Here is a 72,089-nt window from a genome sequence, read left to right as displayed (position 1 = left end):
TAAAGCACTTAAAGACTGCGGTGTATCATCCTCAATCCGACGGTCTACTGGAGAGGTTTAATCAGACTCTCAAACAGATACTTCGCAAGGTGGTCAGCGGGGATGGAAGGAATTGGGATCACCCCCTTGTACTCTCTGCCTACAGCGAAGTCCCACAAGCCTCGACGGGGTTCTTACTCTTTGAATTATTATATGGACGACAACCCCTGGGCATACTGGACATTTTAAAAGAAGGTTGGGAAGGACAGGCTCTTCCCTCGACTAATATTTTGGAGTATATTGCACAGTTACACGATAGATTTGTGAAAATTTGACCCATATTAAAAAGTCACATGGAGGAGGCGCAAGCAGCACAGGCCCGCTATTATGACTGTGGCATGATTCTTCGCGACTTCCAACCAGGGGATCGGGTCATGATGTTGGTTCCCACCTCCCACTCTAAACTACTTGCCCATTGGCAAGGACCATACGAAGTTAAGGAGAGGAAAGGGCTTGTCGACTATTTGGTGAAACAGCTGAATCGTCGACCGAGCGAGTGGATATATCACATAAACCTGCTGAAACCGTGGAAGGAAAGGGACCCTGATCCCTCCTCTGGCCAGCCCCGCTCATTCTTTGCTCAGACCAAAACACTTAACTTCGGCTCTAATTTGAATACCAGACAGAGGCAAGAGCTCGAAGCAGTTATCTTGTCCATCCCAGAGGTGGTAGATGAAAACCCCGGAAGGATCTTTCTGATTGCCCACGATATTGTGACTGAACCCGGGGTTATAGTCCGAGAGTGCCCCTATCATCTTCCCGAGGCAAAGAAGGCTGAAGTGGAACTGGAAATCAAGCGCATGCTGGACCTAGGAGTCATAGAGGAAAGTTATAGTCCCTGGTCCAGTCCAATAGTCTTGGTTTCTAAGCCCAACAGGAGTTGGAGGTTTTGCAATGACTTCCGTTGGCTTAATCAGGTCTCATAGTTTGATGCTTATCCGATGCCTCAAGTGAACAACCTCCTTGAGAGGCTTGGACAGGCTGAGTATCTGATCACACTTGACATGACCAAGGGGCACTGGCAGGTTCCTTTAACGGACTCCGCAAAGGTTAAAACCGTGTTTAGCGCCCCTAGTAGGCACTGGCAGTATCGTGTCCTTCCATTTGGGTTACATGGGGCTCCTGCGACTTTCCAGCATCTGGTGGACAAAGTGCTCCAGCCCCATAACACGTATAGTGCTGCCTACCTGGATGACGTCGTCATCTATTCCAGCACCTGGAAGAAACACCTACAGCACGGCCGAGTGGTATTACAGACGCTGGGAGAAGCCGGTCTTCAAATCAATCCAAAAAAATGTTTTTTTGGATTGAAAGAAGTGAAGTATTTGGGTTACCTGGAGGGTCGTGGTACTGTGAAGCTGCAGTGATCTAAAATAGATGCTATTTTGAAATGGCCCTGTCCACGAACCAAGCGGCAGGTCCAAGCATTTCTCGGTTTAGCCGGGTACTACCGCCGGTAGTTGGAGAGAGCTGTGCCCTTGAGTGATTTAACAAAGAAGAGGGCTCCCAACATTGTGGCATGGAACGATATGACGGAAGTTGCATTCAGTGACTTGAAAAGGGCCCTGACGTCGGCACCTTTTTTGAAAGCACCTGACTTTTTGCTTCCTTTTATTCTCCAGACGGACGCTTCGGACACAGGCCTAGGAGCAGCGCTGAGCCAAAGTGTCGATGGTGCTTAACATCCCGTCATGTTCCTGAGCCGGAAACTGCTGGATCAGGAGACCAGGTATGCGGTGGTGAAAAGAGAGGCTCTTGCGATTAAGTGGGCGATTACACAATTGAGGTACTACTTTTTGGGTCAGGAGTTTACACTTGTCACAGCCCATGCACCTTTACAGTGGATGGCCCTGCATAAGGAGTCCAACCCATGAGTCACTAGGTGGTTCCTTGAACTGCAACCTTAAGTTCTCACTCGTTCATTGGAAGGGTTCTCTCCACACCAATGCCAATGCTCTCTCCTGCATTCACGACCTCTTGGTGCAGGACGCCCGACCCGATGGGTATGGGCTGAGGGGGGTGGGGGGGGCCCTGTCACACACACGTGTTTAGGAGACAACTAAAGGGCTTGAGTACATGCAATACCACACCAGACCAGGGGGTGGTGAAGTGCACTAATTCTCCCTCTCGATCTTTTGCAGACCATTCTAGGGAAATCCTACTGATGAATCCTAGTGATGACATCACTTCCTCTACGGGCCTTTAAAGCTGCCATCTTGTGTATAATGAATCAGTTCTGTTTTGGACTCGATTGTGACAACATGTCTATGATTTTGCAACAGTCTTGCAGCCGGGAAAAATTATACAGGTAGCTGCCCCAAACCTTATATATGATTTTATATATAATATTTTTATATAAAAAAATCTTGGGTCGAAATGTGATCATCACAGTGAGACACTTTGATGTCATGCAAGACTAGACATTACAACCTTAGGAAGCAAGACCCGTGAAACGGTGACTTTTGCACGTCATGCCCTACTTACAAATAATTTAAAACAAGTTCGCAGACATCTAACCTAGCAGTTGTTAGAATTCTTTTGGCAGACACACTTCATGTGCTTCCAGCTCTTAAAAATGTTATACGTTCTAGATGGCAATTGACCGACTAAGCGAAGAAGAAAGAGCAGCACGTCAAAAAGAGACAGGAAAGCATTGGAGAGAAAAGAAGGCAAAAAAGGATGCACAAGAGAACAATAATAATCTATGTGCAAATTCAGAAAATAACGAAAGTAATTATTGACGTCCTGCAAGGGACACTTTGACATCCCTCAAGACAAAGCAGCGACACAAAAGGACAGCTGCTGTACAGGCTTTTAAATGATCAACGCACAGCGCGACAATCAGAACACGCAGCATGGCACAAGAAGCAGAAAGACCGAAGCTGCGTTCAGCCCCCCTCCCCCTTCACAACACAAGTGGCAGCGACGTGAAGTGGCAGAAGCTTAGCGCACCCTTTGGGTGGTGGGCTTCTGGTAAGCAAGCGAAGCAAGGACAGCTGCGGTACAGGCTTTGAACACGCAGCACGGCAGGAGGAGCAGTAAGCAAGCAGGTGATCCGTCTGCATCTCCAAAGCGTACGTTCAGCCACCCCCTTCACAACGCGAGCGACAGAGAAACGAAGTGGCTGGTGCGTGGCGCACCCCATGGTGGGGGGGGAGGAGGTGGGCTCACGAAGCAAGCAGGGGGCAAAGCCCCCTAGTATATATTTATATATATATATATAAATGATTTGCAGGCTACTTGTGGTCACTCAGAGCCTACGGATCTGTGCCCGCAATCAGTAGGTTGTTGGTTTGAATCCAGTAAATGCCAGAAGTGATTCCAATCCGTAGGGCCCTTAAGTAAGGCCCTTAACCTGCAATTGCTCCGTCCTGGGTATGATGTTAACCTGAATTCAGCCCTGTAAGCAGGTCCTCCTACTTGCAGGAATAAACTCAGGGGTTGGTGGCAGGGTTGCCACTACAGCCACTGTGTGTTCCATTCCATTCAAACTAGTGTGGTGCTTAGGCGTCACCTGCTGCACGGCTGCACTCTGGTCCTAATTTTAGGTGGTTTGTTGTGTGGTGGGTGCGGCAACGTGCTGTAACGTGCTGTATCAATGCATACTCACAACCTAAAGCCTAATACAGAAATGTTCAATAAAGATTAAACCTTCTACCAGTTATTGTTTTCAGTTCAATAAAAGCTTCCAAAAACTGAAATGTAGCCTACATTGTTCCATAAAATGTGACCTGACAACATTTGGTAATTACATGCTACAGCATAACCGATATTACATGTATATCTAAAGAAACCTACAAAATAAAAAAAAAAGCGGTTAGGAGTGTTGAGACATAGCCAGCAATGTTTTACAAAGGGAAAACTTGTATTTTATAATAAAGTTTCTAAAGCATCAACAGAGAAGTATTTATAATGAAGACTGTGCCCTTCAAAATCTTTGGATGCAGTACAGACTCATGACTAATAAACTACAGAATGAGCAACAGAGCTTTAGGCTATGATTGGCAAATGAGTACAGAACTTGTCTAGTCTGAGTAAGCAACAGGTTAGGGTTCAAGGATAGTGCTTAGTATAAGTTCAGCACGAAAGTAAGCGTCCTTGAAGAGCCATAGTGGGGTCAATTCTTTTAATTTGTTTTTTTAATGATTTAGATGAAAATTTAAGTAAGGAATAGGCTGAGTAAAAAAAATCCTTCGATTTAGAGATATTTAGAGATGGATCTGCACAAAATTCAGTTTTAGCTTCATATATAGGAAGTTTTAATGTGAAAATGTTAAATGTTTTATATGCTGACATCTGAGAAGCAACTTAGTTATAAATCCAAAATATGGTGTTTGGAGTTAGCACTACCCTTGACAAAGTAGCATACAAGGGAAAAAGTTTATTAGAAGATTTAGATATATAGAATGATGGATGAAGTATTAGTCCAGAGAGGTGGTCCTTATGATGATCCTTATGTTACAGGTTTGGCTTCTGCTGTATATTTCAAGAAGGATATAACAGTCTTTAAGACAGAGCAGAGAAAAACTAATAGAATTACTAAAGGAAAATGGACCATGAGTTATGAGAAGGAGATTAATCTTTTCATCCATGGAAAGTATAAGCGGAGATGACATGACACAAACATTTTAAATAATGAAGGAATTACAGTAAGTAAAGCAGCTTTTACTGCAAACTTATTGCTTCTTTATAGATATGAGAACAAAGACAGAAACTGGTTAAAATTCACACAAATATTAGAGGGCATTTCTCCACACAAAGGGCTGTGGACTTATTCAATTGTTTATATTGTGACATAGTTTAAACTATTACCTTGAGATCATAAAATCAAGTTATAACATTTTTGTAGATGTTTTCGATGAGCAGGAATTGATGAACTAATTTAGACTGACTATTCTCATTAAAATATTTTATGTGCTGCCAGGTTATACGATCCGCATATTACAGCTGAAAAAGTTCTCAGCAGCAGTTTAGGTTGTCATTGAATGTTTGTTATGTTTGAATCAATGAAAAGAAATATAACCTTCCATCAATTAATGTATTTTCTGTACCTGCTTTTACAGGTTTGAGGGAGCAGGGGGCCTATTCCAATAGCATTGGTGCAAGTTAGGAATCAGCCATGGAAAGGTAAGTCTACCACAGGACACACTCATTCAAATACAGGGCCCTTTGAGAGTTGCCAGTTAACCAAACAGATATGTCTTTTGTATTTGGTATACTGTACTTTGTATATGGAAATATATCAGAGTACTCAGATCACAGATAAAAATCACATAAACAATGGAAAAGCAAGCAATCTTCACAAAGACAGAGCCCAGCCAGAATTCAAACCCTACCTCCCAGAGAGCACTGTGGCAGTGGTGCTAATAAATAAAAAAAGTCTATAGAGTAATTTTGCATGGAACAGTATGATATTAGGAAAATGACAAAGAACTACAAGAAAGGGAATGGTAGATTTTCAAAAAATGTATATGAATGAAAGAAAATGTGCCTTTCTTGTGATGGTTAATTTGTGTTTTTAGAATAAATTTTATTTGTGTATTTTTCCACAAATGACTCTCACCATAAGTGAGACATAGTGGCTAACAAAATTGCCTCAAAACTGTTGCAGTTTATATGAAAATTCAATTTTCCTCACAGCGTGAACCATAACCATTTTGCACATATATGTTATTAACCATAAAAGTATTATTTCGTAAAAAGCAGACACACTGATCAAGCTATTTATGGAAGCCATTTGAAGAGCAACATGAGACAAGTTTAGTGGCACAAGATGGGCAAATGTACAGTTAGAGACATGTGGGTGGCCGGGTCTAATGATTACTGAAGTAAATTGGTGGAAGGTCACCAGTAATTTTCATCATTATGTTTAAAACTAGAGAAAAACTGGTGCAAAGCACTGGCCTTCTATTATGGGGCATTGTGGGCTATAATAGAGAAGTTTGTGGCAGCCATGATGAGATGATCAGAGGAAGCAGAAGACGGTCACAGGAAAACTCTGAGCCTGAAATGAAATGGCAAACACGGCACTACAGATCGATGAAATGTGCACTACAGTGTTACTAATAGCAAGGTGAAAAAAATAAAATGTGCTTATGTATAAATATATTCAGAAGAAATAAGTAGTTTCTCTTATTACAATAATACCAAATAAATGTTTCAAAGTTTGTGCTGTGGTAGTACATATCAAGTAACGGCACATTTAATCAGGCATTGGGTTGTTAAACGTTTGAATTAAAGATTGACCTTCATTATAATTTAACAACAACTTTTCACTACAGGTTTATGTAGAGACATTCCTAAATCAATGACTATGCTTTTTCCAAGTACTGGCATACTTTTCTCTCTCCATCTTGAGGTTACTAATCTAGAAAGACAGGATGAATATGGAATGAGCCAAAGAAGTCCATCTCACCCAAGTCTCTCTTCTTTTTAAATATTTCATAATTTTTGTTTTCAGTGCCTTTTATGGGGAATACCTCCTACAAACCTGTTGTGTTACCATTATTATACATTGTACCTGTATACACTTATACAGATAGACATAGAAAGGTAACGGGAACACTCTTGGTTACACAGTGACCAAAGACTGAAAAGAATGTGCAGTCTTAATGAAGACTGTTCTGGGACAGAAGTCATTATTGGAAAAGTGTTAGGGTAAGGTCAAATTAGAAACTTTGAGCAAATCATACCAGCTTAAGCACAATACGCTAAAAATCAAGCATAATTATTTACCAAGCTGAAGAGGCATCTGATTGTTTTTGTTAGCAGTGTAGGGTGAAGCTCCCTTTTCTAGCAGGAGCTTCACATTCTGAACATGGCCAGCTTCAGTTGCTAGAGTTAGAGCAGTCTCGCCGTTGAAAGTCATCTGCTCCAAAATATCTTCACCTGTAGCTGAAAAAAGTAAAACATATTTTCATTGTGGGTCATTCTCTCTAAAGATGAATGCCTAATTTATAATATTACTGTCTGCAATGTCTCCTGATCTATTTTACTTATAAATGTGTTTGATTATTGCAGCACAGCAAAACTGGAATTGTACATAAAAATGTCAATAAATATAAAGAAGTGAAACGGTGCAGATATATACAAAAAATGGTAACAGTGTTTCTTTCCTGTCCAATACATGGAGAATGTATTCTTATACCTTATCTCTCTATTATAAAAGGATATCCTGAGACAAGACTTTTTCAAAGAGATAATTTCAAGTCCTAAAAGACAAGACTTTGGCCATGAGATTTTTTCAAGTCACGCCCTCCTCTCAACCTTATTCATCCACACACACACGGCCCTCTCACCTCTCATTCATGTGAATGCTTTTGACAGACACAGATCCTGCTCTCTTAGCTCTTAAAAATGTTTACGTTTTTCTCACTTTTAAGTTCCCAATAAAAGAAGACTTATTATGTCCAAATCTTATTGAAGAATTTCATCCCGAAGGGTTATCAACAGAAGAAATGAGTTCATCGTTTCTTGGTGCTAGGATTGCCCGTGAAGTCAAATGAATTAACGTGAAAATTGTTGCTTAGTTACACGGCAAATTGGTTAAATGCATATCAATAGACTATGTTGAAACAGTTGGTGGTGATCATGCGGAAGATGAAAACATCAACTTACACTATCCCAAAGAATATCTACAACCGTTAACACTGAATGGTCTTCCACCAGCGAATTACTGTTGAAAGAAGGATGTATCCAAGAAAGGTAATGTAGTACATCTCCCATGGATAACATTAGACACCTAAGGAGATCTTGATATGCCATTCCTATTAAAACGTTAACGGTTTCCCGTTAGAATAGCTTTTGCAAAGACCATTAACAAATCAGAGACAAACATTCGAAAAAGTCAGTTTATTTATTAGAGAGAAATAAACGAAATTCACTCACAGGCAGTTATACGTTGTGTTGTCACGATGTAAGTCCAAACACAGAATCAAAATTCAATGTAATATTGACGAAAATTGAATTAAAAAAATTGTTTTTATTGAAGTTTTACAATAAAAGTGTAAGTTTAAAAAGTATCTGCGTGTTAATTTCAAAGCCAAACACAACAAAATCGTATAACACAATAAATAACTCTAACACAACATGAAACATAATTTATTTTCAAATTATTACATTTTACTATTTTTTAATATGGTTAATTACTCGCTGTAATGTAAAATAGTTAGTTCTATTATGCATATGTAACAATTCCCATGACAACAACAATCTGTTTAAATTGTACATCCGCATCCCCCTATGCGAGCAGCTGAACTGTAAAGTGGCTAGCGCGTAGCGCCGGCCTGGGGGTTGGCGAGTGAAGCAAGCAGTGGGCAAAGCCCCTTAGTAATTTATAAATTAAGCTCCCCTGAAATCTGATTTTCTTTCTTAAGTTTTATTTCTTGGGAATCCTCATCACATAACTCCCAACTGCAGCTTTTAAATGCCCTAACTAGAGGTCCTGTTAAATACTTATCCTGGCAACACCATGGTTTTAATAATATGATGACATATGGTGAAAAAATAAAGCTTTCAAACATTCATTAAAACAATACACTGATAAAACAAAAAGTTCCATCAGTCACTTTCAAAAACCTGCCATGGCTGGCAAGTAGTCTGGTAGCTAAAGACTTTTGAACAATTGCTCTGCCGGGGCTCAATTCCAGAGTGTCCTGGTTCAAGTAATTGTTTCTGTTATTATTATAATTCTTTTTTTTTATTGTTTTGCTGGAGACACTGTGTGTTGATAGAACATATTTATGCATATGTGCATGTATATGTAGGTGTGTATATAGTTCTCATTAAATCCGCTTTAAGAGACCAAAATAAAACTGCACTTTGTTTCTCAAAACAAAAGACTCAACAAATATCTTCTTGAGCCATTTCTCTTGCTTTTCAGGCCTGGTTTATTTCTAAAAATTCCCTGTTAGGACTCTACAAATCTTTTTTCCTTTTGGTTGTGGTTGCTTTGTTGAATTTGGCATCACTGATAAAACCTGTTTAAGTTCTTCCATTTACTTAACTCACAAATAATAAATTGACCTCCACTGTTGAATTGTTTCTTGGAAGATCATATAAGCACAATGTGAAGCAGGATCAGGGCAGATCTACAAAAACGTTGGTGTTACCATCCATGGTGTCATCTAATATGGTGCCAGGTCTACTGCAGCACCAAGCTTTGCTTTTTATTTAAAGACCTAAATGACAAATCCCGGTCTAAACCATGGCTGACTTTCTCTTGGTACTCCCGCCAACTTTAAATAAACCTGGCCTGGTGCAGTTTCTTGGTGTTTCCAGGGACAGCACCTGTTTAATAACACAAGGCCTCTGTTGGAATTTTTCTATGTCATTTGTAAATCGTTGGGTTTTCTGTCCCTTGAAGCACAGTACAACACCATATTCTGTGATTCCACACAGCCAACAACACAAGGAAAATTTTTCCATTACATTTAATTTTCTGGCTTAGTGAAAGAGTAGTGCTGATTACTTAATGTTTTCATGAAGATATATAAACCTACTGCCAGGAATGAGTAGGTACAGATTTGATTCAAAGAATATTTAGATCTATAATGTATAAGCCTTTTAAAAACACTATAAAAAGCTGTTATAAGTGGGAAAACATCTTACCAGTGATGCTTACAAATATATGTATATTTTTCAGTACTCTAAGCCTTTTAAAAACACTATAAAAAGCTGTTATAAGTGGGAAAACATCTTACCAGTGATGCTTACAAATATATGTATATTTTTCAGTACTCTAAGTTTTTGAGGGGGAAATGATGGTATGGCACTTAGCAATGTTACTTTGAAGCTGGACAGGAGAAGACCTGGAAAGATGGGGGAAACCGTGTTTTATTTTGCCTTTGTTTACTTTCTGTTACCCCTCTGGTTAGTCCCAGTGTGTGAAATACCTTGTGGTAACTCGGAGGTCATGTTGGCTGAACACTAGAATCTTACTTTAGTACTATAGTATGTACTATGTAATAAAATGCTAATGTCTGTGTGTGTCCAGTACCTTAGATCAATCTGATTGGTCAGTCTGGCTTTGGTAACGCGATCAAAACAGGAAGTGCAAGTCTGAGACAAACGAGGAGGAGTAAAGGCATAGGAGGCACCCTGAGAGTCGCCCTAAAAGATGCACAAATATCTTGGTCTATGGAGTGAGCTACTACTATTACCTCATCTAATACATCACGTTATCTGACTCTTAAAATGCATAGCTTTATTATTTCATCCAGTCATCTTGTGCCACTAGTATTTTCCAACTCATTTCAACTCTTCCATTTATCAGAAATAGGGGCAATCTGCAGATTATTTTATTAATCTTGGCAAAGCTTCACAGGTGGGGTGTTTGGGCTTTTCCGTTAGTGTATCCTCTCTTTCTAAAGGGGTGTTCATTATTCATTTACCTCATTCTAACCTTGGAAAATCAAGCTAGTGGCTTCTCTGAGATGAGGCAGACCTCAAGTGCTCAAGCTTAAAACCATGTTTGGTTAACCACTTAGTTACCTTCAATCCTTTTCCTTTTGTTTTAATAATTCATTGTTACAACTTAATTTAAGTACACACTCTAATAATCTATAAATGATTATATATATATTTACAAACTAAAAATCCCATAACAGATAGGAACGGTAGTCCTCTTGGTAGCACTGCCACAGGTTCATATTAACGAATGGCTTATTAATTGAACTATAATATACAACAGCTGTGAATTCTAAGAGTCTAAGAAGACTGATGGTTTCACTTTCCCATTTTTATAGGACATAGAAATGCTATACTGTAATCTGTTTCCTGAGATGATCTCTCTTTCTTGAACCCTCATAATTTAACACAGTTCTCCTTTCTTGCCACAGGGCTGCAGCCACCCAAACATCTAGTCCCACCATGCCTGCTGCCACACTTTTAATCACATTCCATTCAGTCTGTGATGTGTCCACAGACAGTTCAATCCTGGCAGTAAGAAGTTCTCTGCTACAATATTTTCTTGCAAACTTCACAATGGGCACTGGGTAGTTTGTAACAATAATTTGCATCTCATCAACAATATGCATCTATTCTGTATTCACTTTTTTTCACTGCAAAAACATCACTAATGTTAGCCAAATGAAGCATTTCTGCACCCTTTTAAATGTAGTTTATGTGCTACAAAGACGTAATATTTATCAAATGGTACTTGCTATATCTATGCTCACTGTACATGTACTATACATATTGATGATAGTGTCAAGAACTGATTACCGTCCAGTACTATCTCCATTATTTGTTGTATTGGCTGCACAGCAGCCTCATGCAGTGGTAGCCATCCTCTTTCATCAGCTTCTTCAAATGGATATCTATACTTAGTCAGCTGCTGAAGCTCAAATACATGGCCTAGAATATTAAAAACAACAAATTTTACATGTTGTAGTTTGATCAATTTGAAAGAACTAATTTTTGGAGTAATAACCTGAATGCTATACTATACCTTGCTTTACTGCTGAAAAAATCCTTTCATTTTGTTCACTTATTGCTCCCACACTAAAAAAGGTGAGAAAAATGGAGTTAACAATAAAAGAAGGCTTCACTGGAATATTGTCAAAAGAAGATTCTCTAATGCAACTCTAATTATGTATTCATACATTAAAAAATAAATACAAAAAGTACATTACTTTATGTGACGCCCTTCTAAGCACACTTTAAGTCCAGAACTATAGTACAGCTTATGGAATCTGACCATATGGAAAATGGAGAATATCTAAGAACAGTGGTCACAAGAGAATTATGCAAGCATTTAAACTTTGAGTAGAAAAATTGAAAAATGGTGCAAGGGGGTCAAAATGTAAAAAAATGCATTTAATTCAGTACTTTGTAGAAACCCCTTTGGCAGCAATTACAACTTTGCATTTAAAGTCTCTACCAACTTTGCACTCCCGCATTTGGCCACTATATTCCATTCTTCCTGGCAGATACTTTCAAGCTCTGTTAGATTGGATGAAAAGCTTTTGTAAGTTGTTATCTTCACGTCTCACCACAGATGTTCAGTGGGGTTTAAGTCTGGGCTTTGGCTGGGCCCCTTAAGGGCATGTCACACGGTGCAGGTCAGCCCCACACTACCGGGTCCTTCCGGGGAGCCTCTTGAGCCCACTACCACTGATAACATACCCGAGGGATGAACCAACACACAAAGCAAGGGGTAGGTGCATAAAGGTGCCAATTGCTTTTAGTAAAACAAAGTGTCCAAAAATGTAGTGTAAATCTTCCATAAATTAATGAATAATCCATAAAAAGAACAGGGTCCATGTGGAGGTTAAAATTAATCAAATAATTAAACCATTATAATGAGGTTAAAACATACAGTCCCCGGTCCTTTACCTAAAAATCGCCTACTTCAGCCATCCTTCTGCACCCTTGCTCCTAGGCTCGGGTCCCTGTAGCTGTTTCTAACTCCCGACAGGGCACCACACCAAGCCTCTGAATCCCACTGCCAGGCTTGCATCTCTGTAGTCCATGGCACCACATGCAGGATGCCTCGCTGAGCTTCTCATTCCCCTGCAGCCACGATCCTTCTCTCCAGCCTTAGGTGGTGAGTCAGTCCATCTGAGAAGTGCGTCTGTCACTCCAGCTTCCAGGTGGTCATCAGCACCTGAGTGTCGGCCGCATGCACCCTCAAGGGACTGTCTGCCTTCTCTCTCTCATCCACCTGCACCAGCTCTCTCCGTCTCCTCTGTCCCTCTCTCTTTCTCTCTCTTCTTTAACCTGTTTTCTTTTTTCCTTCATTACTCCCCTCATTCTCAATTACTATTCTCTCAATTCTTGTGCTGGCTCTTTTTTATATGCCTCCATGGATGCAGCATCTCAATCGCGGACTGCAGGAAGCTAATGAAGCAATCGAGACAGACCACAACCTCACTTGCTGATGCATCTCACCCCAATTACTCCGCCAACTACCAGTAGCTGAGTGAGCAAGCACACCCATGGAGACTGAGCCAGCCGTTTATTTATTTATTAAAATCAGCCACCTTTTTCTAAGCTGTGGACCCACTATACAACAGGACAGTCAGAGACTTTTCCAGAAACCACTCCGGTGCTGTCTTGGCGCTACTCTTCTGGTCATTGTGGTGCTAAAAGGTGAACTGCTGCACCAGTCTGAAGTCGTATGCACTCTGGAGCAGATTTTCTTTAAGCACCTCTCTGTATTAGGCTACATTCATCTTACCCTCAATTCTGACCAGTCTCCCTGTTCCTGCCACTGAGAAGCACTCCCTTAGCATGATGCTCTACCACCATGCTTCACTCTAGGAATGGTATTAGACAGGTGATGAGCAGTGCCTGGAGTGTTTGGAGTTCTGTCCAAAGAGTTCAGTTTTTCTCTCATCAGACAACATAATCTTTTTCCTCATGATCTCAGAGTAATTTGAATGTCATTTGGCAAACTCCACATTGGGTGTCATATCCCTTTTACTCAAGAGTGGCTTTCATCTAGTTACTCTTCCATAAATGCTTGATTGATTGAGTGCTGGTGAGATGGTTATCCTTCCCACACATTCTCTCACATCAGCAGAGGACTTCTGAAATTCTTTATTGGGTTCTTGGTCACCTACCAGACTAAGACCTTTCTTACCTAGTTACTCAGTTTGGCCAGATGGGCCAACTCAAGGAAGGGTCAATGTGGTTCTAAACTTCTGTTTCACAATTATTGAGGTTAATGTGCTCCTGGAAATACCAGAAGCTTTAGAAATTATTTTATCCCCTTGCCCTGATCTATACCTCACCACAATGTGATTGCAGGGGTCTGTACAGAGTTGATTGGATTTCATATCCTGGTTTTTGTCTGAACGCACAGTGTGAATTTTGGGACCTTATAAAGACGTGTGTGTCTTTCTAAGCAATTCAGTTTGTCACAGATGGACTACCATCAAGTTCTAGATGCATCTCAATGACAATTAAAACAATCAGGATGCACCTGACCGCAATTTGGAGTATCAGATTAAAGGGTCGTAGAGAAAAGCCAAGCAAAATGACACCTTTTATTGGCTAACTAGAAAGATTACAATATGCAAGCTTTCGAGGCAACTCAGGCCCCTTCTTCAGGCAAGATGTAATACAGAAACTGAAGTTTCCTATGTTTATATACACACTCTAGGACAAGAAACAGCATTGGTAAATCTTTAAATGAGAGATTTTGTATGTAAAAAATTAATAGATTCATTCAGGCTAGGGTTAATTTAGCAAGAGAGAAAAGAACAATACATTGTTCTTTTCTCTCTTGCTAAATTAACCCTAGCCTGAATGAATCTATTAATTTTTTACATACAAAATCTCTCATTTAAAGATTTACCAATGCTGTTTCTTGTCCTAGAGTGTGTATATAAACATAGGAAACTTCAGTTTCTGTATTACATCTTGCCTGAAGAAGGGGCCTGAGTTGCCTCGAAAGCTTGCATATTGTAATCTTTCTAGTTAGCCAATAAAAGGTGTCATTTTGCTTGGCTTTTCTCTACATTCATAATGGCTAACACGGTACAACACCCTAGTACTACAGATTAAAGGGTCTAAATTCATATATTAAAATAGAGATTTTAGTTTTTGAATTTTAATAAATTTACAAACTTTTCTGAAATCATGTTTTAATGTTGTTGTTATGGGTTATTGAGTGTAGACTGATGAACAAAAATGGTAAGTTAACCCATGTAAAATTAAATCTACAACACAATAAAGCGTTCAGAAAATGAAGGGTCTGATTACTTTCTGAATCCACAGCACAAAGCAATACTGTATTAATCATAATGATCATGCTTAAGTATAATGGTGACATACATGTGATACTTTCTAGCATTAATAAAGATTGTGATGTGTAATCTGCCTTGATTGTTCCCGGGTTCCCTTCTGGCTGATGCAATTAGACTGGAAAATTGCTATCTTGCAGCAGTTAATTTATGACGTCATACGTGAAATGCTCCTCAGCTTATCCCAGGCTCCCTGGATAAGTCTATTCGGGGGTCCTGGAGAGGAGGGTTCGTCAGATAGTCGAACCTCGGATTCAGGAGGAACAGTGTGGTTTTCGTCCTGGTCGTGGAACAGTGGACCAGCTCTACACCCTTAGCAGGGTCTTGGAGGGTGCATGGGAGTTTGCCCAACCAGTCGACATGTGTTTTGTGGACTTGGAAAAGGCGTTCGACTGTGTCCCTCTGGGAATCCTGTGGGGGGTACTCCAAGAGTATGGGGTACTGGACCCCCTGATAAGGGCTGTTCAGTCCCTGTACGATCGGTGTCAGAGCTTGGTCCGCATTGCCGGCTGTAAGTCAAACCCATTTGTAGTGAGAGTTGGATCCCGCTAGGGCTGCCCTTTGTCACCGATTCTGTTCATAACTTTAATGGACAGAATTTCTAGGCACAGCCAGAGCGTTGAGGGGGTCCGGTTTGGTGAACTCAGGATTGGGTCACTACTTTTTGCAGATGATGTTGTCCTGTTTGCTTCATCAGGCAGTAATCTTCAACTCTCTCTGGATCGGTTCGCAGCTGAGTGTGTAACAGCTGGGATGGGAATCAGCACCTCCAAATCCGAGACCATGGTCCTCAGCCAAAAAAGGGTGGAATGCCCTCTCAGGGTTGGGAGCGAGATCCTGACCCAAGTGGAGGAGTTCAAGTATCTCGGGATCTTGTTCACGAGTGAGGGAAGAATAGAGCAGGAGATCGACAGGCGGATCGGTGCGACATCCGCAGTGATGCGGGCTCTGCATCGGTCTGTCTTGGTGAAAAAGGAGCTGAGCCGCAAGGCAAAGCTCTCAATTTACCAGTCGATCTACGTTCCTACCCTCACCCATTGTCATGAGCTATGGGTAGTGACCGAAAGAACGAGATCGCGAATACAAGCGGCTGAAATGAGTTTCCTCCGTAGGGTGTCTGGGCTTTCCCTTAAAGATAGGGTAAGAAGCTCAGTCATCCGGGAGGGGTTCAGAGTAGAGCCACTGCTCCTCCGCATCGAGAGGAGTCAGATGAGGTGGCTCAGACATCTGATCAGGATGCCTCCAGGACGCCTCCCTGGTGAGGTGTTCCGGGCACGTCTAACTGGGATGAGGCCCCGGGGAATACCCAGGACATGCTGGAGGGACTATGTGTCTTGGCTGGCCTGGGAACGCCTTGGGATTCTCCCGGAAGAGCTAGAAGAAGTGGCTGGGGAGAGGGAAGTCTGGGCATCTCTGCTCAAGCTGCTGCCCCCGTGACCCGATCTCGGATAAGCAGAAAAGTATGGATGGATGGATGGATGGATGGTGAAATGCTGTACCTTTAGTTGTCACCATTTTCCACTGTAGATGGCAAAATCATAACCAGACCAGGTAAAATGGAATGGCTGTATTTGTTTGCCACAGGAAAATTATTTAATAACATAAAGAAACAAATGGACTATGTCTTTTACATGTCAATATTTTCTTGCAAACTTCATAATGGGCACTGGGTAGTTTTTAACAATAATTTGCATCTCATCAACAATATGCATCTATTCTGTATTCACTTTTTTTCACTGCAAAAACATCACTAATGTTGTCATTGGGAATATATATGATTTTAAACTGATTTGATATTTAAATCAAAATTAATTACTGAGAAATGGAAACTTTTATTTTATTTTTTCTTTTAGTGAAGACTACTGAACAATACACAAAGACACTGAACTCAATTAACCCTGAAAAAACGTAAAGACAAGAGATATTTAACAATGAGCACAAGATGTTTAGCAAATCCTGCTCTAGAATTAGGGTTAGGGTTAGCATAGATAAATATTGTTTTTAAATAAACAAGCAATATAGCATAAATGCTATAGCACAAATAAAAATATATGCTGCAGATGCATTTTATATTATACTGTAATTTTACCTGTCCTTAAGATGTTTTTTGCTTTCCTCAAGTGACTCCTGTATACTTAGCTGAACTGCATACTCAGTGAGCTCATCTTCATTCATTTGATCAATGTCGACCAGTGCTTAATAATACAAAAACATATGAATAAAACATGTTAGTTATTTCTTCTGAGTTATAATGAACTCATCACTCTATCTATTCATGTTCCAAGTATGACTAATCTATTAAAGGGCTGTGGAGTGCCAAAGTCTATCAAGTGAAAGACATAAACTACCAGAGTCAGACTGTCATTCCATTTCAGTATCAATCAACATATTCTGTAAGTCTTTCACATGGAGGAGGAAACTGGAACACTTGCAGAATATCAATGCACCAATGTAGCTGTCTTTACCAGATTGGTGATCAAAGTACATACAGGTGTACAGTATGACAGTGAGCACATTGTCAGATGGGCACAAATATGTTTACTTGAGGAGTGACCAAACAGGAAATAATGACTGAAGCACGTGTATATATGCTTTATACATCATAGCTGGTTAAAATAATTTATCTTTATTGAACTGATATTTTTAGTTTCTTTTCTTGTCACAGCACAAATGACAAGTTTCTTTTGAGTGTCTGTACAGCACTGTGATGAACAGGGTTGGTCTTTTATAAGGACTTGGTGGCATGTCTTTATTGCTAAAAACTGACATTACTAAAATCCATCTATTTGAAAAGGAAACTCTTCTGTTGTGTTTCAGAGACAGAAGTCTAGCACCCAAATTTCTAATCTGAAAAACTTGCTCATGTAATCCCATTGGCCAATCATTATATAATTCCTTGCTCCAAAAAGTTATTTTTAAAATAGTATGTAGATATTACTGTCTTCTTGTCATATTGAAAGATCATGAATAAGGAGATCTGCATGTTAAACTAAATATTATACAAGTTGTTGTATACTTCAGGTAAAATTAATTCGGCATAATTACCTAGATTTGAAAGGCCCTCATTTGCTTATAAAGTTAAATTTGACCAAGTTAAATCCTGTGGAAGTGAATGCAAATGCAACAGCAATTTAAATGAAGATTAGGGGAAAAAAAACTTCATCAAGACCACTCCTGGCAAACACACATTAGCACTGCATGATGGCACATTTCTATTGCTTTTCCCTCAGCTGCTCCCACTCTTGTTTTTCTTTTCTTTTATTTTTGACTCCCACGCAGATACCAACAAAAAGAATGTTTTTGTGATTCTCCACTAATACCTCAAGTTAACATTCACTTAAGTTTAATTTTCTGCCCTTTTTTCTCTGTTCTTTCATAGTTTACAGTAAAGAGGTTGCTCAGGAACATGGAAAAAATTATATAGGGATTAAATTGTGAATGTTCAAAAGAGTTGTTTCTAACCCATGTATGGTTACTGTGTGGTAGAAATTTAACATCTTATTAAAGAAAGAAACATCGCCTAACAGTACAAATCAGTCATCAGGCTGGAGAAAAGCTGTTTAAGGTATCTTTTAATTCCTCCTTGGCAAAATGCCTTGGAGGGAGCATTCTTCAAATCAGTCTGTTACAGAATGGTCCAAGAAACAAAGAATAGAGGTTCATTTTATAAACTGTTGAATTCACATACAGTGTCAATCAATGCATAAATTTTACTCTGGTTGGTTTGTTGGTTTGACTTATATAAGATAAAAGCCTATTATATTATATTCTGGTTCTTCTTATACCTTTTAGTTGAGCCACCACCCTTAAAATTTCTGTGCATATAACAACTGTCCATTCTGGTTGTTTTACAAAACATCTGGGGCCTCATGCATAACGCCGTGCGTAGAATTCGCACTATAACATGACGTAAGCACAAAAGCCGAAATGTGCTTACACACAGAAAAATCCAGATGCAGGAATCTGTACGTTTGCCAACTTCCGCATTCTTCCGCTACATAAATCCCGCTCAGCATGGAAATAAACGCGCTTGATGTCCTGCCCCAACTCCTCCCAGAATTACGCCTCTTTGAATATGCAAATCAATATAAATAGCCCTTAAGCCCAGCATTCTGTGAAAAGGCAATGGCAAAAGTACGAGGAAAAACAGAAGAATTTCAGTGAATACCAAATGGAGGCAAAGAAAAACGTACTATTTGTTGGTTTAAACAGTTATATAAGCAACAAAAGGAAGTTGATCGAGTGACATAGTGTGTCGGAGAAACTCGAAAGCTCAAGTTCACAAAGTCGCACAGTGCCGAAATAAAAAAGTTGTCACATATCAAAGTCAGCGTGAAAAGGCGACTCGTAGCCCACCGTCTGAGTGTCATATGAAAGTTTATTAGTGTACAGTGAAAAAAAAGGCACACAGTGTGAAAAAAGCACGAAATGTCAACTTTAATCTCGAAATTTCCACTTTATTCATGTAGTTTATTTTGTCATTAAAGTAGAACATCATAAACTACATCTAAAAATCATTTAATTTACTAGTTTCTCAAATCCCATCGTAACTAAAATAGCACGTTATATGCTTTGTTTTGTATTTGATCTTATATGTGCTCTATGTGCCGGACTCACTATGTGCTCTTCCTCCGACAGGACACAGAATCCATTATGTTCGTAATATTACAGCTCTGAGTAATTAAAATACTGAGAAGTATACGTGATATCATTTTCATGATATGAGTTAAAGCATGTTATTAAACATGGGAACACGGTGGCGCAGTGATCGTTCATGTCTTACAGCAAGATGCTTGCTGCGCCATGCGCGACCTTCAATGAAATGCTTTATTACAGAAGTTCTGTCTTTTTCAAACGTACTAACCCCCAATTCCTGTCCTTACTTTTCTTTCTCCAAATACCCAATCGCCACACAATCAGCTCTGTAATAGACGTTAAGCCATCTGTAAGCTTAGAACGCAGATTCTTCAAAACGTTTAAGGAACATCGAAATATCTTCATAATGTTTAATTATTCTATCCATCTATCCTTTCAGTGTCGCGCCAGCATGAAAACAGCGCGAGGCAGGAACAAACCGTGAACGAAGTTCAAGCTCGCTAGCACTGCGGCACCGTGTAGTTAAAGTTTTATGTGTATAATATAATCAACATATTTTGTTGCATTTCATCTTAAAAATGATATCGTCATCATATGTAAATATGCGCTTTATAAAGTGGCTCAGGTTGTGCAATATTATAACTGTATCATAAGTACAATTACCTCACGGTAACTTGCAAGTACAAACAGTTCTACAAAGAGCACTTGAGCCACCGTCGTGGATGTGGATCTAAGAAAGTGTAACCACACAGGAACAGTAGCACTGCCTTCATGCTGGGTGTCGCCAGTCTGCAAAACCTAACGGAGAACTTGCGTACGACAGGGTATGAGGTATCGTGGAAAAGTGCGTGGCTTTACGCCAAGTGTAGGTTTTATACATCGCGATTTGAACGTGAAAACGTTCTTACGCAACATTTCTGTGCGTACGCACCGTTTATACATGAGGCCCCTGCTGATTTCTTAGTCATCTTTCAGTAAATTCTGTTGTTCACTTGACCTCTATCTGGTTTCCTTTTGTGCCTGGAAAGGTTTCTCACATTTATCAACACTTTAAGCTATTTCTTTAAGATGAATGCTGTGTTACCCTAAAAATGTTCTTCCACAACTGGCAAGCAGTTACATACTTTTATGGTGATTTGAAATTTATAAAGGAACTTTGTATGGCTATGGCATATGATGTGCATACAGTTTTATAAATCTGATTTTGTGTGTTAGTGAGAGAGTGCATATGTCATTTTTGCCTTTTGAGCGTAAGCAGAATTTCAGTATGGAATAAAGAAAGGTTTTGTACATGAGTTTCCTGTTAACTAAAAGATCTGCAAATAAGGTTTGTTCTGAATTTCATGGGGACATTAAGTCCAAACTCTCAGTAATTTCTGACACAGTGGACAGAGAGTAAACTGTAGGTTTAAAAGACAAATTGAACAGAAGTTGATCAGAAGTAAAGAGACTGGTTTGAAAGAAAACCTCCAATCAATGTGTCACTCCAAGACTACAGATTAGATGAAACTTGCTCAGCTAATTTAGTAATGGCATCGTTTTCAAAACTGGCCACCAACTGACACTTTATAGTCTATCAAGGACTTTCAAGCAGTTTCCCTGGTTCATTTTTTTTAACTGAGGTTTTGTACCTTCCATGTTTTGTAATGTATACTTTCAGCACCAGAACTGAATAAGGATTTGGATCACTATCCAACACATCCTGAAATGAGATCTTCCAAATGACCTATAGAGAAATAAAAGAATAATCCTTCAAAACCCCTTTCATCAAAATTTAAAAACTGTGGCAGACCACAAGATTAAAAAGTCCTCACTTTTGCAAACAATACAATTACAGTACTTACATGCTTCTTACTTTGGAATTTTTAAATAGAATGCAGTAAGAATCAGCTGTAAGCATTTTCACTGGCTCCATTCCTAAAATGTGTACATTAAAAGAACTGGCAATTCTAAATAGAAAATGGTGATTCTAAATTGAGCTTGTATCCTGTCCAGACCAGGTTTCTGCTGTATTCAATTGCAGTCATGATAGGCTTTAGCTATCTATGACACTAGAAAAATATAGGTAAAATATAAAATCCACTTATGAAGCAGCTAAGAATGACATAGTAAAATAATGAACTATGAGTTATTTTGCAACAATAAGTTTGAACAACATTATGTAACTAAATATTTTTCAAGGATTTATTAATTTATGCAAAAAACACATATAACATATTCATACATGTTAACAATGTCAAGCACATGGCAAATGTATACTTTTAATGCAATAGCTGTGTGAAGTGGAAGACGTAGTGCCAGTCATTGATCTACACATAAATGGAACCGGCCTTCAACAACAACAGCAACAACAAAACTTACTGTATTTACAAGCCAAAATTTGAATCCTACAAAGCAAGTGAGTATAACTCATTATGCAAACATATTAATCGGAAATGACAGAGACATCAGAACTAAATATACATGCAAGACATCTTTTAAGACCTTATACCTTTGAAATACTGAAGAATTTACTAGAATCCTAAATCTGATTCAGTTCTCACCATTCAAATATGCTTCCAAGGACATTGTCATCGATGTTTTATTTTGTTATACCGTACCCAGAGAATTGTGACTTGCTCAACATGTTTTGATAAAGCTAAAATTACTTTGCAACCTCAGAACAGTTATATTTAGACTTGACCTCATGTAGCTGGAGCACAGCAAGTTTATGGGAGGCACGTTCATTCTCTGCCACAGTTCTCAACTTGCTTTTCTTATTTCAGATAAGCTTTTTTTAAAAACATAGAAACTTAAAATTATGTTTCTTCTATCATGCAATACAGAATTTATGATGATACACAAAATACATTTGTCAAGTGTGTCGTGCTTTTAGTGCAGCAGTTAATAAAGGATTGCCTGGTGTAATATAATATGAGTACCTCTGACAAAAACGTACATGTTCACCACTAAAAAAAACACTGTAAAGATATATTTTTATGTAACAGACATTAAGACTGGTATTGAAAATAATCCTACTTGCTGAACTCACTTAGCCCATTTTTAGGCTAATAGAAAGCCATAGTTTGCCCCAGCACCAGACACTAGCTTGGACAGGAGAACAATACATCACAGTAAAAAGAAATATCATTCTCAAATGTTTCAAGCAAATCTGAATGGAGGTCATGCAATTTAAGATAATCTAAATAATTAACTGATTGAAAATAAATGTGAGGTTTAAAAAGAATTTGAATAAAAACAAATAATGCACAAAGAACATTTACATGGGTTAGACAGCTCTAATAACCTTTAAGCCTAATCTAGTTTCTAACTTGAAAATACTACATATATATAAAATATACACACGCTGTTTTGTTACATACTATACCTATAAATAGATAGATCAAAGATCAAATCAAATTTTATTTCTCACATATAAATTTTACATACCGTATAATATGTAGTGACATGCTTGGTTGATCAAATCCAATGACTGTGTCTTTAAGAAGATTATAAAAGAACAATAATACTTAATGATTTTGATATGTATTAATAGAATTTTAAATATGTGATAAATAATACATAATAACTACTTAACTTAATGTAAGAGAGTTAACAATAGGACATCATGTAGTTTTAGGCACTTATTCAAGATGTGGATGGACTGTATAAAAAAATCAGATCCTCAGTCTTTCTGAACTGGACTTTAGGCAGCAGTACCCTTTTCCTTATCACAGCAGGCACAAGAGGCCGTTGTTTGGATGGCTGGTATCACTGATAATTTTCTTTGCCCTGGCCCAACATTGCTTTGTGAAGGTGTCCTAGATGTTAGTGATTGTACCCTCAGTGACATGTTCAGCTGACCACACCTTAAGGTCGTGCTGTGTGCTGTTCCCAAACCAGCTAGTGATATTTGAGCTTCTATAAAGTTTTTTAGTTTAGGAAACCACAACCCCCAAAACACACAAAAGAACTTCTGGCTTGAATAATAAGAGAGCTACTCCTATTAATAACAGACTTGTAGGTGTCAGTCAGATTTGCCCAGTTGAGGAACAGGTTAACGTTTAAAGGCATTAACTTTTTGGCAGGGCAGGTCCAGCCTGCTGTGTTTACTAATAGAATATGCTGACAGACGTTTGTTACTTCTAATGTTCTCTTGGTTAAAGTCATAAGAAATTTATAAACCAAAATGATGTAACTTATATCCCTCAGCGGTAATGTGGACAAATTGAGTCAGCATTTCAATGTCTGGATCACACATTTCAGTTTTAATTATAACATGACTGCTTTTATTTATATATATAAATAAACATATATATAATATTATAATAATGTAATATACCATCTTAAAAGACTAGTCCAGGATGCTAGCCTGAAATGCAGTATTCCAATGAAAAAAATATCTGACACTGGCAAATAAAAAAAAGGATGAAACAGGCAAGAAAACACAGTCATTGAGGGGAAGGTGAGGGAAAAGTGCATTATGGTTATCATCCTGGACTCCTCTTTTCAATGTTGCCGATGACTTACCATTTAAACATGATTAATTAAGGATGAGATGACAGCGTTTATCATTATGACACTGAAGGAATGGCTGCTGAAAAATGTGTGAATAATACATTTAAAATCAGTCCTTTTAACCTGCTATTACCATTAAAAACACTAGAAACAGGTAAAACGTTTTGGACTGCAAAAACCTTGCACTAATCCACGAGTCTGTCGGACTATCTTTGGTACTAATGTGTTAACCTACTGTATGTCATACTTTTAAACCTATTGTGCAGAAACATTCCACAAGAGCATCTTACAGGCTGCTGCTACCTTTTGCACTTGCTTCCTGGTTTTTATGGACAGGCAGCTTACCATGTCATCGTCCGTTACTGGTGCGGCACTCGGCCTTGCGGTCTTGCGCTCGACGGCTCGACAATCTGCTGCTTTCCCTGGCGTTCCACAATTCTGTGCGGACTAACATGGCGGGTGTATTAAAGAAGGTAAGTGAGGAGAGGTCATTATGCCAACCGGTCCGAGGAGATTAAAGGAAGGTTGTTGTTGTTCATATTAAGAGAATGTCAAGAGAGCACAGTGAAACAGTAGAACAATATTATATGTTAAATTTGTTATTGTTTCACTTTTTCGGCTTTAGAGGTTTCATAACCAATGTCAACACAGTAGTTTTCGCTTTATTTCGCCTATAGCTTGTTTGAGTTTCTTCTGTGTCTGCAAACTGTTATTTTAAACTACGCGTGACAGTACTGCGAAACATGACTAGAAAAGAAATAAACATTAATCTGTACATACCTTATCCTTATAACACCGACATCTGAGTATGCATGTGCTTTAATTTACTAATAAAAAAGGTACTCTGATAATCTTAAAAGATGTCTCCAGATTAATGTGAAAATACGCTTTTTGAAGGTTTGTTGTTAGTCTTGTGAGCAAAAATCTTGTCGGATTATTTCTTTTAGCTGAAATAAACTACCAATAAAGCAAGTGCTACAATAAATAAATATACGATTTTTTTATTGCCGTTTTCGTTTAATGTTAAATCTGCAGAATTTGAGCAGTTCTACAGGCTCGTTTTATTGTAAATGTAATGCGTCGACAATTCTTTTTGGAGTAGTTTTCTTAAAGACGATGGAAAAGCAAGACAGTTGGATTATTCCGTGATGTACGTTTTAACCATATAGGTTTGAAGTTTTTTGTACGCTTGTATTTTACTTTGTAAAAGATTCGTTTCTGAGTTCACTGGAAATTAAACATAAATAATACTCCAAAGATCAACATCTTTGGTCAACACTTGTTTACATGAGCGACAGGGGCTTTTGGACAGATTATATTATTTTTGGTTGTTTAAAATTTGTCCAGTTTTATTAAACTGACAAATTTTATACAGTAATTGCATTAAACCACGGGTCTCAGCCTGTCACTTGCAACCTTTTGTGATTTGTCAGTAACACCTTCCTTTAAATAGATGCACTTAACAAAGTACATAGAAACATAAACTTTAACTGCCAAACCTGTGTGTTACTTTAGTACTGTGATTAGATAAAAGTGTCATTGCACAAGTAGTGTAGCGAAGCTGAAACAGTTACACTCTCGTCAAAGTCAGGTCATTTTTTTCTTTCGTTGTTCATTCAGTGCTTAACCTCTTTATGTTTACTCCTTGAAAGTCAATCCAAAAACGTTGATTTTTTTTCCAACAAGTAATATTATATATAACAGAAACATGTTAATACCAAAATGTCAACATAAATTCAGTAGGAAAAGTATGTTTGGTGTTCACTGCTTTACTGATGCAAGTTTAGTACACATCCTTCATGTGATATTGTTGTAAACAGTCACTAATGCACAGCCTGATGTCACAGTTGGGACTGTAGAAGTGTGTTTCTTTGCTCACTTTTCTTATGTTTCTTCTGTTGCTTGCGCATGAGAAGGTAGAATGTCCTTTCTTTGTGTTACTGTAGGCTGCTACAGCACAAAGCTTAATGACTTCCACAATTCCCTTGACACTAACACCTGATGGACAGACTTAACCTGTACAATGAAGCAGCAGCTGTGACAGCTAGGATTTGTTTCTTGAGTTACTTTGTATATTATTTTTTAGTGATAAGTCCCTTGAGCATCTTGATTAAATAAACATTTTTTAATGAAAATGTAGCCTTTGGACAAAGGTGGCTCTGAGGCTAGGGACCTGCGCCAGCAATCGGAAGGTTACTGGTTTGCATTCCATAAACGTCAGCAGTGACTCTGGTCCATTGGGCCCTTGATCAAGGCTGTTACCCAAGAGGAAGCGACTGCAGGTTATGACATTAATCTGCATTCAGCCCTACACGCAGGTCCTCCAACTTACAGGGAAAACCTGGGGGTCGATGGCAGAACTGGCCCTGCAGCCACCTTAAAAAAAAAATAATAATAATAAAACCTCACACTTTTCCAGTGTGCTGCTGAGGTATTTATAGATGTGACTGCACTCAGGTCCCAGTCCAGGTGCTATGTTCAGTGGTGGGTGTGTCAGCACACTTTAATCAGTGCATGCTTCCAACCTGTCTCAACATTGATAGTTGCTGCATTGTGAACAGTGTTTAGGGGGCTAACGTCTTTCTTGTCATTCCATTTGATTGCAGTCATTTTGCCTTTTTTCGCCACACTGAAGGTTGCCATAGACATCAGTTTCACTATCTGTATTAATGGCACATTGCCATCACTATTGCTTGATTCAGCTGGTGGTTCAGTGTCAGTTTGTTCTAAAATTAGCTTTATAATTTCTCGTTTACAAACCATTGTGTGTTTTGGTTGAAGGCTTAACCTCACTCGTGAATATCGACAGGGGCAAAATGCATAGAAATGACTTTTTTGCAGCATGATATTATTTTATCCACTAGATGTCAGCAGAATCCTGTGGCTGAGGTGGACGGTGTTGGTCATGGAGGGCCATGGTGGCCTGCAGGTTACCTTTCCATTCCAACTGCTTAATTAAAAACCAGTCCTTGCCAATCTCAAATCTTATTTAAATTTGTGGTTTGTTAGTCTGCAGTGTTAGGTTCTTATATTGTAGATTTTTTCCTTTCCAAAGATATCATCCAAACAATTAGAAGCCTTAAACGGATAATTTTCAGTCTGTCATATTTCTATTAAGTGTTTTATTAAACCAAACAGTGCATAATGAATCCATACAGGTGTAAATGGAAACAAGTTAGATGGGGAACTGCTGGCTCCTTTGTCATTTGCTTCTTATTGCTAATAAGGAGCCATTAAAATACGGAGTGCAGCTGTTAAAGACTGAAAAAGGCAATTAAGGATGGGAAAACTTAACAAGCGAGACCACTAAAATGAAGCATCAGAATGTCACTTCAGTAATAAGTGCTTCATCAACAATAATTGACTTCTTATTAAGAAACTGGGTTAGAACAAAAACCTGCAGCCACTGTGGCCCTCCGGGACTGACATTGCCCACCCCCCTTTCCAGACAGATGTTTGGGCTTAACACTGTACAGTCATGTCTTTCTTAATGACGGGATATGATTCTGACCAGTGTATTGTTAGGTGATTTCATCATTAAACGAGTTGACTTATATTAAAGGGACATCCCTCTGTATCTGATGTCATTTTCACTGCACTGACTTTGGATACAAGGTGCTGCATTCTGTGCGAAGCACATGGCAAAGGCCTAGTCAGTTGCCAGCAGCACAAGGGTATGCCTCTGTATAAGATATCATTTTGGTTGGGTTGACTTTGGATACTAACCACTGCTTCTGCATCACAGCATTTCATGAACAGCAGCTTGCAGGGACGTACCTTTGTGTCATTTTTTCTAAGATAATGCATCAGGTATACACTTGACCTGACATAATCTAACATTAGGATGATAGTACTTTAAATAAGTTAATAATTATTGAAATACAGTAATAATACATTAATAAATATATCTATATTGTAATGCAACTGCTTACAACATTGTTTCGACTCTATTCAGTTTCATTTATTGTATCTCTGTGGAAGCTCCATTGTTAAAGTGCAACGCCATCGGTCAGGGAATTGTAATCCAAGTCATGACTGTATATTCAATCAGTGCAGATGAACTCAAGAGACACTTGGGCTTAACCATATTTAAATAGCAAGTTGAGAGCAAGAGATGCTTGGGGTTAACGCCAAGGAGGTTATATTTTTGTTGTTTGTTTTTGTGGTTTTATTCTGTCATTTAACATTAAATAAAAATGAAAATTGTTCATTTGTTTAAGAAATGTCCTTGCTAGATATTAGTGTGTTTATTTTAATGATTATGAACCTTTTGCTGTAACTTGTATTGTGTTAATATTACATAAAGAACTGCCATACACATCCCAAGGGGAAATTACATTGTTACAGTAACCAACATATAATTGCAATCAGATGTACTGGTTAAAAAAACTACAGAAAATACACACAAAAATAAATATGTCTATAAACTAATGAAAGTGGCAGAGCATCTTTGTGTAGTAAGAAGATATTTTGCAAAACACTTGCTTTGTCAAATAAAGTTTTGAAAAGCTGATTTATTTCTATTTATCTGTTTAAGGGGTGTTGCATACAAGCATTGTTATTCTTTGTAATTGTCATCAAGTCAATCTTGACTCCTGACAGCCATTTGGGTAGTCTCCCTCTCTGTCATGTCTTCTGTTTGGATCTTCAGGCTACTCTGAGGCCTACTTATTATTGCTGTGACTGAGTCAAATTATCTTGCAGCTGATTGACCTCTTCAACCTCTCCCTTTATTTTAGCCAAACATAAACGACAAGACACAATTCACTAGAAAAGTTGATTAAGTCCAAAATAAGATCACTTAAGTTTGAACATTTGGGCTACAAGTGGAAGCCCAGGTTTGATTTGATCAAGGGTCCATTTGTTTTTTTCCCTCGCTATCCATAGTATTCTCAAAAGCCTGTATAGTTCTGATCTTTGTCTTTCTGGACACATCATTATATTTGAAGATATTTTCTAAGTCTTTTGTCTACATTATAAATAGAGCCAGTGTGTATCATATTTCTTGGCTACTTGATTCTTTGTTGTTAATGATAGATTCAAGGAGGAAAATCCTGTCTAAAGTTATGCAAGTATCATATTTCTTGGCTACTTGATTCTTTGTTGTTAATGATAGATTCAAGGAGGAAAATCCTGTCTAAAGTTATGCAACTTAAGTATCTGCATAAATATGTACATTTACGAACCCTTTTATTTCAGCATGACGAGGAGGCCAAAACCTATCTTGGTAGTAGTGGAAGCAAGGCAGGAAGCATCCATGGAAAGGGTGCTGGTGCCTTGCAGTTCACAAACATAGATAGATAGATAGATAGATAGATAGATAGATAGATAGATAGATAGATAGATAGATAGATACTTTATTAATCCCAATGGGAAATTCACAATTTGATGTCAGTTTATAGCAATCAGTTAAAAATAATCAGCATATATTTTGGCATGTGAGACGAAATCCACTCTGGTGCAGTGTTTAGTGCTGCTGCTTCATTGCTCTGGTGTCCTGGATTTCAGTTCTATGCATGATTGTTGTCTGTGTGGAGTTTGCATATCCTACTCTTGTCTGAATGTGTGCTTGAGTGGGTCTTGAGTTTGTGTGCTGTTTTCAGGGTTTGACCCTGTCTTATACCTGATATTGTCTGGATTGGCTCCTACCCCCTGCAGTCCTGATTTGAATTGATTGGTTTTCATAATGTTATGATTATATAACATTTTAGAAATTGTATAAATATTTAAAGTACACACCACAACAATATGCATCATGATGTAGTAACCAGGAGGGATAAAGTTGCAGTTTTAAGGTAGAAGATAAGAATGCAGTATATAAAGTATAGTGTAGATGTTAAAAGTATGTTGCGCATTAAGTAAAGATTAAACTTTTAAGCTTATTTTGTGAAATACCCTCAGGTCTTGTGTTTGTTTTGTGTCCTAATTCAATAGATACCTTTTTCTACCTTGTTAGTTTTATTTTTTCTTGTTTTGCTTTTGTGTAATAAACAACTGTCTTTATACCTATGGGTTCTGCAGTACATGTTCTGTTTTATCATCAACACTGTAATTTGCTTTCCACTCATCTTGATAAGGGTCAACTTGTTATCAATTTGGGATGACCAAGCATACTGATTTCCAGTGTATTCTTCCAGTTCCTTAAAGGGAATCCAGATGTTCACAGGACAGTCAAGAATTATAATCCCTAAAATGTGTTGTGAGGGTGCTCCTCACTCTTCTTCCAGTAGACCATGCTTAATATCTAGTAGTCATCCTGTCTCTATGCCCAAGCCACCTCAATTGGCTTCTGTTGTCAGGTTCCTCACGCTGTCATTTAGAAGGAGCCCAGAAACTCTGAACAGAAACACCACCTTAGATATTGAGATGTCAGTTGCTGTTGTTAAATAAGCCATTTCTGAAAAATTGTCTTGTGTGACAGGAAAATGTGTTCCCTCGAGAACAGTCTCTTAAATTTAAGACAGGAATCATGACCAATGAATAGTGCCTTTCTTCTGACACTTGTTTATATTTTGAAGGAAAGAGACATTTTTGTAAAATTTGCAGTCTATCTTGTCTTTAGCAACCACTATAAACTGTAAATGTTTAATATGGAATATGTTAATTGGTCTAAAATGTAAGAGGAATGTAATAACACTTTTATTTGATCAGTGTGTTGGAAGGTTTATTGTAGTTTTCCCTTTGATGCTGCTTTTTGCATGAAACATAATTGAAACACTCAGAATTTAAATTTTTTTTATATACAGACAACTGGCTTGGTAGGTCTTGCAATTTCCCAAAATCCCCATGAGGTAAGTTTATTGCATTTCTATTGTGTTATAATGTTTAGTTTTAAAATTAAATGTCACCATATATATATATATAATAATACATAAGAATAAATATTTTTCAAGTAAATGTTTTAGTTTTACCATTTTTACAAATAGCAGATACAAATAATGTTGCAATGTTGCAGTACAGTATAACAAGTTATCTTTCAAAAGTGACAGTGTCAATTCATAAAATGATGAACACTTTTTTGACTTTGAGCAGGTGGTGCAGGTGATAGCAGTGCCAAAAAGATCACTAGAAAGTTAACATGAAATAAATGTAATGCAATTAATTTTGTTCAGTCATATGAAGATGTTTTGATGGCATATATTTTAATTATAATATTTCCTAAAGTGAGATGCATTAATTTCTATTAATTCTGATTTTCTAAGGAATTTAGTTGTTTTGATGGTTTTGTATTGAAGAATATGCCATGTGTTATTTCTCTTTATGTCATACTTTTGTTTGTTTTCCTATAGCGTCTGAAGGTACTTTACACCAAAATCTTGGCATCACTACAGGTTATTCCTAAAGATGCAGCCTATCGAAAATACACCGAGCAGATAGTAAACAATCGTCTTGATATGGTTAAATCGGTAAGATGTAGTTACAGCATTGATTTTGCCTTATAAGTATGTTTTGTTGTTTCTATAGTGTTAAATGTTGGTAGTTTATAATTCTGTCAGTTTTAAAATTTTCAAAAATTAAACATTACTTGATGTACAAATATACTTCTAATGAAAATTAATTCATTAGTATAGAGCAACACACATATTTACCTTTAATTTCATAATTCCAGTGTTTTGTGTGATTTTAATTGCATGAACCTAGTCAAGCATTCTTCTAGTCTTCTGTTTATTTGTGATATGGGTCATGTAAGAAGATTCCTTATACTTCTTTAACATCTTTCCATGGGCAGACTGGTGCAGTTTTAAAAAAAGAATTGGGTTGTTTTTCCACTAGTAGTTGTTCTAATGTTGGAAAATGTACTGCTTGCTTCAGAAAGTTGCAGGAGATGAAAACGTTGTGGAGAAATAAGGCTTAGATGTGCATTTTTGTAAAACTCACTATTAAATTTGAAGCCAAGCATGAATGTCTTTATAATAAATAATTAATGTAAGTGTGTTTAGAAAATATATGGAAAGGTGGATGAAAACAATGTGAATGCACATTTTTCCAATATGTGTGCTTCCAAGATGTGAGTTAGTACTTAGAGATGTTTCTGGCTTTGATTTGGACCTATTCTGTAAGTTTTAAGTGTTTTGTTTTACATTACAATTGCTGCACCATTGGCCATGATTTTAAGATGCAGATAGAGATGCATCTTTTTTGTAGCTTTATAAATCCAGAGTCATCAATTGGCAGCCTGCAAGCAAAATCTGGCCCGCATGCAGTTTTTCTCTGGCCCTCCGGTTGTCCTCTTCTAATACATTTGCTTCAGTTATATTAAAGTTATGTTCAATCTTTAAATGTCAGGAATCTATACAATCAGGCACATACAGAAAATTTGATAGGGTCATGTAGTCTATTCAGGTTAAAAAAACTCACAAAGCATGGGAAAGAATTCATAATGGACTTAAATCCATTCCATGTTTGATAACAGCTAACAGCTTTGATAATAGAGTGCTTGAATTTCAGCACAGGATTGCATGTATTGCACTTACTATATGGTTTAACTTAATAAAATTAAATTGTGCTGCTTATCAATTCTATATAACCTTATTTTAAATTTGAATTAATTTATTTATATATCCAATTTTAAATTATTTCAGAAATAAAAATACATAATTTGAGTTTGCTTTAAGATAGAGATGATGTCAGTTTTTTACCAGTCAGCTGTGAGCTGTTATTGCTTTAACTTGCATCATGAATTTGAAAAAGTGAGTCAAGTTTGACTTGATTCTGTGGAATGTTGTTTGCTTCTTATTAAAATCAATAAAAATAAATAAAAAAGAAAAAGTGAGTCACAAATGATATCAAAATCAGTTGTTTTTAATGCAGCATTATACAGTACATAGCCCAGGTTAAAAAAAAAAACCTGAATGTAATGGCCATGGCTACATTTGTTTGTTTAGTTATCCATCCATTTTCTAACTGGCTTATCTTTGCCTGTAGCTATTCTACATAAGTGATGATATGAGCTGCTCCTTATGTTCATTCCCATGTAAAAATTGATTAGTTAGTGTTTCAGAGCATCCATATTGACCAGACATTCATGTGGCTTAGTTAATAAACACTTTGAAGCACAAGGCAGACCACTGTGAAGATGTGCTTTTGAATGCATTAATGGAAGTGCATTTTCACTGAGATGTACAGTTACCACCGCTGTTTAAACAGCATACTTCAATCATCAGACATTGAATTTAGGTTGGGTTTTTGAAGCCAAGGTAATGTTCACTAGGGTAAAAATTAAAAGTGATGAATATATTTGATTATTACAGGAGAAACTGGTATGCCATCTACAGTAAGGTGTAATTTCTCCAAGCATGATCAGGCCAGTAGTTTAATACACTGGCTAAGCAATACCAAGGTCTTATTACTTATGTATAGCACCTTGTAAACAACATGACCAAGGCTGTTTTACAGGAATTCTGAAATAATATTCTTTAACTGAAGAATATTGATCTTACATAAATAGCCTTAAAGACGGAACAAATATGAAATAAACAAAAAAGGGAGACATTTGAAACATTAAAGCATCAAGATTTTATGACATTTAAAATTTTACTTAAAAATGAATTGCCCTATTAAATGTTACCCTTCGGTAAGTGTTACTACCCAACTAATATTTCTTCCATATACTGATGCAATCATAAATCTCACAACAAATGTCACTAATTAAAGGTGATTCTCTGACAAACCTGATTTGAAAAATGTGTTGTTACAAAAGCAGCTTAAAAGAATGTTTGTAAATGAAAATATCCTGAATAATCTTGGTATTCACCACTTTATACAGTGCTGATATTATAATGTTTTATTATTTTTAAATTTAGTATTGATTTTAAACCACATTTTTTTGTTTAATAAATACAAAATATCATTGATGAAATCATCATTTATTAGCACTGTGCCGAAATCCCGTCAAGTGTCCAGACATGAATAAGTGAATGTGAACTGTGTTGGTACCTGGCCGTGCCTAGCCTAAACAGTATTGCTGTCTGAAAATTTGGGCCCTGGTCAAATCTATTTTATAACCCCTGTTTATAATTAATGCTTCACTTAAAGGGTGTTTGGTATTTTTCAAGTCAAAGTTATTTGTTCACCATCATAGTATATATTCGTTTGCCTCATTAATTTGCTTGCTTTTAAAAAATAACTAGCCCACCCTTTGGTTTTATAATAAAGCTAATGGGTGTCAGGATCCCAATGTGATTAAAACTTACAGAATATGTCAATTTTTCAAGCCAGAAATGTTATTGCATATGCATTTCTATCTTGAGATTATAGACATTGCAAAACAGTGTATCCTTGTTGATTTAAGAAGGAAAAAAAGCAGAAAAAAATAACAAATGATTGTTGTGGGATTCAGCCACTTTTAAAAGGAGACTAGCTATGCACTGCACTTTGCTAAGTTCATCTTCCTTTGCAATAACCCTTGAGCCCCAGGGCCTTGGATTCACCTTGTAATGTCATCACCAACCGATATTATTGACGTTTAATGTTGATGCCAAGGTGTGAATTGCTCAGTTCTGCAGACATCTATTCTAGACAATTATAAGTGAAAAAAGCCACATAATGGCTTATATTCTTTTCACTTCATGGAAGCTTTTTTCTTTACTTCAGAAAGATACTGCCCCCTGCTGCTGGAATGTTAAAGCTTGTGTGTGCTTCAGTGAGGGGGAATATTGAGTAGGAATGTAGCCAGGGCTTGAATTGGGGCAGCATACACCGGTACACTGCACCTGCATTTTTGTGTTTCAATGGTGGAGTACATGCTGTAAATGGTTGCACACCACATGACCACCAAGGGTGATACCCAAACCAACCCCCAGAAAAAATGATTTTTTTTTTTAAATGTAAGGATTTTATTCAAAATACAACGCAGTGTAATACGTTCAGTTCAAATTTATTGTTGTGTGTACAAAATACAATGAAACTGCAATGTGCCTTTTTCACTAAGCTCCCAGTTGGCATGCATCACGCTCCAATAGACACTGTAAAATAACAACACAGAATGCAGTGAGATTTGTTTGGTATTGGGTTGCCATAACTGCACTCATAATGGCCGCTGCAAACAGACAAACAAGCAAGAAATTTATCTTTACCTGAGAAAACAGGACGAAGAATCTCTGAATGTCTTCCCATCTGTTATCACAAGGATGCCTTATAAAAGCATAAGGCATGTTTTTTTAAATCAAATCTTTGACAGTTCGAAGTGGATGCATTAGGTACGTTTTAAGGATACGTTTTAACTCCAGTATCCTACAGTCCTTTTGTAAACTGCAAGAATACACAAGTTATATAAAAAAAATGCTTCACTTTAGACAGCAGTTTCAATTGGCAATTTAATATTTCTTATTATTTTGACCTTTGTTTTGAAAAATAGGTTTTTAGGGTAAATATTGCATTCCTTGACTGTGAAAAAAATTATTTGATCTCCAAAAGTACCAAACATACCCCTCAATCGTATTTATGTAATATCTTCAAGAATTAACTGTTAGTTACACATGTTTCTGCAAATGTTAAATAATATGCTACTTGGCATTTTTGGCAAAACTTGTCTAAAATCCGGGCTCTATATGAATCTATGGGTCATATCTCCATTTTGTTAGTCTTGGAAGATGCATGGCATGAAAATGTTCTTTTTCTTTTGACCACAACAGTTCTATCTTTTTAAATGCAATAGTAATCTGTCATTTTATTCTGCAGGAACCTAACATTGAGAACCTGGAAAGAAAGATCAACTGTGGTCAAATAGAAGAAGTTATTCAACAGGTGATAATTTTATTATTCAATTGCAAATAAGCTTTGATTTTTTATTTGAATTGTATATGTACTAATATTGTAGAATTATGAAGGTTATGAAAGTCTGAAACTACTGTTACATAAATGATGAGGAATATTTTCACTTATAGCCCAAAAGAAAATCTAATTCAATTCAGATAATTTTAAATTAAAAAAATATTTATTTTGTAGCCATACAAGGAGAAAAAATAATTTAAATAACCTCCTGGGAGTATTTTAATGTCCTCTAAACAAAACTTATTAATATAAGTTAACTAGTAACTATATAATAAACAATATATCATCATTATAATACAACTCAAAACTCAGGGTTTGAAAAAGAAAACTTGATAGGAGAACTTGGTTGTATTTATGGCAACACTGATCCCTTCATACACAATATTTCAGAGAAAGTGAGGAACAAAACAGTTGATCAAGTAGGGAAATGCAGTGAAACCAGCTAAATGCATAGGCAAATTTGACATTGATAAGCACAATAACTTTTTCTGCAATGTCATATATTTTCCTTAGGCTGAAAATGAACTCTCTTTATCCAGAAAGATGGCTGAATGGAAACCTTGGGAACCTTTAATTGAAGAAGCACCAGAAAACCAGTGGAAGTGGCCAGTTTAAAAACAAAAATCAATCTAGTTAAAAAAAAAAAAAACTATCATTCTTTACCTGTACTTCATTGTGTAATTACAAACACTGTTAAAAATATTTATGTGAAGTAAAATTTCTTACTGCAGTATGCAAATTTAATAAAAAATGTGAATATTTTTCAGTGTTAATGTGTGAGTCCAGTAATACTTACTACTTTTTAGCACCTGTCATAGTAACAGTCTTCAATTGTAAAACATTTAGAGATGACATTTTAACAAATGGTGCACTTAAGTTGTACAAGTGGATGTAAATGATACAAAACCAAACAAATAATAAGGTACAGGGCAGTGGAACCAAAAGATAAACACTCAATTTCATAAATCAGTAGATAGCCTACGTAGTAAATATGCTGTATTTCTGACATTGAAAAATTTTTATGGACTAACATTGGATTTACTGTTAGTGGCACATTATAGTACTTGACCAGTGTAATGACAGGATTCAGAACAGCTTAATAGTTGCCCAGCTCACTTTCATATGAGGTGAATGTGAACAGTTATATTTTATAGTGAGCAAAAATATGTTTAAATCAATTTTTAAAGATGTGCATATATTTCAAACCAGCTGAAAAGTTTTGGTTTATCTTCACTAATAAAAGTCATTTTTACACCAGTTTAAGATCTACAGTTTTGATAGTGTTGTTTTTTTTTGTTTCTTTCTATTTTGTGCAGCAAAGCATTTGATTTAGTAATTGTGAAATTGCTTTACTTTTAAGCTTTACCAAGTTTTGTAGCTACTCTGTATGTTAGTATGGAACTTTTACATGAATTGCTAGAAGTTGAAGTAAACTGGTAAAGACAGTATTAAGATAAAATATGTAGAGTACTTAACATGTTCACTCTGATGTGTAGACACACTACCTTTTACCTTAGCATTGACATCTCAACTACTGTATGAATGACACACATTCAGAAACACGAGTGAATACCAATAGGCATTATTAGAGGTAGAACTCTCAAACTGAAAGAGAAATTGCTCTGAATAAGAAAATTGGCATTTGGCTGGTTTGGAATTAATCCTAATGTGTAATTGATAAGGTAAACTTTTCATTAGCTAAATGGCACAGTCTTTTATGTGCTAATCCTTTCCTTGCAGACCAGGTAATTAAAATTTATTTTCATCAACTTGACTGCACTTTTGCTGGGTGATCACAACTCATTTGACTTTCCCCTCATGACACTAATTAATCTGTTTTGAATCTGCATTTTTCTTACATGACTTCCTAAGTAAAATATTTTCCAAAATTCTATTTAAGGTGTACAGTATTGGATTATCAGTGATTAATTTCATGTTTAGTGGGAAGATTATAGATCTTTCCTTTATTAGCAGTTGACATCAGTGATGTTTAAAGGTTGCTGTCCTCTTTGGGCAATTGGTTTTCATCAACACAGAAAACTGAGGTATCCTGTGCTGACAGGCATCAGTACAAAGAAGGTACTAGAAGATATGGGAAGCAGGATGATGGCAATTAAATTTGTGACTTTAGGAGTATGCAAGAGCACACCTGTGGAATCAAGCAGTCCTGAAAATGGATGACACCAGAGGTCAGGTAGTGATTGCCACAAGGGAAATGTCATGCCTAGTAAGTGGTTTCCAAAGACATGCTGCAGACAGGTGCACATCTTGGTGCTAGCAGCAAATATCCTAATGAGTGTTTTCAGGACTGAGTAAGGTTTTAAATGGCCAGCAGTGAGCTTGGTTCAGTCAGTCCCAAGAGATGGGCCAAGCACCTTTCCAAAATGTAGAGCAGTGCCATCTGTTACCTTTGGACTGAATGATAAGGAGCAGCAAGCATTCCCTGGGTCTTGAATGACAGTTTTGCAGTTTGTGGCATTGTAGTTTGCTGGTTTATGTTATTCTCTTCTATAACTGCAGTGCACTGCAAATTCACTTTTTTGTGTTTTTACACTGTTTCTCTTTCCTTTTACTTAACACTGTACTGTAATTTTTATAAAAAATAATCATGCTTGTTACAAAGTATATGAAAATAGCATTCAAGGGTTATGTTACAGCTACAAGTTCAGAAAAGTAAGCTTAGTATGCACCACAATTGTGGAACTTGGGTAGTCTACAATCTTAATAACCTTTGAAGGTACGCAGTTGGCAGAAGTTAGATTTAAATTATTTTAATTGCAACAGGCTATCAAATTTGTTTTTATTTTCATGAGTTAATAGAGGGAAAAATCTAAAGAACGTTCCCCTCCTAAAAGGTTCACTATATTGTCCATTAGGTTTTTTGTAAAATAACAAATTTAAAAGTGAAAGCCACTTTGGGTTATGTAATATTTCATTCTATACACTAATAAAACCGCCGCAAGGTTCTTTTTTTAACTGTCCCAGCACTATAGTTTGCAAGAGAGAAGAAAATTGGTGTAAATAAAAAACACATGTAATGTTGCTGTATGTACTATATAAACTATTATGGAGACAATGCAGTTAAGAACGGTTATTGTATAGTAATATTCGTAATGGAGCTGCTACAGCACGTCAATAACGTATGAAGTTCATGCTGAATGTTCGTTTTTCTAATGAATGGAGTAACATTTTTAGGTGCGGCCTGGCGGCGCAGCACTTAGTACTACTGCACCGGAACTTAAGGTGGAACAGTTCCATAATCAAACCTGCACACTTTTCAACCCCATTACATTGGCGTTTCTTCGGCCGATTCCATCGCATGTTGTTGAGTTCCTGCCTTGTGCCCGATTATTGTTTGAATTGGCCCCAACTACCCCGCGATTCTGCTCTGGATACGCGGTTAAAAAAATTCGGTCTGATTCTTCGATGCTCCAAAAAAGCAAGTTAGAGATTTTACAAATGACGTATCATTCAGGAGATATCACTTTTTCTATTACTGTTTAAAAAACATGTTATGTTACGGAACCGTAATTCGAGCCACCGAGAAGTAGAAATAAAAATAGGGATACAGTACGGCGAAAAAGCGCCCGTAAATCATGTAATTATAAGTATTAGTATATTTTGGACTTTTATGTATTTTAAAATCGAGCCAAAACAGACTTGTAATGGCTGAGACAGTTTCCAAACTCATACTGAAGTGTGTCAAATTAATTCGATTATGTAGCTTCTTTTTTAAAGATAAGCGGTAAACGTAATCAACGTTGAAGGGCGTCCACGTTTCCCTGACGAGTATTCATTTCGGATTTGTTTAACCGTAGGCAGCGGCTATTTTACTTGTGAACTAGGAAAACTTACAAGTTGAAATAACTAACCTCTCTCAAGGTAAATTTGAAACAGTAATATGTTTGTTAATTGGGGACCTACAGAATGTTCCTTTGTTTTTAAGACGAACGATTTCGAACATTCGCCAGTGTTTTTAAGTTTATTAAAATTATAAAATAAATATTAATAAAATATATTAATATATAAATATTAATAAAATTATTTTTTACCTTATTATTATTTGTGATTGAAACGTAAAACATATGTACCGTGCGCTCTATTTGAAATATCTCAACAAAAACAGAAGTTCTACTAAATATTTTCTTGAAGAGTAAGTATACCAGATGTCGATGAAATCGGCCTGTTTCGTGTGGACAGACAGAAATGATGATGATAAAAATGTTGAACACAAAATATGGAATTGTGAACAATGTATTCCCATGTACGGTGTGTTGATTTTAATAAATTAATTACATGGTCATTAATGTCATTGTATAAAAGTTGCTGCGTTTCAGGTAAATTATCCAGCTCCTTACCCACACTGAACAAAGTTAAGTAAGCTTGATAATGGGTGAATTGATTTTAGCAATACATTTACCTGAGATTTACAGTTTTGTAATACCCCACGTTTTGTCAGTTACTTTGAGTGAATGATAAAATGCATTATTATTGATCGTGCTCATTTTTTTCAGTTCAGTTAATAACACGTTATTAAATTCGATCACCGTGCGCAGTGATTTGTCAATAGCACACTACCTTAGTGGCAGATCATCTTGAATTTCAGCAGCACCCAGCCCCTGAGAGGGCGATCACATGTCGGTTGCTATGAGACCGTTGACAACAACTGCGCCGAGGAAGGCAACCCAGGCCAAGAAGGCGAACTCGTCTGGAAAAAAAGTACAACATATGACCTAATATTTTATTCCTATTTCTTTAATATTTTGGGAATGTGGTGTTGCAATTAATTACCTGCTTAAAAGTCTATTTTATAGTTTAGTAGAATTTTGCATGTGCAGTAAATACTAGTCATTCATGTTACGTCCGGTTTCATATAAAGACGAGACATGTGCTGTAATTAAAAAAAAGCTTTAGAGCAAGGTATTATAACACTGCTGCTTTTTACCATGGTCGTCAGTTACTTATCGTAATACTTTGATTTTTTTTCAGTATAAACCATGTCAGATCAGGAGACCCAGACATCTGAAGCGGCTCCTGATTTAACATTAACGACAACCGAAATCGCTACAGAACACAACTTGCAATCATTGAAGGATGCAGCACCAAATGAATATAAGGCTTCGGGTGACACCAATGAGCCCGAAGAAGTCCAAGTTTCTGATTTCGAACGGCAGGCTGCTTCAGATCAGGAACATGAAACACAAGGAGCAAATGAAATAGTAACAAAAGATAATTTAGCCTCTGATCATAGTGAAGAACCAGCTGGAAATAACTACACCTCTTCCCACGCTGGCGATGAAGGGGAAGTCCAAATTAGTGAAAAGGAACCGCCGTCAGCCTCAGTACCACCAGAAGGTGAAATGCTGCCAATAACCGAAGCTAAACTAGAAAATAAATCCTCATCCGAGCAAGATGCCGAATTGTCCGACCAAGAGCCAACGACTGAAAACCGCCCACTCGAGCCACTCAGCGAAGAGCCTGTTCTTACAAAGCGCGATCCCGAGAGCGCGCAGCCTCGATATTCTCCTACCACTACTGCTCGTGCACAAGCAGCGCCCACTTCACTGGTGCAGCTTGAGGAAAAGTCTGCCGGGAACGAAAACCTCGAAGGTCTGTCCGAAGTTTTTAAAGTCTCTGAGCATGGTAGCCGAGGTGTTTCAGAGGTGGAGGATTCGGAAGGCGGAGAGACAAACGCTGCATTGGCAGCTGCGCAGCAAGCCACGGTGACAGGTAAAACGAGTTTGTAGCTCGAACGCACAGCAAAGCAAGCACGCCGTGAGTTTACATCTTCTACATACAAAAATATGTAATTTGTAGCTCTGTTTAAACCTTCCCTCTAAAAGGAATGAATATTGAGTACAGCGTCAGTTTCACATATTTCTGTCCGTGCATTTGAAGTACAAGCAGGTTAAATGACCTTCTACTGTAAGTGCACTGAATGCATTAAAAGCGGGAGCATTCAGTGATAATAAGTGAAGTATACGACAGCCATCCTTGCGTTCAGGATTGCGTAACGCTGCAGTAGTTCGAATCGAGTCGATCCCTGTAGGAAGCGGTGGACGGGACGCTGGTTGATGGCAGGCCATGGCTGTTTAACACCATACTGGGTTTGCATAAGTTAAAAAAATAAGTGATTGGAATATGCCATTAGCATATATTAATTTTGGATATCAGGCGAACTTTCACACAATATTTATCAATTAATTGTTATTACTGCCATTCAAAGCGAGCGACATTACGGAGATTTCTCTACATAAAGTTTGACATATTACGTTAATGTCGACTGCACGCACATGTAATATTAAATATTAATAGTTTTAAGGCCAGTAAATTTATAATGTTTATTCTGTACTGATTAGTTTGATATTGTTTAATCATTTTATGAAGAAAACGAAGTAAATAATAGAAGAAGGTTCATTATTTTAATTTCTCCATCTATTCACCAATTTTCAAATTCTCATATCCGCATCATGGTTTTGACTTGCCAGTTAACCACATAGGCGTGTAAACTAATTTTCGTTTCTATATTAACAGTTTATCTGTGCGTCATTTAAACCTGTTTTTTGTAGATCAAAGCCTCACTCATTTACAGACAAGCAATCAGACATAAAATATGTGTCTTTAAAGCACAATGTCTTTTTTCTTAAGCACAGTTTTGTTTGACGTTTACAGTACATTTATTTACTAAGCAGATGCTTTTATCCAAAGTAACTTACAAAATGGGTCAGCATAATGTAGAAGACTGTGGAAGCTTCAAGATTCCATTCCTTGATCTTTTTCCCCATTTGATGAGGCAAAATGGCGTTAAAAGCACTGGAGAAATCAAAGAACATTATCTTGGCTGTGGCACTTGCTTTGTCCAAGTGGAAGTAGGCTCTGTGGAGCATGTAGAAGAGAGCATCCTCCACAACTATGTGTGTCTGATAGACAAACTGCGGAGGATCCAGATGTTTTGAATCCAGGGGTCATGGTACAAAGTTGTTCATCTCCAGTGAAGGGTTTAGAACAAAAATGCAAGTGAGTTACAATTCGTAGACAATAAAATCCTAACAGCTAATATCAGTTAGACAGAAATTTATCAAATTAGGGGGCTTTGCCCCCTGCTCATTTTGCTGGCCAACCCCTGGTCCGGCACTATGTGCTAGCCACTTTGCGGTTAAGCCACTCACTTATGGGAATGCGGATGTACAATTTAAACAGATTGTTATTTTCATGGGAATTGTTACATATGCATAATAGAACTATTTTACATTACAGCGAGTAATTAACCATATTAAAAAAGAGTAAAATGTAATAATTTGAAAGTAAATTATGTTTCATGTTGCGGTAGAGTTATTCGTTGCGTTATACAATTTCATTCTATTTGGATTTGAAATTAACACGCAAATACTTTTTATACTTACACTTTTACTGTAAAACTTAAGTAAAAACCATTTTTTAATGAAATTTTCATCAATATCGCATTGAATTTTGATTCTGTATTTGGACTTTCATCGTGACAACGCAACGTATAACTGCCCGTGAGTGAATTTCGTTTATTTCTCTCTAATAAATAAACTGCCTTTTTCAAATGTTTGTCTCTGTGATTTGTTAATTGTCTTTGCAAAAACTATTCTAACTGGAAACTGTTAATGTTTTAATACAAATGGCATATCAAGATCTCCTTTGTTGTGTAATGTTATCCGCGTAAGATGTACTACATTACCTTTCTTGGATACATCCTTCTTTCAACAGTAATTCGCTGGTGGAAGAACAGGTGGTATTAACAGTTGTAGATATTCTTCGGGATATTGTAAGTTGATGTTTTCATCTTCCGCATGATCACCACCAACTGTTTCAGCATAGTCTATTGATACGCATTTAACCAATTTGCCGTGTAACCGATCGACAATTTTCGCGTTATTTCATTCGACTTCATCGTTTATCGGTGCTAGGATTGCCCGTGTACTCATTTCTTCTGTTGATAACCCTCCGGGATGAAATTCTTCAATAAGATTTGGACATATTAAGTCTTCTTTTATTGGGAACTTAAAGTGAGGAAAACGTAAAAATTTATAAGAGCTAAGAGAGCAGAATCTGTGTCTGTCAAAAGCATTCACATGAATGAGAGGTGAGAGGGCCGTGTGCGTGGTTGAATGTGGTTGAGGGGTGGGCATGACTTGAGCAAATCTAATGGCCAAAGTCTTGTCTCGCGGGACTTGAAATTATCTCTTTGAAAAAGTCTTGTCTCAGGATTTCCTTTTATAATAGAGATATAAGGTTCAAACACTTTTTAAAACCATGTAGAGGTGGCATCTGCAAACCTGAGTGGTTGAGAATCAGCATAGGACCTCACAAATGTCTCCTTATATATAGGTGCTGATCAATTGTCTCTTCTGTTGGAAAACATCAAGGTTCTGAACATAATTCATGCTGCTATAGGGAGTCAATGTATTGATCTGTAAAGGGAAGCAGTGACATGTGTCCGCCTCGCCTGGTTGAACACCAGGTGTGCCAGTGCCTTTTGAATCATCTGCTGCAACCTGGTGACACATGCTGGTATTCCTATCAACATAGAGTTGAGGTAGTCCAGACATAACAAGTCCAAATCCTAGACCAGCTGTCATGCTGCATACTTTGTTAGATACAGTCTGATCTTGTGGATATTTTTCCGGCCACAAGTTTGATACACAGGTACTTCTCACCACAAGTCACATTTTTAACGTGCCTTTCAGCCTTGCACCCCCAGGAGCCAGTGGGAATGGCTCAGCATTGGAGTGAATGGCAAGACATTGTACAGTGTGATCGACAACAAAACATCACCACTCACGATGTGATGTTTAACATAATCTCCTTGCAATCAAAATATCATTGATTCTCGAACATTACACTTAACATTTCTGTAATCAAGCATTTCCTTTAGGTTTTATGGCATTGCTCCAAGCCACAAAAGATGCAGACAATATTTTCTTTAGAGATATTTATTGTAGTTTGGTGTCAAAATTGTAGTCTTACACTATTACACCACTGCTGCAACTTGTCTAGCTCTGTTTCTGTCATTTTTGAAATTGTATGACGTACATGTAACTTTTGGCCTTGACCTACATTAGGGACAAGATTCAGTGGTCAAATTTTTTAATAAAGTGGGATCATCAGTTTTATTTTAATATAATCATTTTTCCTATTTTAAATTTATTGCAAAGTTTGGAAATAACATCTAAGTATAGCTGAGGAATAGTGCCACATTTCCAAAACAGTGAATGGTATGAAAAACTACAGCGTGATCTGGCAACAGAGAAACCACCCCTGACATGGTGTAACTGTGCTGTGATGGTTAGCAGGCTTGTGTTTAAACTGAGATATTTAAATTTGATTCCTCATCACAACTTTATCTTTGTCTTTAATCAAGCACTTCTCAAACTGTTTTGTCATAGCCAAATTTGCTGTTTTGTGTCTGGAGTTATTTTTTAAAATTATTTTCGTTCTTTGCACCAGAAGAAAAAAACAAGTATAATAAATATGCAAAGACATTTTCCACCACTAATCAAGGCTTTTACTAAACACAACACGTTTAAGGGTAATAATGCTAGGTAATATGTAATTTGTATTTACTTGATATGTTTCCATTTTCTCACCTGGGCAACTCCACGTAAATAAGCTAGGTGTCCATAAAAGGTAAATCAGGAGTAGCTGCATATAAGGTGGACAGAGTGTGATACTCAGCAAGCTGTGCACTGAAATTGCACTAACAGTTAGCATGATCACCTGCTGTTACTGTAACAAGTCCACCTCTGGCCATCAGTGTAGACTGTCTATAACTGAAGAACAAATAAGGAGAAAAACTGAGGATGCTACACACAGAAAAAGCTGTGGGACCAGATGGAGTCAGTCCTCGAGTTCTTAAGGCCCATGCTGACCAACTTTGTTGTGTCCTCTGTGACTTGTTCAGTCTTTCCCTAAGGCTTCACAAAGTGCTGCTGCTATGGAAAAAATCCTGCATTGTTCCTGTTCCAAAGTAGGCAGGCACTTCGTCACCTATTGACTACAGAATAGTGGCACTTACGTCTCACATCATGAAGACCTTTGAGAGGTTGGTCCTTTGGTATATGAGTCCTCTTATGGGAGACCACCTAGATCCGATGCAGTGTGCCTATCAGACATAGATTGGAGTGGAAGATGCGATTATGTATCTGCTCCACAAGGCTTATTCTTACCTGGACAAAGCTGGCAGCCATCCCTGTTAAGGGCTAAACTCAGAGACATGGAGATGGACGATTCAGCATTCATGGGGGTATTGATAAAGGGGATGAAACAGAGTATAAACAGTAAGTCAGGAGGAAAAATGTTTCTGCATGCAAAGAGTTTTGTCTGCATCTTAACATCAGCAAAACCAAGGAACTAGTTATTGACTTTCACCACATCAAATGTTCAGTCAGTATTCAAGGAGTGCATGTAGAGGTACTTGTGGGGCCATATTAATGATGGATTGGACTGATATCGGAACACAGAAGAACTACAGTATACAGTAGAAGAAAGGGCAGAGCAGGCTCTTTTTCCTTAGGAGACTGTGCTCCTTTAATATGGTAAGTGGCATCCTTCACATTTTCTATAATTCTGTGATAGCCAGTGCGATTTTCTACACTGTGATGTGCTGGGCAGCATCCCTTTTAATTTAAGTCACTCAGTATAACAAGTTTATGTGGATATGTTTTAACTTTGAGATAAAGGAGCTGGTGCCTGAGCACCACCTGGCCTGCTCTCTTCACATATCTGTTCGTTAATTAGGTTTAATATTTTGTGTAACACACTCAGATAAACTATGTTACCTGTGCTTACACATTGTTTCCTAATATTCCATATGAGACCGTCACATCAACCTAAGTCTTATCGCACCTTTATGTATTTTTTGCTCCCATTTAGTTAAGATACTGCTGATGCCGGATGAGCAGGTCATGACAATGGCTTTTACAACTGGACTTTCTGTTCTAAGTCTAAAGGAGCATTTTGCCACTGAACTGAAGATACCTTCCAGTGTGATACAAATCATGTCCAGTGGTAAGACCTTAATTTCTATCAAAAGTTGACTCATCTTTTTCCAGCACCTACTAAATCTGAATTTAATCATCTGATTACAGTTTTCTTGCAGGTGTGAGTTTTTTTTAACTACAGTATTCTTTTGCAGGACATTAGAAGAAAGATTTTTATTTGAGATGCTTTGCCTCTTGTTTATGTATCATCTATCACATCTGTTTGCATTAACTAGTTACATACAATATGTATTAATGATGCAATTTTCTTTACAGTGGTTTTGCTAATTTACATTCATTATGAAAAACGATTGATATTAGAAAAGTGTTCTTACTACAAGGCAATGCCCCATTTCAGTTTTACTTAACAGCAATATAAACCATGACCTATCCCGCCTCCAGGGCCGGATTTTCCTATAGGCTAACTAGGCTTCAGCCTAGGGCCTCAAGATCAAGAGGGGCCTACATTTAAATTGTTAGCAAAATTAAAATTACACTATTCTAAAAACAGTGAACACTAAAACACTGAACCGAAAATGAGAAATTCTACGCATATGACTAATAAACAAACATAAAAATGTATTGGTTAAGATCAACGCGTTAATTTTCCACACAGGTTAGTACCAATCACAACATGTTTCATTTAACATATTGATATATATCACAGTAATGATGTATTTTATTATCTCTCATGTAATTTACAAACTTAAAAATGGAAGGTGAAAGGGCCTAATAAGTGGAATAGCCTAGGGCCTCTTTTCATATAAATCCGGCCCTGCCCGCCTCTCTGAATCTCACTTTTTTCTCCAGATAGAAAACTGTTACTTACTTCTTATTATTTGTATATTATCTAGCTACTTATTCTTCTTCATTGGGTAGCTACATTCTTCAGCTCTTGAATTACGTCTGTGATTTGGGTTCAAACCAAAACTCCTGTGGTTAATATAAAACATTACTCTGACCTCTGAAAGACAATTACACTCCTGATCCTAGAGTGTTCAAAGGTCAGCTGCCAAGGCCTTCCACTCCACTAAGGCTGGGCCCCAAACAATTTACACATTTCTCTCTATCTTCTACAGTAAATAGCTTTCTTGTGTCTGAAAAGCCATTCCAAAGTTCCAGATTATACCTTGGTACCTTGGCATGTAGTTAGAGACTCCAAATGCCTACCAGAAATCTTCAGGCATCTGTCACGTTGTTTCCTTGTTTTATTTTACAGTAGATTGTTGTGTTAATGAAATCTGAAAGGGATTTGTTTGTATTAAGCACAAAACCAGTGTAATTCAGATCTTTTTGTGATATTCTTGTGTTTTTTCTTTAGCACACAGAATCTTGCAAATAATTCAGTGTAAGCTGAGCTTTATCATTGTTTTTATCAGGTCATTTACTGTTAAGTTCAATATACCTGCCTACAGATGTCCTCAGGTATATTTTGGCCTAGTCATATCTACCTGCCATGGTAACTGGACTTGTATCATCTTACTGGTATAATGACTTCTAGTCTAGACGGAACTAACAATTAACTGCTGATTACCATTTATAACTCAATCATCCCTAGTACTTAATCAAGAAGGGTTTTGCAGATTTGAAATCTTACTGAGTATCAGCAAAGTCAAAGTAACATTTAGTACACCTTTCAGATTTAAAACATAAATTTATTTTTTAGAAGAGTAAACTGAAAACTTTTTAAGCTTATGAAGTCACCGGGTTGCTGTTAACATTTACAGTGAAAATCACTACTTGGCTGTATTTGTTCAAAACTTTGAAATGATGCCTTTTGAATTTATAATTCAAAAGCATATTTTGCTGCAGTTAATTATTTTAATAGGATATTCATTTGGATTGTACCCATATTCCTGAACTAAAAAAAATGGTTTCAAGAGAGAAATGGATAAACTAATTATTATAATATATTAATGGATGTTCTTTACAAATCGCACAGTAAGAGATGACAGTAAAATATATATAATCTTAGTTTTTTTGTTCTTTTTTGTATGGACAGGAAGTATAGTTCAAGATTCAGAAACTCTAATGGACCTTGGGGTAAGACCCCTTGGTACCATTGAGCTCCAAATGTCCTCTACTGATCCGGAAAACTTCCCAATTAAACCGCTTAAAAATCAGCAGGAAGACAGTATGCCTGATGTAATAACCGTCCGTGTTCAAATGTGTAAGTATAATAATTTGTGTATTTTTTCTGTTTCTCAATGTGAATCTTTGTATATTATAGAGAAGTTATCATAATGATTATTTAACTGCTTCATCTAGCTACTGATACTTATCAGGATGTAGTTGTTGAAATTGAAAGGTTCACACATCGCAAACCATTTTTGGGTGGATATCGCCATAAAATTACAGGAGTTGAATTTCATCATGCTGCAGTGCAGACAGTCCCAAAAAGAAGGCCTGACAATGGCATTGAAAAATTTTGCAGAGATACTCAGGTATAGTCATGTTTCATTTAACATGTTATTCTATATGTCTCTGTTTCTCATTTATTTTTTTAATGAAAATTGCTCTCAGTTTCTAATTATCTGGTCATGTTTTTTTAATGTTTTAGTTTTAAACAAGAATCTGGAATTATGTGGTGTTATGTTTTCTGATTTGCTTTATCATTTTGCACATTTTCACAAGTAATTAACATTGGTCTGATGTAAGGGTATTGTAAAATGAGATGTAAGAGTTATAATGGTAACATTATTTAAGTTTATATATTGTAGTGTTTTAATCTGTTATAGTGCCTGATATAAGAAATGCAAGGACACAATTGATGGGCTGAAATGTAAAAATATATTTTCTTTAATTCTTTAGACTGTTAAGGAGAAGACTCAGTATCAACAGACAAACAACACAACATCTACACAGATGACCAAGATTGGATGCTATGTGTCAAACATGACAGACAAATTTGTATCACCAGGAAAATATGTAACCTCTGAAGAATACAATACGAAAAGAACAAATGCAGTAGGTGTTTTTATGTAAAAAGTGTGCATAAATTAATTTCCTTGGCTCAAAACAAAACAAAATATTTTCATAATTATTTTGGCTCCTACTTTTGGTTTTCATGCGAAACTACCTTTGTCCGTATTCCATCTATTGTTGGATATGAATTACACTTACACAAATATGCTGGAATGTGTTCCTTAATTAGCTACTGTTTGTATAATGTTTATTTTAAAAAATATTTAGGCAATTGTCATACAAACATATACTCGGCGATGGTTGGCTACCAGATATGTAGAGGAGCTAAGACGACAGAAAACGTTGTGGCTGGAGTGGGAAGAGCAGGAAGCTGTGAGAAAAAAGCTTGAAAAAGAAAACCGTCTAAAAAGTGAATATGAGAGGAGGGTCAATGCAAAAACAAAAGAAGATTTTGCACTTCTCTACACTGCATTGGAGAGTAAGTGCCAACAGAAATCCCATATATCACTTATGAATAAATGGTTTTGCAGTGGGTTCTCTAGGTTTTAAAACATATTGTAGATTCAGAAAGTATTCAGGCCCCTTTGCTTTCTTCACATTTTGCTATGTTGCAGACTTATGCTTAAATATTTTTAAATTCATTTTCCCCAACACCAAGCAGAACTCAACAAAGTAGAATGACAAATCGAAAACAGGATTTTAGATGATTTATCAAATTTCTGAAAATAAAAAACTGAAATGTTACATTGACACAGGTATTCAGTGAAGAGGTATGGAAGCTTTCTGGATCCACTATGCATGGATATTATAAGACTGGGAATTTTTGTCTAATTGCAAATACTATCAGTCATTCATAAGTGTCAACTAAAAATGACGAGCTTTTTCTTATATTCCAAAATGTGTAATTTGTTTTCTTTGTTTTAAGGCTTTGTATATAAAGATGGCACAGCCATAGTATTAGTATTTCACGTGGATTGTAAATTGATTTTGGAATGAGATTCCATCTGTATGAAGGTTATGTCGAACCTTACCTTCTTGATTCCCCCCCCCCTTCCCTTGCACCCCCACCCCCTCATTTGCTATATATTGCCTTTGATTCCTGTATGTCCAATCATTTTCCTCTGATAATGACACCTGGTAGGTTGTAGAAAGCTTAGGAATAAAAAAAAAGCTATTTTAAGATACATGTTTCATTTTCTCCCTTTGTGGATTATTAGCTACAAATATACAAACCATATCACAGATCTTCTCTTACATTCTCACTGTATTTGTATGTATTTTCTTTTGGGTCTCAGGTTTCTTCCCAATTTCAAAAGGCATGCAGCCTGGCATATTATCAATTCTCAGTTCACAGGTTTTTTTGCCTTTCACCAACTGCTGCTGCTGCTGCTGAGATAATTTGTTTCTCTTGCAAACTAATTTGGGAAACCGCTTTTATTAAAAGTGGATGGCCTAATATCTTGTTCCAAAATAACCTCAATATATCCCAAGCAGTGATATAATTTGTGTAATATTTATTGTGATGTAGTTTGTGAATGATATTGCTCACCTGCATAAAACAGATTTTATGCTTTTATATAGTGTTCTCTGTAGTTAGTGGTTAGTGCTCATGCTTCACAGCTCCTGCAACTGGTTTGATGTCTTACTTGTTGTTACATTTAGCAGTGGCCCCTGAAAAAAGTAAAGAAAATTTATAGATTTAAACAGTTCACTGATACTGTTTCAAAATGGATTGATGAGATAGAAGAGTTCTTAACAAGATATGGAGAGAGTTCACTTGCACTTTTTTGTCTGGAAACATGTTGGTTTTTGTCTTTAAACATACAAGATAAAGCTTGTGTCCTGGATTTTTTTGATACTTCTGGATTTATGTGTTTTAATTAATTTTAAAAAATTACATTACAATGAGAACTTTCCATGTCAGTAAAGGCCATGTCACATTACATGACTTTTCCAGCGATTTTCAGTTGTAGACTTCATTTAAATTGTCTCAGTAAGTCAGGAGCAGTTGCGACACACTCCTGTGACTGTCAATCGCATAGTCTGACATCCTCAATGACTCAGTCAGACCGGTCTGCAACGTGCTTTGACAAAATCATACAGGTTTGATTTTTTTTCTTAAGTCATAGGGATGGACTCTGTTTGCATGAGAACTGGCAATCAATAAGGGTTTACCTAAAAGTATAATGCATATAATTCAGCTATGAGAAATAAGGAACGCAGGTGTTTTATACCTTTCAAAGAGAAGAGGGATTCATTTGTCTGATGTCTCATGTTTATTTACCACATTTGGTTGCTAAAAAAGAGCAGAGATTGCGACTGAATTTGTCATATCTGTAAACCTTCACAGAGAAACTGGCTTCAGAAGGCGGCAGGTTATTGGCTGTCAGAAAATGGGACCTGCTTGTGCTACTTTGGAAATGTGAAACTATGCTGGACATTTATCACTGAGTCATCTAATTTGATGTGCCCAGTGATTTCTAGTCATGCAATCTAACATGGTCTGGCAGCAAGATCAGTAAATGCAACTGTTAAGTCTGACATACCCTATTACTAGAAGTCATGTATTGTGATGTTGGCTTAAGACATTCCGTACAGTATGTCTCAAATGTGATTAGATGTATCCTCCTCTGTACCTTTATTTATTTATATTTTTTTAACAATAGCTTAACCATTCATGCATCTGTTCACATATTTTTGTTTGTTAAGGATGGACCATAGTCAATGAACTGGTAGCAATTGGTTTAAGGCATACATGTGCTCTGAGAATTCAATCATTTGTTCTTTAAGTTGGAAGTCTAATTTTTTGGTGCAGAGAGAAACAGAATGTAAATTGCCAATTGCAAGTTGGGGTCTGGTTTGGTTGTCTGTATGAAGGATAAGAATTATCTTTATAACAGTGGTTTTACAAATCTTGAACTGCAAATAGAAGGGCAAGTGTCATCATTCCTTCAGGTGAACATAATGAACTTGGACAAAGCATATTACTGACCCACTTACTTTAACAGCATTTTTGTAATACACATTGCATAACATAAATGGATAATTTTAAAGGCATAATTTATAAGAGTACGTTGTCATCTTGCTAGATGCATAATTCTCTTTACTAAATACATCTTTTAAATGTTTTTCATCACACAGAATTTGAATGAAAAAAAAAAACAAAAAAAGAGGTTTAACTTAAATCTTAGTGACAGAACAAATGTATAGTTCAATATGTGCCTACACTTTCATTGCATGGCCACCTAATCAGGATTTTGTTTTGCTTCCTGGCTTTGTTAGCATTACATGTATCTGCTTATATAAAGCAGAATGAAGGATTCCTTGGATATATTTCTTCTAGACCTATTTTGTTACTTTGAATAAGAGGGGATTTTGAAAAATGTATTTTTTTGTGTGAAATGAGGTTTATAAGTCTAAAAAATGCTATTTTCTTAGAATGGAGAAAAGAAGAAACAGACCGTATCAATGCAACTCTTACTGGTGCAGAAAGGAAGGCTGCATTGTGTGCTCTGCTGGACCAAGAGGCACAGCTTATTGCATCAATTGGACGACACAAGTTGAATGCAGATGAGGAAAATAATAAGAAGTCAGTGCAAGCATTTTTGGACAAGGTTAGAAAAAGTATTTACCTATCATAGCCCACTACACGTTATTAGATAGATCTAAAAAATTATGTGAACCATGGAGTAAGTGTCTTCATGGTTCTCATATTTGTTTCAAATATGCATCAATATTTGTCTGAGCCACTTTTTGGGCAAACACTGATTTTGCTTTAACTTGTTTCCAGGGAACCTTAAACAAATGTAAAGTAAAATGTGTTGAGGGTGACATTTAATCTTTGCCAGTTTTAAGGTTGTATAAGCAAAGATGAAAATCAAAAGTCATTAACCTACATTCAGCAGTATTAAAAATATAACATTTAATAAGCTAGCTGGATCTAAGAATATTGTATTCACATAGATAATTTAAGTGGAGACTCAAGACAAGAGAAAGGCTTGTTATTCATTCTACATGTCATTATGAAACATTCTGCCATTCATAATGACATTCATTTTTAAATTAACCTTTTCAGGTTGTTTTTTAAAGCTACCTATAACTTTCTTTTAATGCAATTGTATTTTAATTTTCTTGTATGAGCTACAAGTACCGTTTTTTATGTTTTATTTAGCAAAGTATCAAAATGGAAATTGAAATTAACCTCCCACCCAAGGTTTTTTAATGAGAGGACTTTTTAGACTCCTTAATGTAGTTAGTAAAAACAAGTGGGTGCCATTTACATTTGTATCCTGCAATTAAAAGACATGCCAATTAGCAAGAGCAGTGACTTTAAACTGTACCAATATGAGTTAAGTGAGTGTGCCCAGAGCAGGGATGGCTTTCTGCCCGTGGTTGGTTTCTGCTGTGCCTTCCAAGTTACTATACCCCACTCCCTTACCCAACTTAACTGGATAAAGCAGCCTAACAAAATAAATGTGTCAATAATGTCACTACAACCTGCCTTGTTAAAACTGTGAGACACAAAATTACTTTGTATGCAGTTTGCATTAACAAATTGGATGTGTAAGAACTATGGAAACTGTGACAGATAGGGGGCACTGTCGTCCCCTTGAACCCTCAGACCAGACGCCAGACACCAGATAAAAGTCCAATATGAATTTATTTTACTAATACATGTGCACAAAGCACCCCCACTCCACAATACTCAATAATAAATAATAATCAATCACAATTCAATAATCCTTCACACCTCCCAGCAGCTCAGTCACTCTTCCTCCCAACTCGGCTCAATCTGCTGGGGTTTCCCAGAGTCCTTTTAAAGTTTTTGACCCGGGAGTGCTTCTGATCCTTCAGTCCATGTGATTACCCAGCACTTCTGGGTCAGGTGAAAGCTCTTCTTCTTAATCCCGGAAGTACGTAATTTCCTCTGTCGCTGTGACTAAGACATACTTCCGGGTTATAGGGGAAATACAAGTCCTTGAGCCTCCCTGTAGCGTCCTCTGGCGGCCCCCACAGTATCCAGCAGGGTTGTGAATAGAGACTCCATTGTCCATGATTCACTGCTGGCATTTGGGGCACCTCCATGCTGCAGGGAGGGCTCCATCTGGCAGGTGAATGGCCGGCCATATCCCACAACACTCATACAGATCTTAATGCTCCCTTAATGGGCCAGTTGAGATATAGTTGCTAAAAAAAGTAAGCCTGCAACATGCTCAACAAAACCTGAAGGGCAAACTGCTGTTTTTTTAAATGTAATTTTATAGTCAGGATAATATCTCATATGTACATGATACATTTTTATGTTCAATGAATTTGTCTTAACAAATGTATGCCTAGTATTGTCCCCATGTAAAAAATTCATCGATAACTTTGGTCTACAAAGACAATGAGTATATACATAACATTCAACACATTAGCTGAATGATATTTTTGTATTTTTCTAAGCAATATGTTGAGAAAAGCCAAGCAAAATGACACCTTTTATTGGCTAACTAAAAAGATTACAATATGCAAGCTTTCGAGGCAACTCAGGCCCCTTCTTCAGGCAAGATATAAACAATTGTAATTACATCTTCCCTGAAGAAGGGGCCTGAGTTGCCTCGAAAGCTTGCATATTGTAATCTTTTTAGTTAGCCAATAAAAGGTGTCATTTTGCTTGGCTTTTCTCTACATTCATAATGGCTAACACGGTACAACACCCTAGTACTAAGCAATATGTTGTAACTGTAAATGCCTTCTTCACTTTCTATTTCAAGTTCCACATTTTTAGGTTTGACTTTATATGTTCAGAATTTGATTTTATATTTTCAGACAATTATTATATACTAGACATTAAGCCCGTTACAATAACGGGTGCTAGAACAGTAGTGCATAAACATTAGTAGGAACAGTCTGAATTAAATGGCAAGGGACCTTGACCTCATTCTGTTTTTTGCCTTAATTTTTTTTTTTTGTCAAAAATATTTTTGCAAGAAGCCTAAAGTAAAATAATAATAAAAATTAAATAGAAACGTATATGACAATACAGTAAGTATAATTACTATTACATTTATCCTCTCCTCTGTGGCTGTTGATTGATGTGCTGTGTCTGTTTGAAGATCTCCTATCCTGCCTCTCTTTATTTTAGCTTGCTGTGGCGTCTCTCCAGCAAGTACTGTGCAGTTCCCCAGCAAGTATTTTAATCTGTGCTGGCGTGGAGCTGATTATTCATTCATTCATTCATTACATTTATATAGCGCTTTTCTCAGTACTCAAAGCGCTATCCACACAGGGAGGAACCGGGAAGCGAACCCACAATCTTCCACAGTCTCCTTACTGCAAAGCAGCAGCACTACCACTGCGCCACCTGTGAGGACATGTATATGTGGTGTCTCCCCAGCAATGGATTTTTTGTGCACGAAAATAAATCTACTTTTAAAAGTCCATCCATCCATCCATTTTCCAACCCGCTGAATCCGAACACAGGGTGACAGGGGTCTGCTGGAGCCAATCCCAGCCAACACAGGGCAGGAACCAATCCCGGGCAGGGTGCCAACCCACCGCAGGACACACACAAACACACCAATACACCAAGCACACACTAGGGCCAATTTAGAATCGCCAATCCACCTAACCTGTATGTCTTTGGAATGTGGGAGGAAACCGGAGTGTCCGGAGGAAACCCACGCAGACACGGGGAGAACATGCAAACTCCACGCAGGGAGGACCTGGGAAGCGAACCCGGGTCCCCAGGTCTCCCAACTGCGAGGCAGCAGCGCTACCCACTGAGCCACCATGCCGCCCACTTTTAAAATTCATCCTATTGTAATATCATGAAAATTCGTATATTTAGTAAAACCCCTTCAACGACTGACACTTTACACTTTACCGGGCCAAGCTTTTTAATCGCAAATCTAACATCCTCAGAGTGAACACTTGCACAACAACGCACACTAATCCCACCTCTTTGGGGAAGCTGGTCTCCGCATATCAGTACCCGATTGGATTTTTCGTGCCTTATGTTTTAGGTGTTCCCTCATTTCCCAAAATCCGATTGGATCAGCCACGCGATATTTTATAGGTCCCGCCCTCTCTGTCTTGTGTGACGCGTCATGCAGCCTTTGAAGCATCTGCTAGAGGCCGGTGATTCTGACACTCATTCCGCCCTTCCCTGTACTTCCGCCTTGTCTGTAATATGCGTTTAATTTTTTGTCACAACAGTGGGCAATCAGCAGAGTCTCCCCAGGAACTGATGTAATGTGTGGCGTGTAGCTGATAATCGTGGCTGTAGCGTCTCTCCACCAAGTACTGTGCAGTTCCCCAGCAAGTATTTTAATCTGTGCTGGCGTGCAGCTGATTATTGTATGTGTGACGTCTCCCCAGCAACGGATTTTATGTGTGCGGCCGCGAGTATCCAATCAGCACTCTCCCCAGCAATGATGTCCTTTATTAAAGACTACCCCGCGCATGCGCACTTCACTAGAAGACACGAACACATGGACGCACACAGGGATTTTATTAAAGAGGATGATTTAGACACTGACATTATATATTCAGAACTGACTTTGTTTTCATAACTAACTTTATATGTTTAAAGTCTGAATTTATATATATAGGTAGTGTCTTTATATAAATAGGATTTAATTAATATATTCATATTTGTAGTTCATATATTCAAAAACTCAAAATATGTGTCTGTTTGGTAGCCCATAATATGCATACTGTATAATTTTTTTTATTTTATCTGTATTTGTTGAGTAGCTTAGTTATACATTCTGTGTACATTATGCTATTGTTGTTTGACATACATACAATACAAAGTTTTTAAAAGTACTTACTAACATTATAAATCAAATTGTCCTTTCTTTTACAGTGTGCAGAATCAAAGAAATGGAAGTCATTTGATGGTAAAATGGTTGAAATGGACACACAGTACACAATCAGAGCAAGAGAGCTAAGAGATATTTACACAAGTGTAAATATGAAATATCTAACCCAGGATGAAAGATTGGATGTACTGCTAACTTTGAAACATACAGTAAAGGTATTTGTTTACATTTTTCAATAACATAATGTTTCTTAATATGTTTGCAACATATTAGTGTTGGTAGTGCCAGTGCCTGACATTTAACCAAGTTAAAAGCATCTGGGGCAGCACGGTGGCGCAGTGGTAGCGCTGCTGCCTCACAGTAAGGAGACCTGGGTTCGCTTCCTGTGTGGAGTTTACATGTTCTCCCCGTGTCTGCGTGGGTTTCCTCCGGGTGCTCCAGTTTCCTCCCACAGTCCAAAGACATGCAGGTTAGGTGCATTGGCGATCCTAAATTGTCCCTAGTGTGTGCTTGGTGTGTGCGTGTGTGTATGCCCTGTGGTGGGTTGGCGCCCTGCCCGGGTTTGTTCCTGCCTTGCGCCCTGTGTTGGCTGGGATTGACTCCAGCAGACCCCTGTGACCCTGTGTTAGGATGTAGTAGGTTGGAAAATGACTGACTAAAAGCGTCTGTAGTGTCAGTTTGACTGGTGAATCCTAAAATTACATCATATACACTGCTTAAATATATGTGAAATAATTTATCTAACAGTCTTTGTTAATAAATTGTATAAGTTGTATTCATAATTTTCCAGTGCAGTTTTGAGATGTGAAACTGACCCATTTAATTTAAGCAGTAGTTTGCACAAGGCATAATCTCATCCTGTAGTTCATTGCAGCCTATCATGATAAAGTTACTGTATATAATAAATAAAAGAAACCCTGATGATGAATACAATTAAACTAATGCTGACAGAGTAAATTCATTCTGATTAAATTGGTTTCTTTCTACTTTCTTTAAGGAGCATGACTGTAAACTGACTCAAGAAATTGTGGAGTTGATTGACAGAGAGGCAGACTTGTTAATGCGAGGAATAAAGGAGTCCAGCCTTGAGGGGCTTAGGAAAAGAATTTCAACTTTGTTTCTTCAATATATCAAGACACCAACATTCAATCCAGAAGTCACTCGATTACTCAAGGTACATATATGCAAAACCTGGCAACTCATCTTCCTTTTAATCATTTCCTTAATATGCTTGCCAAAACAAACAGAGGTATGTATATTTTGCAAAGCAGAGACATTAAAGATGATTTTTCACCATAAGAAAAATATATATTTTGCCATTTACATTTTCAGTCTGTTATAAATTTCTTTTTTTTTTTTAAAGTATTATAGACAATAGATCTCTGCTATTTTATGATGATATGAAATGTATAGTACAAAAACACTTAATGTTTCAGATCTGAAGGGAAATTTTTTTTTAAATACAGTCTGAAAAAAAAAAAAAAAAAAAAAAGCTTTGTTTTTGGATCTTAGTTTAGCCTTCTCAGATGATGCTTTTTGGTAGTCTTTGTCTCTCGTTGATCCTTTTAATCTATTACATTACTGTTGCATCTCTGTCTCAGACTCCTAACAAAAACAGAAAAATTAAATTTTGGTCAGAGATGAATTAAAAAAAAAACATCCAGAGTGATATGTGAATTTGTGGAGTGAAAGTATATATTGAGTTTATCATGACAGGCATTATGTGCAGTAAAGATGAATAAAGGACAATTACTCTTTGAAAGAAAAAAAGATTATTTATGTATCTATTTATTTATTTAATATGTTTCCTTTTTATCTTCTTGAAGGTTCCTCAGGATCCTACAAAATTGCGTAAAAATATTTACTTTTGCCTTGGATGTAGAAACTATTTGCCCTCCACTGAATTCTCAATGACAACAAAGTCACATACAATTGGTCGTTGCCGACATTGCAATAAGCTGGACAATGAAGCCCGGCGGAGGGAAGACTTTTCAAAATACAAAAATATGCTGAAATATCTTAGAAAAGCAGAGACTGAATATTCCAGAAAAGGAAAGATAGCCTTCTTGGTTCAGGTAATTCTATTTGCTATTTACTGAAACATTTATCAATAATTGAATTAGTAACATAAATATTCCAGTACTTAAAATAACACCCAGCAAACAATGTAGAGGAAGCTTGTGAGTATGTATCATCTATCCACTTTGTACAAATAACTAAATTGTTTTGAAAATCATTTTCATGTAATACAAACATTACTGGCAGTGCCATTTACTCAATGTACTTTTCTGTAAATGGTGTAAGTGATATTAAGTAATATGAAGCTAACACTATTTGGATTTCAGTAATTGACAGAAAATGCTTATTTTATGACAGAATGGTGAAAAGAGACCCTTGGCCATTTACTCAGAAATTGACTGTGGGGGTTGAGACGTATGTCTTAAAACCTTTTTCATATTTTTTGATTAAATGTTGAGAGGGGAGTAAGTTCATCACCATGCAGTTGTACAAAACAGAAAAAAACTGCCAGCTACAGATGATTTATGAGTATTCTCCATGAGGAAATGTGCCTCACATTAGAGCTGCACTGCTTGATATTTACAGTATGGTCTCTAATTTAAATACATGTCAGTAATAAATTGTAAAGGGAAAAGGAAACACAGCTCATTGTTTACAGTCTTCCTGCTAGCTGAGTATTAAATTCTGTAATCCTTTTTAAACACCTAAGAAATGACCTGATTATTTCACCCTTGTTATATAATTCATCAGTTCTTGACGCTGCAATACTGTTTTAAGTTAAAGAACATTTTACATTTTTAGAAGCAGGAGATAAATAATCATTGCTAATAACGCTCTAAAATGTCCATTTGTTTCCTTAATTCACTTAAGCTAAGTATACAGTTGTAATGCGGTTACTAAAGCTGGACAGCAGGTAGTACTAACTGAAATTTCTGCTGTAAATAAACATACTTTTTTGAGAAGACTAATTACCCCCAGATGTCTTTATTAGAACTAGCATAATCAGAAATGAGCAATATTCTTCATAATATTTTGAATTGTCATGACGTTTTCACTACACAATATATGAATATAGTGTAAATGATTAACATTAACAAAAACTATAATTAAAATGACTGAAAGAGCATTTTGTTAAACAAACTGAAAACTAAACTAAAAGCCAAGTAAAAAGCAAAAATTAAACCGTACTTAAATTCAAATACTTGACAAACTGAAACATTTTTAAAATGTGTGGAAATGAAATTTTTTTGTTTATTTTTTTTTAAATAAGCCAATTGTTGGTAGCCTATGTTGACTTGTGTTTCTTTCTGAGGTGCTCAGGTGCATGCATTTTAAGTTTACACACATATCTTCTAGGAGTACACATAGATGAAAGTCAGAAAATATCCCTGTTGAAAGTTTACATAAGTGGGAGAATACAATGACCCTCCTCCTAATAATTAGTTACTAAAACGTCTTTTGAAAATTGGTATTAAAGTGGGTCAGTTAATTTGTCTTAATCTCACCTATTGTAAATGTTATTTATTCATAGTTTGGAAGTTATTCTCTGTTTGTGAAACAGTAAAGCAAAGCTTGATGACCAAATATTTCAATAAATAACCTAGATTTGAAGAAGAAAGTCCTGACTTCTGATCTAAGATTAAGCCATCAAATCAGAAAAGAGCCCAAGAGATGGCAGTTTAGGTAGGATCATTAGGTCTACCAAAAATTTGACAGAATTTGTAACAGAACAGTCTGATAAATCATATTGTTCTTATTTGCAATGCTATGTGAAGTGTAACTGGTCTGAAGACAGCAAAGCAGAAAAAAACACCTGTAAAATGTGAAAATATAAATACATAATGGTTCAAAATGTGTTGGTTAACATGAACTGTGGGGTGCTCAGTCCCCCCCATCAGATTTTGCTTATGGTTTTCCTAAATATTTTCTTGATCCTTGCTGTCTGTCATAGCTAAAAGCTTATGATTGTGGTACAGTATAGTGTTTTTTTTTTCTTTTTTTCAAAATTTTTTTATCTTTGTCTTCTCAGACAGCTGATTTTTATGTGTCTGGTTTTACTTTGTGTCTTGCATCTAATACTGTCAAGTTAGACTCTGGTGGACTAGGCAGATTAATTTATGAATGGATGGATGGACACATTATTTGTAAAAGAATGAAAAGCATTTCTGGCCAGAAGTTATCTTTGCAAGTCCAAAATGTATTTCTGATTTTAGACTTTGACACAAATGCTGAATTGTGATTTGTAGAAATGTAAAATCAAATTTGAATCCCTTTTAATAATTTAGTTGTTTGTAATACACTATTAAAAATGGCATGCAATTTTTAATTGATTAGTGCTGCTTCTGCTCCTGAGCGACATTTAGTATTTCCATTCAGCATTTTGAATAAATTAATAATTATAGTTTGTGGCTGAATAATGTAAATAAACATGACAATTTAACATAAGTGCTATACCCAGGGTTTCTTCTTGTGTTACACCCTTTGCTAGTTAGGATAGGCTCCAGCATCCCCCGTGACCCTGTTTAGGGCTGAGCAGGTTAGAAAAGGACTGATTGACTGACATCTAAATAGAAAATCATATTGCATAATAGTAAGTACAAGACACAGGGTAATGTAACCTAATTCCAACTTGTCCTTAGAGTAAATATTGGTGTTGACTGCCTCTCCTTTTCAACAAAATAGCTATACACTACCAGCCTATGTAGCCCAATGAGCATGACTGCAGTTAGCTACTTAGGCAGAATATGTTTTTGAACCTGGATGCACAGCAAAGAATTCACCACAAATGTGAAGGTCCTCTGAGAGAATACTTTGAGCATCACACTAATAGTAGCAAGACCATGTGTGTAATTGATGTACACCATGGTCTGGTTTGAGGAACTCATTTAAAGAAAAATAAACTAACATATTCTCTTAAACTGTTTTCATTGAGAAGTCTGCAAAGAGGTTGGGCACCATGGCATGCCGAAAAAACATAAACCTATAAGACTAGACCATGTCAGTTAACAAAGTTTAAATTTGTCTACACAAAAAGCAGCTGTCTAGTCACATAAAGTACACTAGCATAGCTATTTACTAAATATATAGCAGATTGTGTGAATTAACTGCCTTTATAAGGTACTGTGAAGTACTTGATCTGAAGTTTAAAATGCCTAGTGCTGCCAAAGTAAACAGCCTGCTACATGAGCAGATGAATACTGGGTAATATGTGATTGACACACTTTTTACAAAATATTCAGAAAATATTCTCATATAGATGACTGGAGTCAAAAGAGGTGATTCTTATGGGCAGATGTTTCTGTTAATGCTTTTACTGTGTAGATCAATGTCAATCTTCATTGAGTATCAATTTTGTAAAAAAAAGAAAAGGCTGATAATTCTCTCAAAATAAACAGTGATCAAGGAAAGTCACAAAAATAAAAATTCAACTATGTATTGTGAAAAGTTCATAAAACCAAACTAAAAATGAAATGACTGCTGAAATATATGTAAAATCTAATTTCATATTCTATACTGAAAATATTCTTTTTACACTTTACGGCCGAAAAGCAGCAGATTCATTATGTAATTTGTATTCTAGGAAGAAGACTTGCAATACCTTATTGAGACTATCTGGGGTGCCCAGTCTGCACTGAGTGCTGCAGACGACCTTGCTGACCTGGTGATGGTACGCTGGGACAGATATTTTGAATGGTCTCCATGGAATTGTGTTCTTTTAACCAAGGAGGAGGCAGCTGCACACTTAACGATTGATAATGTTGATGAGGTAAGAGAAATACAAAATTGTTCTTTTGATCCTGCTTCATGTAGGAGAAATATTATAATGTGAGGAGTTTCAATTATGTCAAGTACAGTCTTTGAATATTAATTGAAGTTGAGTCCTTTGCAATGTAAACACTTCAAATGATCAAATCCAGTCATATTTTATGCATCACTAAAGAAATGCCTTTGAAATATACAGCACCTGCTGGCTAACAGAGTGCAAGCAATTTCTTTTCTTATTTATTGTTGTTTGTTTGATTTATGAATGTCAATTAGATGTTGAGGTTGTGCTTGTTCCATGCATAAAAGAAAACAATAACAGGCTTTCCTTAAAATTAATTACTCTAAACCTAGCATCACAAAATCTTATATTTTAAACAACTGAAATGGGGTGTACTGGTGAATCCTGATGCCTCTTCAGTCCATGGAAATGGGTTCAACTTCAAACTCAGCCGCTGCACAGAGTTTGCATGTCAGTCTTGTGGTTATGCTGGTGCACTAATGTTCAGTAACATGTCAAAGTTGTACATGTCACGTTAATCACTTATTCTAAATTGGCCACAAGTGTGAGCATGTGAGCCCAACAATGGATTAGCATTTTATCCAGCATAGGGCCATGCCTTGCATTTCCTGTTTTTAGGCTCTGGCTCTAATTAACTTCTAAAATAGATGAATTAGTATATTTACGCATCTTTATAAGTTATAAAAAAATTGACATTACATTTCAGCCTATTTTCAGCTGCCTTTATCAGACCCACTTAATTTTCTTCAAGGCTTCTAGAAGAAGAGTCTATCCCACCAGCACACAAGACAGGAACCAACCCTGGATCGAGTTCTAGTTACAGGGTACACTCTCACCCAACCAGGTTCGCTTGTACAAGATCAGTTAAGATTAACCAGATAACCTAATATGCTTGAGAATGCAGAGCGAAAACCGGAGTATCCAGAGAAGAACCCATGTAGAAATGAAAAAAAAAAAACCTTATAAACTTCACATAGACAGTGACCAGGCTAGAATGTAAACCTGTGACTGTGCAGCTGTAAGGCAGTCATCTGTATCATAATGCTGCTTTCCCATCTCTCTCTTATAAAAAAATCCTGGGAGAGAAAGACAGGAGACGAGACGTGATCTTCACTTTAAGATCACGGAAGACACTTAAAAGACCCGTGAGACGAAAGAGAATAGCCACGGAGCATCTCGCAGGACCTTAAACATGAGACTTTGTGCCAAGAGACTGACCCAGGACCGTCTCGCGATGACATAGAACATAAGATTCTTGCAAGACACACCCTACTTACAACCAATATCATGTAAAGGATTTGAGCACACACAGATCCAGGGTCTCAGCACATATAAAGCGTATAAGGACAATACGCTATAAATGAAATGTCAATGACTAAGCGAAGAAGAAACAGCGTGGAGAAAAGAGACTCAAAAGCGTTGAAGAGAAAAAAGAGCAAAAATGAAAAAGAATAATCTAAGTGCAAATTCAGAAAAGAAGGAAAGTAAACACACGTCTCACTGACCTCATTTAAAAGATTCAGCATATTGGGACTCCAAAGATTTCAAATATTGTTTTTACAGAAGTTCTGAAATAAAAGTGAAACTAATGAAATAGCAACAATTCAAAGAAAAAAAATCTTAAAAGTGTGTATCTGGAAAACCAAACACGGGGGCTGGCGAGCAAAGCAAGCAGGGGGCGAAGCCCCCTAGTTAATGAAATAATAAAGTTAAGCCATGTTAGTATGCCAGGTGTTATACTGCGCAAAATACACAGTTTTCATCTTTTTCTGTCTTGAGTTTAGACCATTGATTGTCAATGACAAGATAAAGAGCAGCTGGTTAATGAATTGGTAAAATGTAGTCTTTTCATATACTGCTCATGCAAAACCTGTTTACTTTAGAAAGCTTGTATATGACACCAGTGAAATCATAATATCTCTCTAATTATTAACACATTTTAGTTATTTTCTTTTTTCTTTTGTTTTCTCTTTTTTTTGCAGGCTTATGGTGTAGTGTTCATACGTAAGATCAAGCAGAGGCACATTTTGGCAAAGAAATACTTTTCCAGGATTACATCAATGACACAGAATTTAACAGATTTAGATTCCAAGGATTCCTCTTCTGCAAAAGATGCAAATGTAGCAACCATTTTGAATGCTGTACCAGGAGCCAGTGCTGTTTCATAATAACAAATGTAAAGTGTTACATTTGCTTTGTATTTTGTTTTAAAAAAGTATATTTGAGTCTTTTTACTTGCAGAATCATCTATTACAGGTATCTGATTCTCTATCTCTAATTGTGCCTTTTTATTAAAGTATACAACTTCTCAGAATTTTCAAGTGTTATTACAATATCTATGCATTTTTTTATTTTTCTTTATTATTGAACTGTGAATGTGGATAACCAATGGAAGATGAAATGGTTTCAATGTTTAAATTCAAAAAGGAAGGTTGAGTGTTGCACATGTGTTTGTATTTATACTAGAGTTAAAGTGTGGAAAATAACCGTTTAGGATAAAGAAGAGAAAATATTCAAATGGTTACACTGGACAACAGGTATGAATTCCAAAGCCAACAAAACCACCCCCTGTATGCACATAAAGAAAGGATGCTATGAAGGCCAATAGAGCCACTGTGTGGGTTAGCAGATAGATGGAAACACTGTTGAGATGTACAGTATCTTAATCATGATGTGTGGACTTTGGAGAAAAGAAAACAAAACCCACCTTTAGTCATATCATTGTACTAACTTTGCAATTGGACTCTGCGCCAGTACTGTACCCAAGAGCAGCATCTACTGTATTGTACCTTTCTGCAAAATATTTCAAAAATGCTGCATTTATCCATTCACAGTTCACTCCAGAGTACCCCCTAGTGTTAATGTAGCAAACTGCACACAAGGCAGGGATTGGCTAAGACAGAGTAAAACATTTGCCTCTAGAAGTTTCCATATAAAGACTCTCCTGTTTTACCTATGGCTTGTTTTCTTCACTTTGCCCCAGCTGCACACTCTCATTTCTCTTTCTGCTTCTCCTACTTTATCAACATTCTCTTAAAGAACTAACAGAATTTCTTAATTGAACAGGAACTTGAATGACTACTAAGAAAAGAAAATGTTCAAACACCTTGACAATTTGAGAAACTTGACAAGCTGGAAAACCTTGTTTTCCCCATATCAAAAAAAAAACAAAATGATTGTTTGTTTATTGTGGCACAGTTGCCAAGCTTATTGGCTAACTCTCAAACTAACTATTCAAAATTCAATGAACTGTTTTTTCCAAAAACATTTATCTGTAAAGGGCAAGCCTGTAAACAAATTTCAGTATTAAAAAAATGGATTGACCTCCTAGAATTATGTTAGTTCCATAAAATGTGATCCCAAAACAAAACTACAATGAATTTCTTTCAAAATGTATTAGAGTGTAATTAATCAAACTGTAAGCAGGGAGCCCCAGGCAGAAAGAAGGAAAAGCAAAACTTCTGCAGCCAACCTGAAATCTGAGTGTCCATTAAATAAAGTAAGCACACATTAGGAAATCCAGAATGAGATCCCAGATTTCAAAACACTTTTGTCCAACTTAAATTAAGTTAATTTTTAAAGTATTGTTTTGAATGGGGGTATGAATGGAGTTATACAGTATAATTTGTCACATTGTTTTGTGTGCTTATTGTATTTTTGTACACTATAGTGTTACTTGCTGTTGATGTATACAGTATACCATTGTGATAATGTAATAGAGCACATTGTAGTGTTTAATGTATTTTACCTTTGCTATGCTGTATCTTTGTCTGTAACACCAAGGCAAATTCCTAGCAACTATGTTGCCTGGCAGCAAAGCTTAATACAAAACAAGGGCAGACACTAGTGTAAAATGTGGATGAGTGATCATCATAAAACATACGCATCACAAAGGAGCTGGGCCTGTACCCACCCATCACTTATCTAATATCTGCTTAATTTTTACAATTTAATTTTTTTTCATATTCCTTTAATTTGAATTATTTGTAATAGTAGGATGATGTACTGTGTTAGTCATTATAGATGTAATCAAAAGTGAAGCAAAATGACACCTTTTATTGCCTAAGTGAACAGATTACAATATGCAAGGTTTCAAGGCAACTGAGGCCCCTTCCTCAGGTAAGCTGTAGTAAAGAAACTGGAGTTCCCTGTATTTATATAGACACTGGGAAAGAAAGAAATCCTTTAAGTGGGCCATCTTTAATTTAAAAAATTAACAGACCTCGCCAGCCTAAGATTCATTTAGCAGGAGAGGAGAATAATCTATAGTCAAGATCTTTTGATACGATAAACAAACAATAAAGTATTTTCTTCAAGTGTCTGATACGTTTCCCTTACAATGAGGATCTGTAATTCAATCATCCAGGTCAGCCAGAGCAATGTAAATAGTCTTCATATCTGGTCATAAAACTATTGTCTGTTTTAATGTGTTCAATTTTAGCGTCAGTTTAACTTCCTCTTCCTTTCTCTCCTGGTGTGTCTTGCAGTTGCCCGTAAGCACTGTGACTTTAAAGTCCTTCTCACAGTGTCCTTTGCTGCTGAAGTGAGCGCCTACAGGAACATCTCTATTGCCAGATAGTTTGAATTATTTGAAATTTAATGTTGAAATAAAGAGGTGGCACAGTTCTCAAATGGTTAATGTTGTTGCCTCACAGTTCTTCGCTCCATTTGTAGCCAATGGTTTGAAGTGTGCCACAGTGATCTGTGAGGTGAATTCCAAACACATTATTAAAATGGGTAATTAAGGACATAAATAAATATAACCACGCAAATCAGCTGACAGCGAGAACCTGACAGGAAGATGAGAAGAAAAAAGTGGAAGATGATTAAGGCAGGCAAGTACTGATGTGACCACTTTGGTGATGAACAATCTCAGCTATTTAGAGGTTTCCTAAACTGATACTGCCATGCAAGCAACCTGGCAAAGAGATAAAAAGGGACAAGTGGGAACAGCTCAGGCAGGATATTAATGGAGAGTAGATGTGCCCAGTGTTCTAATGGTCAACAGTAACGGTGTGCTATTTTCTATTCATATTTGGAAGTTGCATGCTTGGGAACCTTGAGCTGTAGAGAAGGCATAAAAAGCTCTGACAACTGCAATGAACCCCAGAGCACACTTACAGATGGTTAGAAGACATCATTCCTGCCCGTACCTAGGACAAAATGCCTTCCTGCACTCTCGAAGTTGGACAAGAGTTGACTGAAGGAACCCCTAAGTGCATCACTCTTTCACCAGTGGCTCTCCTTTAAATATTGTATTTTGTGAATGTGAAGCCGATATTAAACAGAAGTTCTAAGTACAGTATCCATATTACTAACCGAGAATGCTAAACCGGATGGACGCAGGGACATCCGGCCATGGGCCGTAGCCGCAAAAAGACGTACTGCGCAGGCGCACCAAGAAATGAGGGCCCGCGAGAGGCGGACAAGACCACAGAAAAAAGGAGTGAGCACAGAAAAAAGGAGTCAAAGAAATGAGGCGCTGCGAGCACAGAAAAAAGGAAAAGGCACAGAAAAAAGTAGTCAAACGCAGGCGCCGCACGAAACCCATTGCACACGAAACTAGCACACAAAAAAAAAGAAGACGCTCGCGCACAACAGCAAGGCAACTCCCCCCCCCTTACAGGCACCGGACGGGACACACACCAAGAGGGGGATTCAACAAGCCCCTGGAACACAAAAGAACACAAAACCACCCCACACACCCTACAAGCAACGGACGGGACACACACAAAGAGGGGGATTCAACAAGCCCCTGGAACACAAAAAGAAAGAAGACGCTCGTGCAACAACAATCCTCACCCACCCCGCCCCCCCCCCCCCCCCCCCCCAGCACACACATCAATAAGAAGTGACACCCAAAGCCACATATCTAAAGGAAACGTCCATATTAAACATACGTCATCTGAACACCTTCACACTATGCAGCATAGGTGGATCTCCTTACAATAAAGCACTATTAACCGTTCAACTGCAGAAAAGGATCCATATTAACAGTGAGTGCGATCCTCCTTATTACTTATCCATATTTCGCACGCTGATGAACAAACAAGTCATGAATACACGGTCACGGGTACAAAACGATTCGGATCGGATAACGGGACCAAACACACGAACACGAATGAAACAACAAAATACACGGGGGCGCATACAACGCGCTTCGGAAACTCCGGGAGAAAAAATGTCTCGGATCAAAAAACGAAAAGCTCAAGTAACCCCGTTACAGAGACATGCCCAAATGGACAGACACAATGAACGAAGACGCATACAGCGCGCGTCTCAAAGTGCTGCATCGAAACAAGCACGATTTCAAAAGAAAGAGCTCGCGTCTCAGACATACAAAAAAGGGAGCGAAGAGAGAATAAATGAATGCAGACGTGTACAACGCGCATATCAACTGCCAGAAAACAAGCAAGCAAGACTCCAAAAGCAGAAAGCTCAACTGACCGACATACAAAAACGGACAAGGCTCGATACAAACAATGCACGACGTAGACTGAAACGGACTTTTCGCAAAGCGGAGGCGAATCAATTAAAACTCCAAAATAGCGCGTCACAAATAATGGACATGCAACAACGCGGCACTCAAACGCCACAAGCAAAACCTGCCCGTCGCAGACATCAACGCCAGACACCTGCTAAACACGCCAGTTGGCTGACAACGCCTTCAATAATGAGTCCACTATTGAGGAAAATTCATTGGGATTAATGAATGTCATTTGCAATCATTGTCATTCACTTAACTTCCCAGAAGAAACAACTGGCAATACAAATAATGAATTTACACGTTGTTGTCAAAAGGGGCAGATTAGACTGCCTCCTTTACATTCATATCCTGAATATCTACAGAAGCTTCTAACTAACGATGTGCCTGAAAGTAAAAACTTTATGAACTGCATTAGATCCTACAATAGTTCATTTGCTTTTGCATCTACCGGAGTACATATCAGGCCACCAAAAGGCAATGGCCCATACTGCTTTCGCATATGTGGTTAACACAACGCACTATATTATGTCCAAAAAATATTAATGTTAATCGCATTAATAACCAGGTCATTTCATTACTTTCTGGAGAGGCACGGCTCTTTCTAAGCTCTGACAAAGTTGACTCTGATGACGACAATGAACATCTGAATTTCCCCTTAGAATATTTGAACACTATTAACCCGGACGGATGACCACAACACAACCTTACCCTTAAAAACGGTGTTATTCAAGCAACAGTTCTTACAGAATCACATGCTAACAATACTGTTCTCATTCCTAGAATTGACCTTACGAGTTCTGACCTAGAATTACCTTTTACATTGAAACGCCGGCAGTTCCCCATTAAACCTGCATTTGCCATGACCATCAACAAATCACAAGGACAAACCATGGACAAGGTTGGCATCTACCTCTCTGAACCCGTTTTTGGACATGGACAACTTTATGTTGCCTTCTCACGTGTTCAACGTTCATCTGACGTTAAAGTTAAAGTTATAAATGATCCATACAAAGGAAGACTCATTCAAAGACAAGACACCATCTTTACTACTAATGTTGTATACAAAGAAATATTCCAATAAAACATTACTCTATGCCAAACACTCTATTTTTTATTTATATAGGCATCATCCAAACCTGCACACTATTCTATATCTAATTCATACATCTCACTCTTTGTCATGCCCCAACGCCAGGGGTTGGCGAGCGAAGCGAGCAGGGGGCGGAGCCCCCTAGTATACTTCCTAAAGTGCTACGGACTCTTTCTTCCATTTAGAATCACCACCGTACCAGTAGGGAAACACATAAAATAGTATATTTAATTTTTTATATATATAAAAAGTGGAGTGGTGGCTCTGAGGCTGGGGCTCTGTGCCAGCAATCGGAAGGTTGCTGCTTCAAATCCTGTAAATGCCAGAAGTGATTCCACTCCATTGGGTCCTTGATGAAGGCCCTTAACCTTTAAATGTTCCATCCTGGGTATGGCAAGCAGGTCCTCCAACTTACTGGAAAAACTTGGGGTTTGGTGGAAGGACTGGCACTCCAGCCACTGTAAAAAGCTTTACTCTGTTGCATTCCATTTGAAGTTATGTGGTGCTGAGCTGTCACCTGCTGGTGAGTGGGTGGCTGCAACGACGTGCTGTATTAGTGCATGCTCTCAACCTTTTCTTCTTCCCCTTCCTGGAGTTCCAAATGATGTCCTTTTTTATTTCAGCCTGTTTAATTTAAGAAAGTACCTCCTTTGGTAGTTCCTTTAACTGCTGGGAGGTTACCTCAGATAAATGCAAGTTTCTATTTCACTGTCTGTACACTTTAGTTTGATCTTTGTGTTCCTAATGCACTTCACTTCCTTATGTACTATTAAAACACTGAAAGAATCCATTTTAGTCATCCTTCACCTTTTCCATAATAGTTATCAGTAACTGCCTTTCAACTTTCCTAATATCCTTTGTAACCCATAAGCCCTATGGTTAGTACTGGAGTTAGTAGTCCTTACATGCCTTATATTCATCCTTTACTTTTGCATCTTCTTTTTTACCTTGTTTATCCACTGCAGAGTTCTCTTTAATTCTTACTGATTTTAAATTTTAAGATTAAATTTATGGATAAATAAATGAAATACCAAAAACCATAAATAAGAACAAATAAATACACACTGTAAATAATAACAGATATACAAGTAGCTGATAAAGGAGAGTCCTTCAATTTGGATTAGTTTTGAAATCTGTGATGATTATAATGATAAGTATGTTGTGAAGGTCAAAGAAGACTGAAAAAATAAAAACCTCCAGCTGGCAAGATGCTGAAGAAAAAAAAAACAAAATCTAGAGAAATTCCAAGGCCAAAAGACTGTACAGCTTCCACTGCGCATTTTACCTAATATAAGTGTACTTAAGTAGCTTCATCC

At 37.1% G+C, this 72,089-nt stretch overlaps 3 protein-coding genes across 6 annotated transcripts in view; 2 read left to right on the top strand and 1 right to left on the bottom strand.

The window, feature by feature from the left end:
• LOC114660075 (ankyrin repeat and SOCS box protein 15-like) overlaps positions 1–22,883 on the bottom strand; it is a 66,549-nt gene extending 43,666 nt beyond the window's left edge. Inside the window, exons 1-6 of one of the 4 annotated variants that reach the window (XM_051929845.1) lie at positions 22,815–22,883; positions 21,017–21,111; positions 16,879–16,984; positions 11,489–11,541; positions 11,263–11,394; positions 6,775–6,933 (exon numbers count right to left, since the gene is read on the bottom strand). In XM_051929845.1, the coding sequence (XP_051785805.1) occupies positions 6,775–6,933; positions 11,263–11,394; positions 11,489–11,541; positions 16,879–16,984; positions 21,017–21,023 (457 nt within the window). In that variant the 5' untranslated portion in view covers positions 21,024–21,111; positions 22,815–22,883. Of the gene's footprint in view, positions 1–6,774; positions 6,934–11,262; positions 11,395–11,488; positions 11,542–16,878; positions 16,985–21,016; positions 21,112–21,928; positions 22,012–22,814 lie in introns of those variants that run through there. The other 3 variants (XM_028812595.2, XM_051929850.1, XM_028812600.2) reach the window with 3 other exon arrangements.
• Positions 22,884–24,207: 1,324 nt separating this feature from the next.
• ndufa5 (NADH:ubiquinone oxidoreductase subunit A5) lies at positions 24,208–36,427 on the top strand. The gene is made up of 5 exons (XM_028812609.2): positions 24,208–24,355; positions 30,629–30,673; positions 31,172–31,288; positions 35,562–35,627; positions 36,168–36,427. The coding sequence occupies exons 1-5, from the start codon at positions 24,335–24,337 to the stop codon at positions 36,267–36,269; spliced, it is 351 nt and encodes a 116-aa protein (XP_028668442.1). The 5' UTR covers positions 24,208–24,334; the 3' UTR covers positions 36,270–36,427.
• A 4,568-nt stretch (positions 36,428–40,995) lies between these two features.
• iqub (IQ motif and ubiquitin domain containing) lies at positions 40,996–65,512 on the top strand. Its single transcript, XM_028812574.2, has 12 exons — positions 40,996–41,384; positions 46,554–46,688; positions 48,663–48,830; positions 48,929–49,104; positions 49,472–49,627; positions 49,853–50,063; positions 53,024–53,199; positions 57,438–57,608; positions 58,391–58,567; positions 59,220–59,468; positions 62,993–63,178; positions 65,179–65,512. The coding sequence occupies exons 1-12, from the start codon at positions 41,015–41,017 to the stop codon at positions 65,362–65,364; spliced, it is 2,361 nt and encodes a 786-aa protein (XP_028668407.2). The 5' UTR covers positions 40,996–41,014; the 3' UTR covers positions 65,365–65,512.
• Positions 65,513–72,089: the final 6,577 nt, after the last annotated feature.

This window comes from Erpetoichthys calabaricus, chromosome 1 (assembly GCF_900747795.2).
Source record: "Erpetoichthys calabaricus chromosome 1, fErpCal1.3, whole genome shotgun sequence".
In the NCBI taxonomy this organism is placed as follows: domain Eukaryota; kingdom Metazoa; phylum Chordata; class Cladistia; order Polypteriformes; family Polypteridae; genus Erpetoichthys; species Erpetoichthys calabaricus.
Note: the sequence above shows the minus strand (reverse complement) of the source record. Positions and strands in the feature narration are given on the sequence as shown.

Bases quoted from the DNA above. Each gene is read 5' to 3' on its own strand.
- ndufa5 (XM_028812609.2), top strand. From the start codon at position 24,335: ATGGCGGGTGTATTAAAGAAG. The intron at 31,289-35,561 runs GTAAGATGTAGT...TTTATTCTGCAG, and splicing joins GTCTTGATATGGTTAAATCG to GAACCTAACATTGAGAACCT. The intron at 35,628-36,167 runs GTGATAATTTTA...TATTTTCCTTAG, and splicing joins TAGAAGAAGTTATTCAACAG to GCTGAAAATGAACTCTCTTT.
- iqub (XM_028812574.2), top strand. From the start codon at position 41,015: ATGCTGCCAATAACCGAAGCTAAACTAGAAAATAAATCCTCATCCGAG. The intron at 48,831-48,928 runs GTAAGTATAATA...TGCTTCATCTAG, and splicing joins AACCGTCCGTGTTCAAATGT to CTACTGATACTTATCAGGAT. The intron at 50,064-53,023 runs GTAAGTGCCAAC...CTATTTTCTTAG, and splicing joins TCTCTACACTGCATTGGAGA to AATGGAGAAAAGAAGAAACA.